This window comes from Rhinolophus ferrumequinum, chromosome 16, assembly GCF_004115265.2.
Source record: "Rhinolophus ferrumequinum isolate MPI-CBG mRhiFer1 chromosome 16, mRhiFer1_v1.p, whole genome shotgun sequence".
NCBI lineage: Eukaryota > Metazoa > Chordata > Mammalia > Chiroptera > Rhinolophidae > Rhinolophus > Rhinolophus ferrumequinum.
Window position 1 is genome coordinate 62,255,729 of NC_046299.1, and position 61,288 is coordinate 62,317,016.

General features: G+C 44.2%; 2 protein-coding genes and 1 pseudogene across 2 annotated transcripts; 1 reads left to right on the forward strand and 2 right to left on the reverse strand.

The window, feature by feature from the left end:
* Positions 1 to 26,285: 26,285 nt before the first annotated feature.
* Positions 26,286 to 35,745, forward strand: ZNF488 (zinc finger protein 488). Its single transcript, XM_033130797.1, has 2 exons — positions 26,286 to 26,370; positions 33,080 to 35,745. The coding sequence occupies exon 2, from the start codon at positions 33,234 to 33,236 to the stop codon at positions 34,203 to 34,205; it is 972 nt and encodes a 323-aa protein (XP_032986688.1). The 5' UTR covers positions 26,286 to 26,370; positions 33,080 to 33,233; the 3' UTR covers positions 34,206 to 35,745.
* Positions 35,746 to 41,207: 5,462 nt separating this feature from the next.
* Positions 41,208 to 50,685, reverse strand: RBP3 (retinol binding protein 3). Its single transcript, XM_033129982.1, has 4 exons — positions 47,638 to 50,685; positions 45,226 to 45,416; positions 43,204 to 43,346; positions 41,208 to 41,710 (listed from the first exon to the last, which is right to left on the reverse strand). Exons 1-4 carry the CDS (start codon positions 50,683 to 50,685, stop codon positions 41,208 to 41,210), a joined length of 3,885 nt encoding a protein of 1,294 aa, XP_032985873.1.
* Positions 50,686 to 54,371: 3,686 nt separating this feature from the next.
* Positions 54,372 to 55,836, reverse strand: LOC117036453 (DNA-directed RNA polymerase III subunit RPC3-like; annotated as a pseudogene).
* Between the last annotated feature and the right edge of the window lie 5,452 nt (positions 55,837 to 61,288).

Here is a 61,288-nt window from a genome sequence, read left to right on the forward strand (position 1 = left end):
TTGTTTGCTGCCAAATATCCCCATTGCCCAAAATAGTGGCTGACGAATAGCAGTTGCTCAGTAATTATTTGTGAGTGGATAAATTATTAAGGGAACAAAGGAATGATCAGGACTTCTCACCACATGGGTGAAAGGCCCCAGAGAACTGTGGAGTGCTACCAGCCGAAGCATCTGACTAGAACCCCTCCTCACCCCCAGAGGGCCCATGAGAAGAAAGTCAGAGAGTCAGGGCTGGATCAGTGGCTCCTGCAGTACAGGGGAGTTCCCAGAGTGTCTGGCTCTGCCTTACCTGGCGGCTCATTTCATACTCATCCTCCATGATTGCATCTTTCGCTGTGCTGGACAAACTACCTACAAACGCCCCTTCATCCTCATCACAACCTGGTGAGATGGGGGTGAAGGCCCACCTGTAGAGATGGGACATCGGGCACTAGAGATGAGGTGACTTGCGTAAGGCTGCCTGACTGCTGAGGGGAGTTTGCCTGGTGCAAAGATGCGGCTGCCTCCTCAGTGGTCATTATTCCCTTCCCCCAGAGCATCAGGGAGCAGCCGCAGGAGGGGGTAAGTCCCACTCTCCAAGAACTTCTCACCACGCTGGGCCTCCAGGGCAGCAAGGCCTTCAGTGATGGGTGGGCACAGGTCCAGGGAGATGGTGTTATTTCCCTGAGCCGAGGGGTGTGCTGTAGTGTCACACAGCCTTGCCAGGCCTGCTGTGCCACATTTTCAGCGTATGCTTCACTGATGGCCTAAGGCTGAGAAATGGAAGTGTAAGGGCGCTTTCTGGGACCCCCTCAGCACCTCCTCCCCTTTGTAGAATCACCAGGATTCCGTCCTGCCAGGTGAATGGCAAGTGTCAAGAATGACAGTGAGAGACGGTGGCGGCGGCGGCAGCGGCGGCAGCAGCGTCGGCGAAAACCGCGGTGGCACCCCGCGGTTCCAAAGAAGCACGGGATCCCAGGGCGGTACAGAGAACACAAAACCCAGGAGGGCCCAGCTTAAGAGGCACAAGATTCAACATTTCCAGAGGCCAACTCCAGACCAAACCAGAGTACTACCGGGTTTGACCTACAAGTCACACACCCAGAGGGAATTCTCTGCAGGCACAAGAGCCCATAGAGGCCAAACCACATTTAAATGGTCAACCCTCACGCAGCAGAACGCCCTGCGGTGGGCAGAGCCAAGTCTCACAACGAGTCAGGCTAGGAGTTAACCCCACCTACTCACAAGCAAAAAGCAATTAAAGATCTTCTTGAACAGGACAATATACACAGCACAAGAGTCACCTTTGGAGCACACGGAGAGGAGAAGAACGAAGTAGTGCAAGTCAAATATAAAGGACACACACTACATAAGATAACCTAGCAAGAACTAAGAACTCTAGGGGATCTACCTAATACATCAAAGCAAACACAGAGAGTCAGCCAGAATGGGGAAACAAAGATACACGTCCCAAATAACAGAACGGAAGAAACCTCCACAACTGGAACCAAATGAAGCAGATGTAACCAACCTTTCAGAGACAGAGTTCAGAACACTGGTGATAAGAATGTTTAAGGAGCTTAGAGAAGACATAAAGAAGGATGTAGAAATCATAACGAACAACCAGTTAGAACTAAAGAACACAAATACCGAAATAAAGAACTCACTTGAAGGAATTACCAGCAGGTTAGATGAAGCAGAGGATCGAATCAGCGACTTAGAAGACAAGGTAGCAGAGATCACCCAAACGAAACAACAGAAAGAAAAAAGAATAAAAAACAATGAGGATGGTTTAAGAGACCTCTGGGATAACATCAAGCGCAACAACATGCGCATCATAGGAATACCAGAAGGTGAAGAGAGGAAGCAAGCGATTGAGAACATAGTTGAAGTAATAATGTCCGAAAACTTCCCCAACCTGATGAAGGAAACCAACATACAAGCCCAGGAAATGCAGAGAGTTCCAACCAGGATAAACCCAAACAGGTCCACACCAAGACACATTATAGTTAAAATGGCAAAGCTTAAAGACAAAGAGAGAATACTAAAAGCAGCAAGAGAAAGACTGAGGGTTACATACAAGGGAACTCCCATAAGACTTTCAAATGACTTTTCTACAGAAACATTGAAGGCCAGGGGGGAATGGCAGGGGATACTCAAAGTGATGGAAAACAAAGGCCTACAACCTAGATTGCTTTATCCAGCAAGGCTATCATTTAAAGTTGATGGAGAGATAAAGAGCTTTCCAGAAAAGAATAAGGTAAAGGAATTTATTACCACCAAGCCAGCATTGCAAGAAATACTAAAAGGACTTCTGTAAATAGAAGAAAGATGAAAACAATCTAACTGCAAATTTAAAAATGGCAATAACTATGTACCTATCAATAATCACTTTAAATGTAAATGGATTAAATGCTCCAATCAAGAGACATAGGGTGGCTGAGTGGATAAGAAAGCAAGACCCTTGTATATGCTGTATACAAGAGACTCACCTCAGAACAAAAGACACACACAGGCTGAAAGTGAAGGGTTGGAGTAAGATATTTCATGCAAATGGAAATGAGAAAAAAGCTGGAGTTGCAATACTTATATCTGACAAAATAGACTTTAAAATGAAGAACATATTAAAAGATAAAGATGGGCACTATATAATAATAAAGGGATCGATCCGACAAGAGGACATAACCCTAGTACACATCTATGCACCCAATATAGGAGCACCTAAATATATAAAACAGGTACTGACTGACATAAAGACAGAGATCAACAGTAACACTATCATAGTAGGGGACTTCAACACACCTCTGACAACAAGGGACAGGTCTTCCAGACAGAAAATCAATATGGAAACAGCAGTCTTAAATGATACATTGGACCACTTGGATTTAATCGATATTTTCAGAGCATTTCACCCCAATGCTGCAAAATACACGTTTTTCTCAAGCGCACATGGAACATTTTCCAAGATAGACCATATGTTAAGCCACAAAACAAGTCTTGATAAATTTAAGAAAATTGAAATCATACCAATTGTCTTCTCTGATCACAGTGCTATGAAATTGGAAATGAACTGCAGGAAAAAAACTGGAAGACACACCAATTCATGGAGGCCGAATAACTTATTACTAAATAATGAATGGGTCAAGCAGGAGATCAAGGAAGAAATCAAAAGATACCTTGAGACAAACGAAAATGAAAACACGATGACCCAAAATCTATGGGATGGCGCGAAAGCAGTCCTAAGAGGGAAATTCGTAGCATTGCAGGCCTACCTAAAGAAACAAGAAACATCACTAATCAACAGTTTATCTTCACACTTACGGGATCTGGAAAAAGAACAGCAAAATAAGCCCAAAGGGAGCACAAGGAAGGAAATAATAAAGATCAGAGAAGAAATAAATGAAATAGAAACCAAAAAAACAATACAAAAGATCAATGAATCCAAGAGTTGGTTCTTAGAGAAGGTAAACAAAATCGACAAACCTTTAGCCAGACTCATTTAAAAAAAGAGAGGACCCAAATTAATAAAATCAGAAATGAAAGAGGAGAAGTGACAACAGACACTGCAGAAATACAAAAAAATTTAAGAAATTACTATGAGCAACTATATGCCAACAAATTTGACAATCTGGAAGAAATGGACAATTTTCTAGAGGCATACAACCTTCCAAGGCTAACTCAAGAAGAAACAGAAAACCTGAATAGACTGATTACCACCAGAGAAATTGAATCAGTAATCAACAATCTCCCAACAAACAAAAGCCCTGGACCAGATGGCTTTACAGGTGGATTTTACAAAACATTCAAAAAAGAATTATCACCTATTCTCCTCAAGCTCTTCCAAAAAATCCAGAAAGAGGGAAGGCTCTCAAACACTTTTTATGAAGCCACTATCACCCTGATCCCCAAATCAGACAAAGACACCACAAAAAAAGAAAACTACAGGCCGATATCTCTAATGAACATAGATGCAAAAATCCTCAATAAAATATTAGCGAACAGAATTCAGCAATACATTAAAAAGATCATATACCATGATCAAGTGGGATTCATCCCTGGTATGGAAGGGTGGTTCAACATTCGCAAATCAATTAATGTGATACATCACATAAACAAAATGAAAAATAAAAATCACATGATCATATCAATAGATGCAGAAAAAGCATTTGATAAAATCCAACAGCCATTTATGATAAAAACCCTTAAGAAAGTGGGCATAGAGGCATCATACCTCAACATAATAAAGGCCATATATGACAAACCCACAGCTAACATCATACTCAATGGGGAAAAGCTAAAACCATTCCCCCTAAGATCAGGAACAAGGCAAGGTTGCCCACTATCTCCACTTCTATTCAACATAGTGCTGGGAGTTCTAGCCACAGCAATCAGACAAGAAAAAGAAATAAAAGGCATCCAAATTGGTAAGGAGGAAGTAAAATTATCATTGTATGCAGATGATATGATACTATATATAGAGAACCCTAAAGACTCCACCAAGAAGCTATTAGAGCTGGTAGATGAATTTAGTAAAGTAGCTGGATACAAAATTAATATTCAGAAATCAGTTGCATTTGTATATACCAATAATAAAACATCAGAAGGAGAAATAAAAAAACAATCCCATTTACAATTGCTCCAAAGACTATAAAATACCTGGGAATAAACTTAACCAAAGAAGTAAAAGATCTGTACTCAGAAAATTATAAGACACCAAAGAAAGAAATGAAAGAAGATATAAATAGATGGAAACACATATCATGTTCATGGATAGGAAGAATTAATATAGTCAAAATGTCCATACTGCCTAAGGCAATATATATATTCAATGCAATGCCTATCAAACTACCAATGACGTTTTTCACAGAAATAGAACACATAATCCTAAAATTTATATGGGACCATGAAAGAACCTGGATAACCTCAGCAATCTTGAGAAATAAGAACAAAGTGGGAGGTATAAAAATACCTGACGTCAAATTATACTACAAGGTTACAATAATCAAAACAGCATGGTACAGGCATAAAAACAGACACATAGATCAATGGAACAGAATAGAGAGTCCAGAAATAAATCCATGCCTATATGGCCATTTAATCTACGACAATGGAAGCAAGAATGTACGATGGGGTAAAGACAGTCTATTCAATAAATGGTGCTGGGAAACCTGGACAGACACATGCAAAAAAATGAAGCTGGACCACCTCCTTATACCATATACAAAAATAAATTCAAAATGGCTTAAAGACTTAAATGTAAGATCTGAAACCATAAAATACCTAGAAGAAAATGTAGGAAGAAACTTCACAGACATTACCCGGAGTAAGATTTTTACTGCTATATCCCCTCACGCGAGGGAAGTAAGAGAAAAAATAAACATGTGGGATTACATCAAACTAAAAAGTTTTTTCACAGCAAGGAAACCATCAATAAAACAAAAAGGGATCCTACTGAATGGGAAAAGATATTTGCCAATGATATATCTGATAAGGGATTAATATCACAAATCTATAAAAAACTCACTCAATTCAACTCCAAAAAAACAAACGACCCAATTAAAAAATGGGCAGAGGACTTGAAGAAACATTTTTCTAAAAAGGACATACAGATGGCAAACAGAAATATGAAGAAATGCTCAACCTCACTAACCATCAGAGAATTGCAAATAAAAACCACAATGAGATACCACCTCACCCCAGTCAAAATGGCTATCATCAATAAATCAACAAACAACAAGTGCTGGCGCGGATGTGGAGAAAAGGGAACGCTTGTGCACTGTTGGTGGGATTGCAGATTGGTGTAGCCACTATGGAAAACAATATGGCGATATCTCAAAAATCTGAAAATGGAACTACCCTATGATCCAGTAATTCCACTCCTAGGTATCTATCCAGAGAAATCCAAAACTCCAATTCAAAAATCATTATGCACTCCTATGTTTATTGCAGCACTATACACAATAGCTAAGACATGGAAACAACCGAAATGCCCATTGGTAGATGACTGGATTAAGAAAATGTGGTACATTTATACAATGGAGTATTACGCAGCCATAAAGAAGAAAGAAATCTTACCATGTGCAACAACATGGATGGACCTAGAGAACATTATGTTAAGTGAAATAAGTCAGACAGAGAAAGATAAGTACCATATGATCTCACTTATATGTGGAAACTAAAGAAAAGAATAAGTGAATGAACTAATCAGAAACAGTTTTGGAGACAAAGAGGAAAAACTGAGGGTTGCTAGATGGGTGGGGGGTGGGGGTAAGGGGAAAGGTGAGGGGATAAGAAAACAGTAACCACAAGATGGCCACGGGGTTTTGAAAATTAATCTGGGGAACGTAATCAATAATGTGAAGATTTTGTAGGGCATCCGATGGACCCGTGTCCCATTTGGGAGACCACCTCAGGGAAGATGTAGATGCCTGATCACTGCACTGTACACCTGAAGCTGAACAATAATGAATGCCAACTATAATATTATATATATATATATATGTATATATATGTATGTATACACTTACAAGAGGCGGAGTACAGCATTGGGAGTGGAGACAGTGGAAATGGGATGGCTCGGTGCGATGTCAGAGAAATAGTGGATGGGGGGCGGGGGGTGCACAGTGTGAGGGATATAAATGATAAACGTCTAAGTATTACTTTGTCTTGTGCACCTGAAACTAATTAAAAAAAACCCAAAAAACCTCATAGACAAAGACTATAGTTTAGTGGTTACCGGAGCGTAAGGGGGTGGGGGGTGGTAGATGAGGGTAAGGGGGATCAAATATATGGTGACAGAAGGAGAACTGACTCTGGGTGGTGAACACACAATGGGATTTACAGATGATGTGATACAGAATTGTACACCTGAAATCTATGTAATTTTACTAACAATTGTCACCCCAATAAATTAAAAATAAATTAAAAGAAAAATGACACTGAGTAGAGGTCCATGCAACAGCCTCAGTCCTGGAGCCTGACTGGTTACAAGGGACTCAAGTGGCTCCCCTTCCTCCCCTGTCCTCCCAGCCTTCAGGGCAAGGCCCATGCCCTTCACGTGGAGCTATAGCTGCAGTCATCTGTGGCCTGGGGGACCTGTGCTGCGCCAGCATTTAAGAAGCCAAAGGGGCAAGAGGTGGGGGAGGGGAGATGAGAGCGGTGGGAAGAGAGGATGCTCTGGCTCAGGAAACCATTTCTATGGTGACTTTCTAGGCCCCACCCCTCACTCCCTCCTTGGGAGAATGAATAGGGGAGCATTCTCCCACTACCTAACGTTGTGCAGTAACTTAGCTTGGATTCACATCGAGCAAATCACTAGCCCCTTCCTGCCTCACTTTCATCAACCTAAAACAGGGAGATACAATCTACTCCCTCAAGATCTTGGGAGGCTCCAGTGGTCAGCACATTGCCTGGCACATAGTAAGTGTTCAATTCATATAATATCCATGACCCTCCTGCACCCACAGTCCTTCCCCACCATCCCAGGGCTAGGCTATGCCCACACTGGTCCTAACAGCAGAGATGAGAGGCATGGGCAGTGGAACCACTGTAAGAGGACGGCAGCTGAGAGGACCCTTTGAGTCATTATTACTCTGTGGAAAGGCTGACCCAAGAGGCGGTGAGCCCCCACTATGCCCCTCCATCACCAACCCCAATAGCCAAGAAGGGAATCACCACCCCCTTTGGTAAGGCTCAACCTTGAAGACTTGCCCAGGGCATCTCAGAATTCCCTCCATGGACAGTGAGGAAGGACGTGTGTTGGGCTGGGCAAAATGTCTCCCAGCTCTGCTGACTTTGCTCAGCAGCTGGTGGGCTATGTACCAGGTGGGAGTCATCAGCCTCCAGGAGAATCAGAGGAGTCAGAGGCAGTACAACCTGGGATGCTGGAATGAGGGCAGCACAGGAAGCCTGAGTTCTGTCACCACCGCCACCCTCTGGGCTACTTCATCCGACCTCTAGGAGCTGCCTCCTTTCCAGGAGATTGTATACGCAAACACCTTACTCTACATCCCAGTATTTTGAGGATAACAGGAGTGCAGTGAAAGGCCATTGGGAATTGTGAAGTGATTCAATGATACTATTGCCCGATGCACGGTCCTGCCTCCCAGGGACATAACCAGACAGAACAGACTGTTCTGAAAGCACACACAAACTGTAATGTGGGTCTCCAGGATGTCAACAAAAGCAAAAACACTTCGCAGTAGCAAAGCAAAAGACGTTCTAAGCAGTAACACTATGGGTGGGAATGCCTCGTAGAAGCACACAGCAATCTCTCTGGAGTCTAGTAAAAATGAAGTCCTCTGGGTGAAAAACACCACCAAACGACAAAACCCAAAACCCACCTGAGCTCGTAACAGCTGCTGAGAGGAAGCTCCTAGCAATCACCTGCCCATCCCGTTGTTTAAGGGGCATGTGGGTAACAGATCCTGGCCAAGGTGAGGGAGGACTGAGAGCCATCCAGAAACCCGTGTCCTTTTTTCCCTTTCTAAATGAAAAAGCCCCCGGGAACAAATGCCTGGGGTATGCCTTCTGCCTCAGGAACAAGGAGGCCACAGAGGTCTGTTTCTTGGGTCTGACGAAGACTAAGCTTGCTTTCCCTCTCTCAGAGGCTGGGGTCCCCTCTAACCATGTCCTGCCATATTGTCCTTAGGGACAGCAGCACCCTAAGGGTCACTCGGGAGGGCCACTCACCTGTCCATGATGAAGTAGAGGTCATATGAGCTATGGCAGGATTTCTTGTTCTTTGCGCCTTTGTCTTGCTGCCAGACACCTGGGCTGCGGCGGTGGTAAAGGGCTCCCCTGCCCTGGCTGAGGTGGCTATGGAGGCTTCCCCAGCTTGGGCCAAGGTAGTGGAAATCTCTGGATCCTGGGACGTTGTACAGGAAACTCCCTTTGCTCATTAGAAAAGGTGGCAGCGCCAGGAGGAGGAACAATGCAGGGCCTGGCGCTCGGGGGCCACCGGTTCCCATTGTCCTGGCTGCTTCTGCCGCCACACTGAATGCCAGGCCACCTTAGGCCACCACAGATTTCCTTCTGCGCTGCCTCTGCCCATGCCCAGGGGCCTCGGCCCTTCAGCCCTTTCACCAAGGCACTGCGAGCCTCCACCTGGTACCTGTCCTGTGGGTGGAAGAGGCAAGTGGCTGGCTCTGGGGCGAGGCCCCCACTACCTGCACGGCCCTTCCCCCACCCTGCAGAGGGAGAATGCCCTGTTGTTATGATGAACAGGAAGGTTGGCATGGTGACTTTGTGACCTGCAGTGTCCTGCCTTTTGACAACTCCAGAGGAGCGTCATAACATCTGGAGGGGCGGAAAGAGGAGGCCTCCATTTGTCTCTGATCTCAAACCCTCACAGGTGACCATTAAAATCTTGGAGAAAACTTACCCTTTTGTAAACTGCAAGAGGTGAATGAGATAAGGACATCACTGTGGGTGAGGACGCCAATAACTAGAGACTTCAGGGTTGTAATGGTCATTTGTGTGGACACTGTCACACTTGGGATGGAAGTGTCCAGAAGGAGAAGAAGGGCATGCAAGGGGGCCAAGTCCTTTGTGCATGAGGGACAGTCCAGTTGTCTATTGTTGTGAAACATTCCCAAACCTAGTGACATAAAACAAGAACCATATTATTATGCTCACAAGTTCTGTGGAGAGGGCTGAGTGCGGATGGCTTGTCTCTGCTCCATGGAAATACGTGGGCATAGAAACTCTGAGTCAAAAGTGATTCAAAAACTCAGATTGGGACTGTAAAAAGTTTTTAACAGTATCTTAACCAATTTATTTTCCTTGTTTTTGTAAGCACAAAAGAAGAGTGATATATGCTAAAAACTCTTCTCTAATAAGCATAAAACAGGTTTTTCAATATGTATAACTAAAATTACAAGTGATAAAAACATTGCGTTGGCGGTGGTTATTGTTGTTTTTGGAGTATATAAAATAATGGACTATCTTAAATAAATGACATTTTAGAATTGATGAAATTTGGTATACTTCTCCCAACGGCATAATAGGTTTCCCTTGTTTGACATCCTTCATGACACTTAGTATTGTTATATTTTATATATTTACATATTAATTAGACATCTCATTGTGGCCTTATTTGCATTCCCCTAATTACTGTTCAAGAGATTTGGAGTTATTCATTTTTCTTGTCTGTGAAGTACCTGTTCCTGCCTGTATCCATTCTCTGATTCCAGTGTTCATCATTATCATATTGATTCTTTATCATTCCTTATATATTTGGGATATTAATCCTTTAACAACTGTTGCAAATATCTTCTTCCAGTTCATGGCTTGTTTTATTTGCTCTGTTTATTGCCTTTTAATAAGACAGAAGGTTTTAATTTTTTAGTTTTTGGTTTTAATTTTAACATAGTTGAATTTGTCACTTTTTAAAACTTTTAAGATTTGCAGTTTATAACTTAAAAAATTCTTGCCTGATAAAGGTTTAGGACATCATATCTGAAAAGTTTTAAAGATTTGCCTTTCCCATTCAGTATTTAATCCATTTGGAATTAATTTACAAGTGTGATTTGTGTCAGGGATACAAAATATGATTTCATATTTTGCCATATATAAATTGTCCCAGCATCATTTGTTGACTGCTCCATCTTTTTCTCCGTGATTTGCATGTCACCTCTGATGTGTTTTAACTTCCATAGGTGTGGGTCTGTTCCGTGCTCTCTGTTCCATTCCCTTTATCTGCCTACTGGTTTATATTGATAGTATCAATTGCACAGTACCTTAATTGTTATAGGGTGGACCGTTGAATTACTGTTCCTCACTGTCCCTTCCTCTTCAGGGAAGCGTTGTGCTTCTGTGCCACATACATGGCAGGCTTGGACTTGATGCCACCAATGAAATGTCAATAGAAGTTACATATGCCACTTTTGGACAGCATCTTTAAGAATCTAGGTATGATTCAGGTGAACCCAACAGTCTGGTACCTGAGCAACTATGATATGCAGGGCACTTTTGGAAACCTGAAATAAATTGTACATATGGAACAGTGAGATATATGAGTGGGAAATAAAGTTTGTGTTTTTAACTGATCAGATGTGGGGGCTTTTGTTACCATCAGAAAACCCAGCGGAATCTGATACACACAGGGTATCAATTACCTAACTTAACATACATAGACTTCTACAGCAACCCTTGATAGAATAGGCTAAATCACTCACCTTCTTTTTCTTATGGTAATTGTTGGCCATGTGCTCTTTAAGTAATTTTTTTTCTTTCATTTTTTTTTTAAATTAAAATTTATTGGGGTGACAATGGTTAGTAAAGTTACATAGATTTCAAGGGTACAATTTTGTAATATATATCACATTGTGTGTTTCCCACCCAGAGTCAGTTCTCCTTTCATCACCATATATTTTATCCCGTTTACCCTCATCTACCACCCCCCACCCTCCTTATCCTCTGGTAACCACTGAACTATTGTCTGTGTCTATGAGTTTTTATTTCTTTACTTGCTTGTCTTATTCCTTTGTTGCTTTCAGTTTTATATCCCATATATCAGTGAAATCATATGGTTCTCAACTTTTTCTGTCTGACTTATTTCACTTAGCATAATAATCTCAAGATCCATCCACGTTGTTGCCAATGGCACTATTTCACCTTTTCTTATGGCAGAATAGTTTTCCACTGTGTATATATACCACATCTTCTTTATCCAATCATCTATCAAAGGACACTTTGGTTGTTTCCATGTCTTGGCCACCGTAAATAAAGCTGCAGTGAACATTGGAGCACATATATCTTTATGGATAAATGTTTTCAGATTTTTTGGGTAGATACCCAGGAGCTTTGAGAATCAGCTTATCAAGTCTCCACTCCCCCAAAACCTTTATTTATTTATTTATCTATTTTTTATTAGTTTCAGGTGTGCAAAACAACATGATGATTAGACATTTATATACCTCACAAAGTGATAACCCCAATAAGTCTGTTACCCATCTGACACTGTTACATAGTTATTACAATATTATTGACTGTATTCCTATGCTGAACTATATAACTCTGTGACTATTTTTTTAGTTACAATTTACATTTAATATTATTTTATATTAGCTTCAGGTGTACAGTGCAATGGTTAGACATTTAAGTAATTTATGAAATGATCCCCCCTGATAAGTACCCATCTGGCACTATCGGTAGTTTTTACAATATTGTTGACTATATTCCCCATGCTGTACTTTATTGTCCCCATGACACTTTTGTAACTACCAATGTGTACTTGTTAATCCATTCACCTTTCTGACCGGATCCCCTAACCCCTTCCCATCTAGTAACCATCAGTTTGTTCTCTGTATCTATGGGTCTGCCTCCCTTTTGTTTGTTCATTTATTTTGTTCTTTAGATTCCACATGTAAGTGAGATCATATGATATTTGTCTTTCTCAGTCTGACTTATTTCATTTACCATAATACCCTCTAGGTCCATCCATGTTGTTGCAAATGGTAAGATTTCATTCTTTTGCATGGCTGAGCAATATTCCATTTTATATATGTACTATAATTTCTTTATCCAATCACCTATTGATGGACATTTCGGTTGCTTCCATATCTTGGCTATTGTAAATAGTGCTGAAGTGAACATAGGGGTAAATATATCTTTTTGAATTAGTGTTTTGGATTTTTTTCAGATAAATACCCAGGAGTGGAATTGCTGGGTCTAAAGGTATTTGTATTTTTGATTTTTTGAGGAACCTCTATACTGTTTTCCATAGTAGCTGCTCCAATTTGCAATCCCAGCAACAGTGCACAACGGTGCACAAGGGTTCCCTTTTCTCCACATCCTTGCCCGCACTGGTTGTTTATTGATTTATTGATGATGGGCATTCTGACAGGTGTGAAGTCATATCTCAGTGGTTTTTATTTGCATTTTTCTGATGATTAGTGATGTTGAACATCTTTTCATAGCTCTTTTGGCCATCTTTATGTCCTCACTAGAGAATGTCTATTCAGGTTCTCTGCCCATTTGTTAATTGGATTGTTTGTGTTTTTGGTGCGGAGTTGTATGAGGTTTTTTTTTTTTTAATAGATTTTGGATATTAACCCGTTATCAGCTATATCATATATCTTCTCTCATTCAGTAGGAGGTTTTCTGTTTTCTTGCTGGTTTTCTTTGCTGCACAAAAGGTTTTTAGGTTGACGTAGTTCTATTTGTTTATTTTCTCTTTTTTTCTTTTATTTCCCTTGCCCAAGGAGATAATCAGTAAAAATATTGCTAAAGGTAATGTCTAAGAGTTTACTGCCTATGTTTTCTTCTAGGAGTTTTATGGTTTCACGTCTCACCTTTAAGTTTTTAATCCATTTTAAGTTTATTCTTGTATATGGAGTAAGAAGGTGGTCCAGTTTCATTTTCTTTGGATATATCTGTCCATTTTTCCCAGCACCATTTATTGACTAGAGTGTCTTTACTCCAACGTATATTCTTGCTTCCTTTGTCATAGATTAAATGACCATTTAGGCATGGACTTTTTTCTAGGTTGTCTGTTCTGTTCCATTGATCTATGAGTCTGTTTTTATGCCAATACCATGCTGTTTTGATTACTATGGCCTTATAGTACAGTTTGATATCAGGTAGCATGATACCTCCGGCTTTGTTCTTTCTCAAAATTGTCGTGGCTATTCTGTTTTTTTTTTCTTTTTTTCTTTTTTTTGGTTCCATATAAATTTTAGGATTATTTGTTCTAGTTCTGTGAAAAATGTCATTGGTATTTTGATAGGGATTGCATTGAATTTATACATTGTTTTGGTGTAGTAAGGAAATTTTAAGTATATTAATTCTTCTTATCCATGAGCATGGTATATGCTTTCATTTATTTGTATCTTCTTTCTTTTTTTTTAAAATTAAAATTTACTGGGGTGACAATTTTTAGTAAAGTTACATAGATTTCAGGTGTACAATTCTGTAATACATCATCTACATATCACATTGTGTGTTTACCACCCAGAGTCAGTTCTCCTTCCATCACCATATATTGGATCCTGTTTACCCTCGTCTACCACTCCCTTCCCCGCTTACCCTCTGGTAACCACTAAACTATTGTCTGTGTCTTTGAGTTTTTGTTTCTTCATTTGTTTGTCTTGTTCTTTTGTTGTTTTCAGTTTTACACATATCAATGAAATCATATGGTTATCTACTTTTTCTGTCTGACTTATTTCGCTTAGCATAATAATCTCAAGATCCATCCATGTTATTACAAATGGTATTATTTCATCTTTTCATATGACAGAATAATATTCCATTGTGTATATTATACCACAACTTCTTTATCCAATCACCTATCAAAGGACACTTTGGTTGTTTCCATGCCTTGGCCACCATAAATAAAGCTGCAATAAACATTGGAGCACACCTGTCTTTATGGATAAATGTTTTCAGATTTTTTTGGTAGATACTCAGGAGAGGGATTGCTGGGTCACTTGGTAATTCCATTCGTAATTTTCTGAGGAACCTCCACACTGCCTTCCATAGCGGCTGCACCAATCTGCGTTCCCACCAACAGTGTATGAGGGTTCCTTTTTCTCCACAGCCTGTCCAACACTTGTTACTATTTGTCTTGTTGATGATAGCCATTCTAACTAGGGTGAGGTGATATCTCATTGTGGTTTTTATTTGCATTTCTCTGATAACTAGTGATGTTGAGCATTTTTTCATATGTCCATTGGCCATTTGTATTTTTTCTTTGGAGAAATGTCTATTTATGTCCTCCGCCCATTTTCAAATTGGATTGTTTTTCTGTTGTTGTTGAGTTGTATGAGTTCCTCATATATTTTGGATATTAGCCCCTTATCAGAGGCATTGTTTGCAAAAATCTTCTCCCATTCAGTTGGTTGCCTCTTTATTTTGTCAATGGTTTCTTTTGTTGTGCAGAAGCTTTTTAGTTTGATATAATTCTTCTTTAATTTCTCTCTTCAATGTCCTATAATTTTCTAAGTACAGGTCTTTTACTTCCTTGGTTAAATTTATTCCTAGGTATATTTTTTATGCAATTGTAAAAGGGATTATTTTCTAAATTTCTCTTTCTGACAGTTTGTTATTCGTGTATAAATATGCAACTGATTTCTGAATATTAATATTATATTCTACTACTTTACTGAATTCATTTATCAGTTCTAATAGGCTTTTTTTTAAGTGGAATCTTTGGGGTTCTCTCCATATAGTATCATGTCATTTGCAAATAATGACAATTTTGCTTTTATTTCTTTTACTTGTCTGATTGCTATGGCTAGGACTTCCAGTATTATGTTGAATAAAAGTGGTGAAAGTGGACATCCATTTCTTGTTCCTGATCTTTAAGAGAAGGCTTTTAGCTTTTCCCCACTGAGTAGAATGTTAGCTGTGGGTTTGCCATATATGGCCTTTATTATGTTGCGGTATGTTCCCTCTATTCCCACTTTGCTGAGACTTTTTTATGGTAAATGGATGCTGGATTTTGTCAAATGCTTTTTCTGCATCTATTGATATGATCATATGATTTTTATTTTTTGTTTTTTTTATGTGGTATGTCACATCAATTGATTTGCAGATGTTGAACCAATCTTGCATCCCAAGAATAAATCCCATTTGATTGTAGTACCAGATCTTTTTAATGTATTGCTGAATTTGGTTTGCTAATATTTTGTTGAAGATTTTAGCATCTATGTTCATCAGGGATATCGGTTTATATAATGTCTTTGGTTTTGGTTTTGGAATCAGGTAATGGTGGTCTTGTAGAATGAGCTTGAATATTTTGGAATAGTTTGAGAAGAATAGGTGTTACTTTTTTTGAATGTTTGGTAAAATTCAAAGTCATTTAGTCATCTAGTCCAAGACTTTTGCTTGTTGGGGGCTTGCTGATTACTGATTTGATTTAATTAGCAATTGGCTGGTTCAGATTTTCTGTTTCTTCTTAATTCAGCCTTGGAAGATTGTACGCTTCTAGTAATTTATCAATTTCTTCCAGATTGTCAAATTTGTTGGCATATAAGAGCCGGCAGTTTTTTTCTTAATTTTTTTAAATATTTCTGTGGCATCCATTGTCACTTCTCTTGTTTTATTTCTGATTTTAAGTTTTTGGGTCCTCTTTTTTTGAGCTTCATTTGCTGTTGTTCTTCCAGTTCCCTTAGGTGTAAAGTTAGACTGTTTATTTGAAATTTTTCTTGTTTCTTTATGTAGGCCTGCATTGCTTTGAATTTCCCTCTTAGGACTGCTTTCTCTGTGTCCCATAGATTTGGGGTTGTTGTGTTTTCATTTTTGTTTTCCTCAAGGTATCTTTTGATTTCTTCCTTAATCTCATTGTTAACCCATTCATTGTTTAGTAGCATGTTATTTAGCCTCCATGTGTTTGTGTGTTTTCTATTTTTTTTAAATTGATTTCCACTTTCATACCATTGTAGTCAGAGAAGATGCTTTTATGATTTCAATTTCTTCAATTTATTGAGACTTGTTTTGTTGTCTAACATGTGGTGTAGCTTGGAATATGTTCCATGTGCACTTGAAAAGAATGCATGTTCTGCTGCTTTTTGGTTTAAATGCTCTGAAAATATCAATTAAATCCATCCAGTCTAGTGTGTCATTTAAGGCTATGGTTTCCTTGTTGATTTTCTGTCTGGAAAATCTGTCCATTGGTGTCAGTGGGGAGGTAAGGTCTTTTACTATGATTGTGTTACTGTTAATCTCTGTTTTTATGTTGGTCAATTTTTGTTTTATATTTTAGATGCTCCTATGTTGGGTGAATAAATATTTACTAGCATTATGTTCTCTTGTTGGATTGATCCCTTTATGTGATGTCTTTCTTTGTCTCTTTTTATAGTCTTCGTGTTAAAGTTTATTTTGTCTGATATAAGTATTGCTCTTCCAGCTTTTTTTTTTCCATTTGCCTGAAATATCTTTTCCTATCCCTTTACTTTCAGTCTATATGTATCTTTTGATCTGAGGTGTGGGTCTCTTTTAGACAGCACATGTATTTGGTGTTGTTTTCTTATCCATTCAGCTACCCTATGTCTTTCGATTAGAGAATTTAATTTATTTACATTTAAAGTGATTATTGATAGGTAGGTAGTTATTGCCATTTTATTATTCATAGTTTTGATTGTCTTTTGTCCCCCATCCCTTTTTCTTCTTAAAAAAGTCCCTTTAACATTTCTTGTAATAGTGGTTTGGTGATAATAAATTCCTTTAGCTTTTTCTTGTCTGGGAAGCTCTTTATCTCTCAATTCTAAATGAGAGAAGGCTTTGCTGGGTAGAGTAGTCTTTGTTGTAGGCCCTAGTTTTACATCACTTTGAATATTTCTGGCCTGCAACGTTTCTCCTGAAAAATCAGCTGACAGTTTTATGCGTGCTCCCTTGTAAGTAACTAGTTGCTTTTCTCTTGCTGCTTTTAGGATTCTCTTTGTCTTTAACTTTTGACATTTTAATTATAATGATTCTTGGTGTGGGCCTGTTTGGGTTCATCTTGTTTAGGACTTTTTGTGGTTCCTGGGCTTGTCTATTTCTATCATTAGGTTAGAAAAGTTTTCAGTCATCATTTCTTCAGATAGGTCCTCGATCCCTTGCTCTTTCTCTCCTACTTCTGGTACTCCTATGATATGAATGTTGTTATGCTTGATCTTGTCCCAAAGGTCCCTTAAATATCTTTGTTTTTTAAAATTCTTTTTTCTTTTTTTTGTTCTTATTGGGTGTTTTCTGCTATCTTGTCTTCTAAATCGCTGATTTGATCCTCTGCTTCATCTAATCTGCTGTTGATTCCTTCTAGTGTATTCTTTATTTCAGTTATTATATTCTTTAGTTCTTACTGGGTTTTTTTTAATGGCTTCTATGTCCTTCTTTATGCTTACTATCTCTTTGTTGAAATTCTCACTAAGTTCCTTAAGCATTCTTATAACCATTCTTGGTTTGCTACAAATCATAAATCAGTGTTGCATTTATTAAAAAAATTTGAAGGCATATTTTGTGTTGAATACGTATTTTTCTCCATTAATGTATTAATATGGTTAATTACATTAATGCATGTAAAACCAATTTTAACATTGTATAAATGAACCCAGCTTGGCTACAATAATTTTTAAAATACTGCTGGATTGAATTCACTATTAATTTACATTTTTCCCTCTGATCATAAGAGAGGCTGGCTGATAATACTCTATTTTTGCACTGTCCTTATGTGGTGTTGATATAATGTAATGCTAGTCTTATAAAATATACTAGGGAGTGTTTTTTACCTTCTTTCTCCTTGGAAAGACTTTGAACATAATCCTAATAATCCTCTCTTTGCATGTTCGTTATGAGGTCATCTGTGCCTGACATATTTTTCATGGGAAGTCTCTAAACTACCGATTTTTTTTTTAAGTATTTACTGAATGTTATGGACGGAGTTGTGTCTCATATTTCCCATTTCACATTTTGAAGCCCTCATCTCTAATGTGACTGTATATGGAGATAGGGCCTTTCAGGAAGTGATTAAGGTGAAATGAAGCCATAACGGTAGGGCTGTAATCCTGTAGGACTGGTGTCATTACAAGAAGAGACTTCAGAGTTCTCTTTCCACCCACAACAGAGAAAAAGCCACTTGAGGACACTGCAAGGAGGCAGCTCTCTGCAATCCAGGAAAAGAGGCCTCATCAGAAACCACCCCTGCTGGCATTTTGATCTTGTACTTCTAGCCTCTAGAATGGTGAGAAAATAAAGTTCTGTAGTTTAAGCCTTCCAGCCTGTGCTTCTTTGTTATGGCAGCCTGAGAAAATGAACACTCTGGAATATTTAGGGCTTCCATTTCTTTTATAAGTCAGTTTTGATAGGAAATTGAACATTTATTCAGAAATATTGGTATAAAGTTGTTCAGATTATGTTTATTTTTATATTTCTTCTCTATGTGTAGTTATATTAACTTTAAAATTTTTATTATTACTTACTTGTGTATTTTGTTATTCTATGCATTCACCACAGGGAGAATATTGCCCCAAGAAGTGAAAGTTAGTCTAAGTATGAACACAGTATATAGAGAGATATATAGTATATCTGTGGTATTAAAATTTCATGAGGGGCTATAAGAAAAAACTGTTTAATAAAGCTCCTGGGAGGTTAAAATAAAAAGGGAAGCACCACCTTGTTTTATGATCAATTTCATTAGAGAATTATTAATATCTAGATAAGTTAAATTTTTAAATAACTTTTGGCTTTGTGATTACTGTATTGAATTTTGGTTTTCTATTTAATTTATTTGTGCTTTCTTTCAAATCTTGTGTTTCACGTGTTTATTTTACTTTTTTTTTTTTTTTACTAATATTTTAAGGTCAATTATTAGCTCATTTATGTTCATCCTTTCTTTTCTGTAACATAAATCTTAGGGCCACAAATGTCCTCTAAGTTTCTCTTTCACTGTATCTGAGAAGTTTTTGGATGTCATATTTTATTATTTGATTTTTTTTTTTTCTCTTGTCTTTTTTTTTTTTTCTTTTATAGTTAGTATTTTTTTTTTTTTTTAATTTATTGGGGTTTTTAAGAATATTTTAATTTAGGTTTTGATTTGTTTTTTGACCCATAATTATTTTAACATATGATTAAAAATTTTTAATTATGTGTTTTTTACAAATTCTTTTTGTTATTTCAATCTGTTTGCATTGTGATCTGAGAGCATGGTCTGTATGATATGGTTTCTTTGAATTTTATTGAAATTTGTTTCAATATGATTGGGTGGAGGATTATTTATTAGCCCATTAAACCATGTTTGTTGTGTTGGTCAAATCTTCTATATTTTAAGTAATATTTTCTTTTCTTGACAGATAAGTAACAAAATTTCTCACTGTAATAGTAGTTTGATAATTTCTCATTTTTATCAATTTACTTTATTAGATATGTGTCAGTTTAACATTTTGTAGTTTCATGGAAAATGAAACTCTATCATTATGAACTTAACCTCTTTAATCTTATTTTCTCTATGTTGATGATTACAGCCTTCTTTTGGTTGGCCCAGCATTTCTGGCGTATTTTTTCCCCATTCTTTTACAGTCACCTTTTTCATAGATGTGTCTCCTTTAAAAAGTACATAGCAAGATAAAAAAATAACAAACTTGACCAACTCTTTCTTTAACTGGTAAGAGAAGTCCATTTACATTGTGGGGACCATGAAATTGTACCACTTAGATTTCTGACAGTAGGGAGTATAACTAGGAGGAGAATTTCTCTGGGAACCCACCGCCACATCCCACCCCACATTTACACAAAGACAATATATCTGCTGCCAGCCAATGACGGAAACCAACAGGGACACTGATGAAGGACCATGCCTAGGAGAGCTCAGGTTCTCTATTCTTTTTAAAAAATTCTCTGAATTGGTGATTGTCCCAAGATTTTCAGTACATAGGTATTCCCAGTAGTATGTTTTTTTTTTTTTTCAGCTCCTTTGCTCACCATTGATTCTTGAAACCCTCTCCTTCCGTCTGAGTTCAGTTTCCTTCATTCTGAAGCACACTCTTTAGTAGTTCTTCCACCAAGTTTGTGTAAGTGATAACCTTAGGCTTTGTACGTCCGAAAGTATCTGTCTTGTGCTCTCTCTTGAATTATAGTTCAGTTAGATACAGAATTCTAAGTGCACAGATTACTTTTGAGGTTGTCCTAGATGTTCTTTAATTTCACTAAGGCTGTGTAAACTCTCACATTTGGGATTTGATGCCTTATTTCCATCTTCATCAATGTTTTCTCTTCAATAAAAGAAAAGTTATGCTTTGGGGATTGTCATGCAGGGTGCCATGTGGTGTCTCTGGTCCCGCTCCCCACATAAGAACACAGGACATGGTGAGGCCAAACAGGAACGCCCACGGAGCCATAGATAGAGGAGTCATAGCACTATAATCTCGCTGGCGGCTGGGTTGGAGACACAGGAAGCAGGAGCCACACGATCCGCAATCCACACTCCGCCCTTGCCAGCCACCATCTGCTTGCTTCCCCACTTTTTTCTGCTAGCGTACCCACGGCAGTTATATTAGTGGCCAATGGCTCACTGGTTACAGCTGACGGCCAACTAGCCACAGCTGATGGCCATCCAATCACAGTTGATGGCCATTTACTACCTGAGCCAGCACCTTTCCACGTGAGGCCGAGAGCCTGGAAACTGCACTCCTGGCTCTGTCCCCACAGGGATCATCCCCAAAAGTTCTAAGGTGTGTTCTGAATCTTGTTTTCCTTGCCTTGGACTTATCATTTTTGTCCTTTACAAAGTAATCTTTGTAATAGATGCTCCAAAACCTTGGGAAAATCCAATAGCTTTGTCATCTTGTGGCCCCCTGTTTCCCCTTCCCCCCCATGGGTGTTCAGAACATTTATAGAGTGACTGAATGAAGGAATGAAGGACCTGGGACTAAAGGCTGTTTTTTTGTTTGTTTGTTTGTTTGTTTTTGGTCAGCCTCTCAAGTATTCTCTCTTCTCCAATCTAATCTGCTCTGTACCCCTGACTCAAAAAACGTGACCTACATAGCTGGCTGCAATTGTACCAACAATTCTGGTTATCTGGGGCTCTACCCATATCTTCTCTCACTAAAGGGAAAACTGTAGGTTGTTCAAGTCCTGGCAGAAACTTCACACACTTAAAACACCATTTCCCCCAGTTTCCCCTACGCTTTTCACCGTGGCTTGTCCCATATTTCCTGGGTAATTTCTCCAACACTTTGCATTCAGTGAGGTCACATAACTCACCGTTATCTTGCACAATGCTGCCATTTCACAACTGAGGAGGCTCAGGAAAGGCAGAGAGGCAGAAGGATAGTTTCAGTGAAATCTGGGTGTATTTTGGACACGCTAAAGATGCAGCTGGCATGGTCCCTCAACAGGGAGAAGGATGGGCTGTCTGGAACTGTGATAGGGTCTTCTTGCCATGCATGGAGGATCTGTTGCCCCTGGGTCCAGACCACCTGAGCCGACATCCCTGCTGTTACCTGGGTCCTGTAGACCCAAGGCAGGGGAGGATGCAGTGCCCAGTGTGAGTGAGAAGTGGCAAGTGCACCCTCCACCTTGGCCTGGGCACCACTTTCAAACACAGCAGGGGGATGAAAGCACCACGGAGGCAGCCTATTCTAGGAAGTCCTGCTACATCCCCAAGCTGAGAGGGATCCAGCTTTGGCCAGAGACAGCTGGGATGGTGTGGCTGCATTTCAGGATCTGAGTCTGTGGTCAGTGCCCTGAGATGGGTAATTAACATAAAAACATGTGCTTTTAACACTATGGACTCAATGAGGTTTCATGTCTCAGAATGTAGAACTTCCCACATTTGTCAGTAGAATCCTGATTGGTGGCCCAGGAGGGTTGGGAGCCTGATAAAGAAGCATCCCCACGGTAGAAAAGGCTGGATGTGGTTAGACACCTGTGGATGTGGGAGCTCAGTTTTAGAGGGTTTCAAATATCATCACTCCGTGATCCTACGACTAAAGGATCAGACAAGGTTGGCGAGTCTGGGATTGAAATCAGGTTCTTTTAATTGGAAGAACATGGGGTGGTACTGAAATAGATTTTGAGCTTCAGAGGGTGTGTTGCTGAGTTCGGACTGCAAGAACCAAGGAGGAAAAGCAGAGCCCCTTTCAGGGCACACACAGTGAAGTGACAAGGACCTGTAAATGGTGTCAGGGGTGGAGAGCCCAGAATGAACTGAGGCTATGGAGGAGATCAGAGGACAGCAAATTCTCCCTTAATTTGGATGGGAGCAATGAGAACAAAGGACTGCATATATCCACTGGCTGCCAGGGAGGCTTGTGTCTTATCAAAAGAAGTCTGTAACTTTTGACCACCTTCACACATCCACACCTTTCCTCTGGCAACAATCAATCTGTTCTCTATATTTATGAGTTCAGGTGGGTTTTTTTTTTTTTATTCCCTCCGTCCCTCCCTCCCTCCCTTTCTCTCTCTCTGTCTCTCTTTGGATTTCACAAGTGAGATCATGCATTATCTGTTTTTCTCTGTCTGCCTTATTTCACTAGGCATAACACCCTAAAGGTCTATGATGAAGTGGCTGCTTGGCTCTGCAACAGTTACTCAGTATCGTCCGCATACCTCTAATGTGAAATTTTCAGACAGATGGTTTCATATGGAAAAATATGCAGTGGGGATAGATCACATTTATGGATTTCTTTATGTTGAATTATCCTTTCATTTCAGGGAGAATCCCACTTGACTAGGTGTAAGATCTTTTTAATGTGCTGCTGAATTTGGCTTGCTAGTTGAAAATTTTTACATTGTATTCACCAGGGATATTAGTCTGTAGTTTTCTTTCTTGTAGTGTCCTTATCTGGCTTTGGTGTAAGAGTCATTCTAGGTTTGTAAAATGAGTTCCTCTTCAATTTTTAGAAGAGTTTGATAAGGATTGGTGTTAATTCTTCGAATGTTTAAATAGTATTCACCAGTGAATCCATCTCATTCTGGGCTTTCTTTTTTGGGAAGTTTTTGATTACTTATTTAATCTCCTTACTCATTATTAATATGTTCAGAATTCTATTTCTCTATGATTCAGTTTTGGTAGGTTGTATTTTCTAGTTTTCTATTTCTTCCATATTGTCCAATTTGTTGATGTGTAGTTGTTCAGAGTAGAATTTTATGATTCTTTGTATTTCTGTGGTATAAAGTTCTAATGTCTTCCCTTTCATTTATAATTGTATTTATTTGGGTTTTATTTCTTTTTTTATTGGTCAGTCTAAAAGTTTGTCAATTTTGTTTATCTTTACAAAGAACCAACTCTTAGTTTTGTTAATCTTCTATTGTTTTCTTATTCTCTTTTTATTTATTTCTTCTCCAATCTTCATTAGATCCTTCTGCTAATTTTTTGCTTAGGTTTTTTTTTTTTTTTTTGAAGTGTAAAGTAAGGTTGTTTATTTGAGATATTTCTTTTTTCTTTTTATTAAGGTTTATTGGGGTGATAAGTGTTAGTAAAGTTACATAGGTTTCAGGTGTGCATTTCTGTGATACATCATCTATACATCTTTTTTCTTAAAGTATGTGTTTATTACAATTAACTTCCTTCTTAACCTGCTTTTACTGAATCCCGTTTATTTTGGTATACTTTTCCATTTCCATTTTTTAAGATGTACATATTTTTTTATTTTCCTTTTGATTTCCTCTTAATCCACTGGTTATTCAAGAGTGTGTTGTTTAATTTTCATGTATTTGGTATTTTACAGCTTTCTTCAAGTTTTAATTTCTAGCTTTATACCATTGTGTTTGGAAAAGATACATAGTTTGATTTCAATCTTCTTAAATTTGCTTAGGCCTACCATATAAACTATCCTAAAAAACATTCCATAGGTCCTTTGAGAAAATGTGCATTTTGCTTCTGTTGGATGAAATTTTTTTTATTTCTTATTTTTTTTAATTAAAGTTTATTGGGGTGACAATTATTAGTAAAGTTACATAGGTTTCCAGTGTACAATTCTGTATTACATCATCTATATATCACATTATGTGTTCATCACCCAGAGTCAGTTTTCCTTCCATCACCATATATTTGATCCTTTTTACCCTCATCTACCACCCTCCTCCCCCCTTACCCTCTGGTAACCACTAAACTATTGTCTGTGTCTATGAGTTTTTGTTTCTTCATTTGTTTGCCTTGTTCCTTTGTTGTCTTCAGTTTTACATACCACATATCAGTGAAATATGGTTCTCAACTTTTTCTGTCTGACTTATTTTGAAACCATCAACAAAATAAAGAGGCAACAAACCGAATGGGAGAAGATTTTTGTAAACAATGTCTCCAATAAGGGGCTAAAATATATAAAATATATTTTTTATATATATAATATATTATATTATATAAAAATATAAATATATAAAAATATCCAATATTTTGGATATTTTTAGGATATTATAAGGAACTCATACAACTCAACAACAACAAAAAACCAAACAATCCAATTAAAAAATGGGCAGAGGACCTGAAGAGACATTTCTCCAAAGAGGACACACAAATGGCAAATAGACATGAAAAGATACTCAACGTCACTAATCATCAGAGAAAAGCAAATAAAAACCACAATGAGATATCACCTCACCCCAGTTAGTATGGCTATCATCAACAAGACAAATAGTAACAAGTGTTGGAGAGGCTGTGGAGAAAAAGGAACCCTCATACACTGTTGGTGGGAGTGCAGACTGGTGCAGCCGCTATGGAAGGCAGTGTGGAGGTTCCTCAAAAAATTACGAATAGAATTACCGTATGACCCAGCAATCCCTCTCCTGGGTATCTACCCCAAAAATCTGAAAACATTTATCCATAAAGACACGTGTGCTCCAATGTTCATTGCAGCTTTGTTTACGGTGGCCAAGACATGGAAACAACCAAAATGTCCTTCGATAGATGAATGGATAAAGAAGTTGTGGTATATATACACAATGGAATACTATTCTGCTATAAGAAAAGATGAAATAGTGCCATTTGCGACAACATGGATGGATCTTGAGATTATAATGCTAAGCGAAATAATTCAGACAGAAAAAGTCGAGAATCACATGATTTCACTGATATGTGGTATATAAAACTGAAAACAAGAAAAGAACAAGACAAACAAATGAAGGAATGAAAACTCATAGACACAGATAATAGTTTAGTGGTTACCAGAGAGTAAGGGGGAAGGGGACTCTAAAAGAGGGTAAATGGGGTCTAATAAATGGTGATGGAAAGAGAACTGACTCTGGGTGGTGAACACACAATGTGAGAAATAGATATTGTATTACAGAATTGTACACCTGAAATCTATGTAACTTTACTAACAATTGTCACCCCAATAAAGTTTAATTAAAAAAAACGGGTAGTATAATATAATATAATACCAGGTCTTATATTAATTTTTGCTCCAAAAGACGCATAGGAGCTGATTGTCTGGCTAGGTCTTATTTTCGGGGAAAACAAGGTAGAAGTCGCAAGGTGACTGAATACCGGCAAGTGAAAAGCCTGGGCCATGGCCATGCACCACCTCCAGAGGCGGTAGGGGCTGCAGGTACCGCTAGGGGACTGGAGCCTGGATACTTCCTCAGTCCCGCAGCTGCGAGGCCCCGGCAAAGGCCAAGGCAGCTGGGATCTCAGGCCTGGGTTGAAGGGCTGAGCTCGGGGGAGGGCCGGCCCGCCGAGCGGCCAGGGTGCAGGAGTACGCTTGGGGTCCGGAGCTCTGGCCGGTAGTGCCCTTGAAGTGAGTCCCCTTTGCGCCCCGCTGAGCAGATTCGGTCGAGTGACAGGTTGCTCCCGGAAAACCTGTGGGCCACTGGAGTTGGGCGTGGCCAGAGTCCCCGCCCTGAGGAGGGATCAGTCGGGAAGGTGGTGTCCCGCCCGCCCCCAGGGCTCGCGTTCCAAGTTCCCACCCGAGTGGCGCGGCGCTCGACCCGGAGGCGGCCAGGCTACAAGTGCGTCCCCAGCGCCGAGGGAGAGCCGAGGTGAGACGCGCTGTCCTGACCCCCGGGACCGAGCTGCTAGTGGCCGTAGGGGTCGTGATTCCTCTAGTTTCTACTGGCCTTTCCTCGGGGCAGAGTTTTAGTGCCGCCTTTAACTGCCTGATTCTTCCCTCTGTCACCTGCTTTCTCCATCGCTCTCTTTTTTTTCTCCCACTGCCACCCCGTCCCTGCTCTCTGCCTCTGTCTTTTGTTTCCTTGTTTCTTCCTGTTTTTCTCTCTCATCTATCTCACCTTTTCTGGTCTCTCTGTCTCTGTCTCTCTCTCACCACCTATTGCTCTCTCTCTCTCTCTCTCTCTCTCTCTCTCTCTCTCTCTCTCTCTCTCTCTCTCTCTCTCTCTCTCTCTCTCTCTCTCTTCCTCCCTCCCTTTGCCGCAAGAAATCTGCCTTGGATTTTTCCTTCTCCTATGTTGGGCTTTCTTCTTCTTGGACTGCAATTCTTTTCATCTACCCACCTACCCACTCATCCTGTTGCTCAGTTATTCTTAGTCAGGGCTTGTGCCGGCTCTAGAATAATAAAGGTGCATCAGATGCTTTCTCCAAAAGATTGTGTCCAAAGATCTGGGCATATAGCATGTTCAGTGCCTGTTGTGGGGAAAATACATAAATAATCAAGTTGTAAATCTCTGAGTTTTCAGGGTGAGTTGAAAGAAAATATTTGGCTTTAGAGACAAGGCATTGATTGAATCCTTTTCTGGACATTTGACTTTAGTAATAGGCACAGACAGCACCCCAGGAAGCAAAACCTTGCAGGAACATTTAGGGGACACTGGGGCCCACACCATCCTTTGTGGAGGTAGTGCAAGGCCAGGTTGGTAGGGAGGAAAGGAGTGGGATTTAGAGCTCAGTTGTGGAGAGACAATAGGGAGGCCAGGGCTTTGCATGTGAAACATTTGGGCAAGAGATGAAATAAGAAATTCACTGTATATTTCCAAAATATATACTTTTCAATGCTGATGTGCAGAAATTAAATTACATGATTACTGTTGAATGAGACAGACATTTTATAGCAATTATTGTGGCATTCGAAATTAATGTTTTTGTATACATTAGGTAGGACCATGGTGGAAATATTTCATCTTAACATCAGAGATTGTGTTAGATACATTCTAAGTGAAGAAATCTGGATAAACAAATCTGGATCATTTTTAAGGAATAAAATAGAAGTATTGTATAGCAAAGCAATTTTTTGCTTTTGGTTAAAATTTAATTTTGTCAGAACGACATGATTTCCTTACTTGATATTTTATAACATATAGCTATATATTCAAGCACACATATACTCAAACTACATAATATATATTCTTGTATATATATATATATATATATATATATAGATAGATAGATAGATAGATAAATACACACACAGAGTTGTAAAAAGAAAACTTATTTGTTTTTAAAGCCGTTAGTTACCACCTAACACTTGAAACTTTGGCTTCTTATAAATAATTTAACCTGTGTTTTTAGTTTATTATGATGTTTAATGGTACTTCAGCTCATTTAACTGTTCAGTTGATATAGAAAAGGAAACTTGTCAGTAGATAAGTCACACAGAAGAAGTGAACAAAAATTAAATATGATGGAAGAGGATTGCAGTGTGTTTATAGAAAGAATTTTTCATTTTAGATCAAAGAATGTTGGAGAGATTCCTAGGTATATGCATGAAACTTTGATTTGGGAGACTGTTTTCTGGATTGGAGAGTTAAATTGTCATTTTAAGCACTGACTTACGATGTATTAGAATTCTGGGGTGGGGTGGGGTGAAAGGGATGCTTTTCAAATGATTTGGAATTATCATTTGTGTTTTGCTTAGAAGATTTCTTTTTTCAGAAACCCAAGAGGTCACAACTTTTCTTTAAAATAGATAATCGCACCATTTTAAAAAATTCAAAGTTCAGTCTTGAACTGCATGCAATGCTTTTAAATTTCTTTTGTAAAATTTTTCTGTAAGAAGGCTGTAACCCCCCTTTCTAGTAGATAACACTATGGCTGGCATCAGGTGGAGTCTTGCTGGGAAGTCTGATATACAAGTTTGGTCCACGTGGCCAAGCTGTGTTAGGACTCCAGCTGACCTCATTGTGGGCCTGGGTTGGCTGCATCCTGGGAATCCTGCATTTGGTTTTGCTTCAACACAGCAGACGTTGATGCTGGAGGGGTGTAGGCATAGTTGGACATGGAACCTATGGAGGCTGGCCAGGAAGCCCTCTTCTCCCCCAGCTCCACGGCGCCACCAGCCAGTCTCTAGGGAAGCGTGGGTATCTCGTCAGTGTTTAATTTTCTCAGGTTTCCATGGTTAGGAGGATGCCTAGAAAATGTGTGTTTCTCTTCTCAAGGAAACCCAGGATTTCACAATCCCTATGTAGAAGAGGTGGATAGATGTGATTATCCTCTGGAACCTTCCAAAAGGGTCTGAGAAGAATCTCCAGAGTTTAGGGAAACCAAAGGATTGGATCACAGGAAATATTTGCTATGCTCGTTTGTTTTAGCTGAAGAGGAAGAAAGACACAGGAAGGCACTGGCTGGTGGTGTAGATGGTGTCACTGAATAAGATCTAGGTTCTGAGCTGTAGGTTGGAACTACTGGAGGCTGACCAGCTGACTTGGGGTGGAGAGTACTTTAGATATCTCAGGAAAGTGAGGTCTCCCAGTTGTTTGCTAAGAGCTCTTTTCTCTGTAAGTGGAGGGGGATGGAGGAAAATGCCCGGCCATTTGGTCATTCATTAAACGTCATTGAGCACTGGTCCCCGGGAGCACATAAGTAGAGGGAAGGTGGCCATGACTTTGACTCTGATCCTTTGCACTAGTATAATGATAAATGGATAAATTGATACTGCCTAACAGTTATTGAGCCAGGCTCTTTAGCACTTTAGATATGTTAATCTATCCAATCTTTACAACCACCTGAGGAAGTGGGCACCAAGGTGATCCTTTTCTATAAATGAGAAAACAGGCAGGGAGAAGATCAGCACCTTACCCAGGGTCACAGGTTTGGTAAGCGGGAGCCAGATTTGATCCGGGCATCTGACCTGAGAGCCTGTGCACTTAACCTCTATGTGTGACGTAAAGCTTGATGATGGCATGGGATGGCCTAGTCATGGCATGAAAAGGAAAATCATACGCGTGAGTGTGGCCAGTGCTTCCCAGATGCAGGAGTGATCAGCATCTGCTGTCGGTGCCCTGGGATGGGTAACAAACAAGGAAACATGCGCTCTTAACACCAGTCTGTGGGGGAAGCAGGGCGAGGCTTTATTTCTGAGTGTAGCACTTCCCATGTTGGTCATTAAATCCCAGGTTGGTGGCCCAGGTGAGTTGGGATCCTGAGGGAGAAGCATCCCCATGGTAGGGAAGGCTGGATGTGGTTAGACACCTGTGGACGTGGGAGCTCAGTTTCAGAGGGTTTCAGATAATCTCTGTAATCCCATGATCTAATGATTCAGAAAATGTTGGACAGTCTGAGATTGAAGTCAGGTTCTTTTAATAAGAGAAACATGGGGTGGTACTGAAAGATGTCTGTGAGGCTCAGAGTCACGTTGCTGATCTCAGACTGAAAGAACAGAGGAGGACAAGAAGAGCCCCTTCTCAGGACACACATGATAGAGTGACGAGGAACAGTAAATAGTGTCAGGGGGTGAGAGCCCAGAATGAACTGAGGCTATTGAAGGGAGAGGAAGACAGCAATGTGTTCATTGATACTGGTTGGGAGCACAGAGAACAAGGGCTGCATAGATCCACTGGCTGCCAAGGCAGCTGGTGTCTGTGCAAGGACAAAGAAGGAGCAGCTTCGCCCTGCCTAGACACAGAGAACCATCCTCCATTTTCAAAGGGCATTGGACGGTCCAGGTAGGGAAGGAGGAGTAAGAGTGCATGTGATTTCTTGATCCACAACTAACTGGCCAGGGTATGGAGTGACCCCAGAAATGACATCACATATCTGCGGTGGTCAGAGTGGTGTTGGGGCACGTGACAGGGATACATGTAGCTTGGAGATGGATAAGACACAGAGTCTAACGCTGACCCTGGGAAAAAGCCTGGGAATCTATCAACAAGAAGAGGTGAGCATTCGGAGGGGCAGAGGCTCACTGGGCACAAGCTATGTCACACTTATGTCGTTTTCCATTTTGAGAAGCTCAGATCTGGTGAGGGTCGCAGACACAGGGGGCTGAGGTTAGATGGGGCCCCAGACAGAGTTCTGTAGGACATTCTTTGCGATTGCCTGAGTGACCTTACCCCAGCAATGCTGATTCACGTGACAGTGGTGACCCTCAGGGAGGCTGGGAGGCATACCAAAGGGCCCCGGTCAGCATCTTTGTCCCCTCCTTTTCTTCTTCCTCCTCCTCTTCATGATGATGATGATGATGATGATGATGATGAAGATCCTTTTCTTCTTTCTCTTCCTTCTCATTCTCATTATTAAGATTTGTCTGATGGCACTGATGGAGGGTGAAGTTGGATGAATATTAACACAGCAGTTGGCAGAATCCGGATCCACAGTGGTCTCAAAATGCTGCAATGTGGCGCTGAATTTAGTGGCATGGCATTTGGCAGAGTGCAGATGAATGTCCTTGGGCTGAGACATGCAAGTTTTCTCAGATGGTTGTGAAAATTCCATTCCTCTGGCATGTAGACATTTATGCTGTCAATGAACAGTGACTTCTATTCTTACATCATGAAGGATCCTGATATTCCATCGTACAGTAAGACCACACGTCCGAAAGTTTAGTGCTGAGAAGAGGGTTGTCACATCTATGGCTCAGGGCACTCTGGACAGTTGTGGCAACAGGCTCTACACGGCTGTGGTTGACAAAGCTTGCCTGAGCTCTAAAGGTAGCCCCGTGGGGCTGTGTGCAGAGGGCTGTTTGGGTGCAGCAGGACCAGGAGGACAGCAGGGAGGATCTTACCCAGGCTTGGGAAAGATAGCATGTGGTTCTAAACTGTCATCTGGAGAACTGTTTGAGAGAAAGAGAGATGGGGATGCAAGTGTGTGTGTGTGTGCATTATGTGTGTGTTTGTGAGTGTATGTGTATGTGTGAATGTATGTGTGAGGGTGGAATATGCCTGGTGTGTATGTCTTTGTAGAACTCATGGAAGCTTAGCGATAGGCCTTCAAGCCGACGACTCTTTGAGAAATGGGGAGAACTGGCTTCACCCCAATTAGAGTCATGCATTGGTAGGTCTGGGAAGGACTGTGGAAATAATGTAGCCCAACCCTAGTCTGTAGGTGGGAAACTAGGCTGAGGGATGTGGGCTGGTCAGTTCAGGGGCACTGGGTGGCCTGATGTGACCTTCATTTCTTCAAGAAACATTGGCCAGCACCAATCTCCGATGTCAACGGCATCCCCTCTGAGGAATTAGTTTGGAAGGGATGTTAAGAAAGGCCCTCAGATCCCCCTTGCACCACAGTTTGGGCTTCGTGTTCATGGCCAGGGACACTGTGAGGGCGACATGGGCAGTGCAACCAAAGCTGGCTTTGGGGACACACTCTTGGGTTTGAATCCCAGCTCCACCTCCTACTTGCAGGTGACGTCTGACATCTAGCTTTCCAGAACTTGTGTCCTCCTATCTGTGAAAGAGGGGGAAGATGGAAGGAGGTGACGTATGCATAACACCTGTCACAGACTCCTGCCACCAAGATAGAGAGAGGGAGGATGGGGTGCCTGGGCTTCCTTTTCCATGTGGCGCAGGAGGCAGTGCGAGAGGAAGGAGCAGACCTGAGCCCACGTGGTTACTTACGTACAACAAGCCCCGGGAAGTCCCTGTGAAGGAGAAGCTCAGCTGCCCACTCCTGAACTGGGAGCACTCAGTGGAGTGTGGACCTGCAGTACCGCTCACCAGCTGAGGGGGGCGCTTGATGATGGGTTTCTTGTTTCAAGAACTTGCTGGTGGAGCTGATTAGGGAAAGGCTGGGATGAATGTCTCCCCAGCAGTGCTGATGGCACCCTTTCCTCCTCCGTGCCACCTTCACTCCATGTCTCCCCTCAAAACTTTGAGAGCAAAGTGGAGGATGGTCCATCTGAGTATGCCCAGCAAGTGGGCACAAGAGTACAATTGACAGTTGTCAGGTGAGCAGAAGAAAAACAAGTGGCTTAATGTGTGAGGAGAACCAAGTGTCGATCGATACTTCTGGTAGAGACAGGAGAGACCCCTGCTTGCTGCAGGGGTAGGCCAGGCAGAGAAGTGGCTGACCCCCAGGTGTAGGAGCAGAGGCCAGGCACAGCCCCAGATCCTCCCTGCCATGCCTGGGTATTTATACCTTCAGCTTTTACATCTCTCTGGATACCTGTGCCTGCAGGAACTCCTGTCCCAAGGTGCGTAAAGTTCTTGGCACTTCTGATGATTTGGGGGGAAATTGGCAGGCTGAGTAGCAAGGAATGAAAACTGCCCTAAATCAGAGTGCAAACATGTGAGAGCTGTCAACAAAGTCAGAACTGGCTGGTGGTGGCCTTGTGTGCTCTGTGGGACAGCAGCTGCTGCCTGGATGCTGACAGGTGTGGAGGCAGTACTGAGCTGCGTCTCTGGGTGGCAGCGTCGTGCAGTGTGGTCTTTCCTCCCTGATGGAGTCCCAGAGGTGAAAGTAGGTGGCATAGAGCTCTGAGATGGTGAGTTGCACCATCTATAGTAGTCAGGGTTCTTTGGATGCAAATAGCAACTAGTGATGAGGACCTCTCTCACTGCCTGTTGCTTCCTCTCTCTGCAGAGTCCTGAGGTCGAAGTGGCTAGCCCAGCCATCAGGGGTGCCCTTCAATCTCCTAGTTCTTCCCAGGCCAAGCCCTCCAGACCGCCAAAGCCCCGAAGACGACAGCTGCTGGAGTGTCCACGTTGTTTAGCTGTCCCAGGCCCTGCTCGTCAACATGGCTGCTGGGAAGGGGGCTCTGCGCATCCCTTCAGCTGAGAACAGATGGCAGCTCAGTGAACCTGAGCAGGGCTGCAGCTGCAAGCCCATGCTGCGAGAGACAACAAACCTCCTGGGTTCTGAGGCCGCCATGGACATTGGTGGCCAGGATGAGTTCTATACTGAGCTGGCGCTGTCAGCAACCCCAGGCAAGTTCAGCTTGGGAAAGCCACTGGCTCAGAAGGTGTGCTGGGAACAGGGGCAGAGCGCCTTTACAGAGGTGTCTCGGCTCAAGGAAAGGCTGGAGGGCAGGCAGGCCAAAGATAGGGAGGATGATGACCTCACAGGCCAGCCTGGCCCCCAGCAGCTGACCCAGGACATTCCCAGGGAACCAGCTGGCAGCGTGGTCTTCTCTGCATGGCCCAGCAGAGCCCGAGGGGAGCAGAGAAGTGCCTTCAGCAAACCAGCCAGGTGTCCCTCAGGGAGACCTGGGTCAACCTCTGTCTTCCAGGCAGGCAGACCTGCCAATGCACTCGGGGAACTGTTGGGACTCATCGAGACAGTAGATGCTCCTTGTTGGGGTCGACTTTCAAACTCCAAGGTTTCGATAGGTGATTTCTGGAACCTGCAAGCGTTGCCACAGAATGCCCCTCTCTGCAGTGCCTTCTTGGGTGCTCCCACACTGTGGCTAAAGTGTGCCGTGGCCCAGGTACCCACACCCTTGTCATCCTTCACTCCCTCATGGGCCCTCCTGCCACCCAAATTCACCTCCCTGGGCTTATCCACCCAGAACTGGTGTGCAAAGTGCAACCTCTCCTTTCGACTGACCTCAGACCTGGTTTTCCATATGCGGTCCCACCACAAAAAGGAACATGCAGGGCCTGACCTGCATTCTAAGAAGCTGAGAGAAGAGGCCCTTGCATGCCCCATTTGCCACGAGTACTTCCGGGAGCGCCACCATCTCTCGCGGCACATGACTTCTCACAGTTAACAGGCTGTGGAACAATCTCTAGGTGTAGTGTCCAGCATTTGGCAATGAGGCAGAGATGACTCACCGGGGCTTCCCTTGAAAAGGATATTTGCAGTTGTCTGCAGGGTTGTCTACATTGGAACGCGCAGATGAATAGCTCAGCCATAATTTGAGAAAGACAGCATTTGACTGTGATGTGCTTTGAAGTAAATAATGTCACGAAATAAAATGATGCTCGTTGCTAACCCAGGGTATTGGGACTACTAGGCACAATGTGTTTTTAGCATCTTCAAGATGTCACCATTCCTTTTGCTCCACATGGAAGCAAGTTTGGCCCACAGCATGGACTTTGGAGACAAACAAACCTGGATTTGAGTCTTGACCCTTTTGCACATTAGACCTGACTTTGGACAAATTATTTTAATTGTCTGAGCCCCAGTTTCCTTATCTGTGAAATGGAAATCATGATACCTTTGTTTAAGGGATGTCATCAGGGTTACATGGAAAGACATGTGGGAAATGGTCAGCACGGCACCTGGCACAGTGAGATCACTGAGTAAATGATATTTGTTATTATTGTCCCGGTTAGCCAGCTATTGTTACTTAACACAATCTAAGTGGCAAACAACCACTTAGTATTTCTCACTCGCATGTGTGTGGGTTGGCTGGGGTTGAGCTGGTCTTGGCTGGGTTTGGCTCCAGGTCGCATATTTAGGTCCATGCTCTTAGGACTGATGGACTACCCAGATCATGCGTTTCTCACGGTTATGCCAAGATCACAAGAGGGCAAGTCCAAATACACAAACACGCCTCAGGCCTCTGCTTTGGTCACTTCTGCTAACATGCCCTTGGCCAAAGCAAGCCAATGACTAAGCCCAAGGTTAAGGAGTGAAATGGGCATGCTGCCTATGGTGAAGTCGTGACGAGGGAGTGGGTGTTTTGTGTCCCCTGTAGGGGCATGAAGAATTGGGGTCAATAATTCAACCATGGTTCTTCACATTCTGAATATGTGAAAAGGGAAAAAAATGGAACAAGACACTTGCCTACCCACCACATAGCCCTTAGCTCTCAGGAAGAGAGTGTGAGCAAAAGCTTAAGGCTTAAAACATTGTGAGAATTGGGAGTTCTGGGTCCCGTTATTATCTATTCTGTTTATCCATGTTTGTCTTTCAGGTCATAAACTCTGATGTCACATGGGCCAGTTTGTGTGAAAGCCACTTGTTGGAAGTTCTTTCTAGTCAATGCAGTTCTTTTGAGTGATTTCCACTACGCTTGCAGGATTTGTTCATTTGACCTGCAGTTTGAAGCCCTCTGGTGGGGCCTCCATCCCAGAGCTCAGGCTTGTGGTTGGGAAGGAGCTGGTGGGGGTACCATGAGGGTGGCATGACTAAGTCAGACTCATGGGGAGGGGAGTGCAGTACCCCCAGAGGCCTCCTGAGGAGTGGGGGCATGAGCTGAGCCTCAAAGTCCAGCAGGGGCTGGTGATTCAGCAGGGCAGTGGCTAGGGAGGAGGGGTGGTGCTGAGCTGTAGAGTCCTAGGGAGCTGCAAGGCCACTGTGAGGAGAAGTGAGTGGGGGAGGTGGCCCTAAGGAGGTGATGGGACACACGAAGGACTCAGAGGAGAGGAGTTTGCACCAGGGGCAGGAGGGCTAGCTCCGAGAGGCGCTTTAAGGGGGCCTCTAGCTGCAGCAGGAAGGGTGGGTTGGACGAGGCATGAACCCCTGAGCTGTTCCCCTTTGCATTTGGAAGAAGCCAGGGGGTGCTCCCTGCAGATACCAATGGAGTACCTCCATTCTCACAGGGAGGCTTGGAAGTCCCACTCTCCCTGAGAGACCAGGAATGGTCCACAGTCCGGCTCCTTTGGGAGCTGTGTGGTGGCAGAATTTGCCCACAGGGAGGCTGTGCCTAAATTGGGCTGAAGCTGCAGGGAGCCTCCCTCCCCTGCTGCCCCATGGGGGGGCAGGAAAGGGCACCTCAAAAGGTTTGAACCTGAGGCTCATATCCCCAACAGCTAGAACAATGCAGCCATGTGGCTGGTGTTCAACAGGTATTTGTTGAAAGAACAAATGAAACGCCTAGTTCCAGCTTCGCCGCTGGCAAGCCTTGAATCAGCTTCTTACAAAGGGTTTTTGACAGCTGTCAAATGGTGTGCGGCCATGTTCCTCTCGCTTATTGGATTGGTCCATAATTTCTGTGAAATCACTTTGAAAGGCATAAATGCACTATATTAAGACAAAACAGAAATTTAGAATTGAAAGAGACTGTAGAGTTCTAGTCCATTCCCTCACTGTGCAGCAGTGAGCATGGAGGCCCACTGATGAGCTGACCTTCAAAGTGATGCAGGGCAAGTGGAAAGGTCAAGGCTGGATCCCTGAAATACCTAGATCTGTGCATCTTCCCTGGCCTGCCCATGCTCCTTGAGGAACCACAGCTATGACCTCAAATGGAATTATTACTAACAGTGACCACACCATTTATTAACAAGGGAGATATTTTGAAAAAAAGAAATTTAAGTTAATGAAATTAAAGTTACGAAGAAGCACAACAAAACATCTTCCCTCAACTCAATTTTCAAGATGGAGTTTATTTTGGTAAAAATTGATGTAGATGCAAGTTGCTTTGCGACCATTTAAATTGACAAACTAAAAGATGACTTACAGAGGTGATGATGTATAGCTTATGAATGTGGCAGTTCCTACCTGTCACCAGGCTGAGTTCCCAAGGTCCCCTTGGCAGTTGAATCCTGTCTCATCCATTCTCCTCTCCTGCTCTCTTGTATCTACTGGAGAGTAGTCACTTTTAATGGTGACTTTTCCCGGGCTCTCTTTGCCACCTTCCGTGCCAGTTAAGGGTTGGTTGGTGATGTCGCCACAGAACATCACATCAGCGGGTAGGAATTTTCTACAATTCTGGAGTAAGAATTTCCACATTCCTTAAATTCTCTATATCAAATTTAATCTGCTCTGCACCCCAATCCTGTGGTTTTGGTAGGATATGAAATCTGTCTTTTTGAAATTCCTCTCCTGCCTCTCAAGTCCAGAGAAAGTTCCCTAACACCCCCCAACTAAGAAGGTACCCTCTCTTAGCATCATGTCCTCTCCCATGCTGCCTTAGTGTCTTTGTTGCTGTTGTCCAATGTACTTTATCTTCTCTCCTCCACTTTTCCCAGGGTGTTGGATCTTGGTGGTTTTCTGGCAATGCTGTCCTTAGGTAACACAGAAGCCCCTGAGTCAATGAAGAGAAAGGCTTTGCTAACTTTTAGACAAGGGGAGGGAAAATACTGATAGTTGCTGGAGGGAAAATACTGATAGTTGCTGGAAAAATGGCTAATTATATCTCAATAAATTATGGTCCAGCCGTCATTCAATTAAGATTTATAAAAGTCCACAAGATGTGGACTTTTAATGAGGCTAAATAAGAATTCAGATATATTTTAGTTCTCCATTTTAGCCAAGACATGCTTTTCTTTCTGTTTTTATCTGGAAGAGAAGTAAAACCTTGGCAAGGCTGTGATCCTGGATTCAACTTCTGGCCAATTCCTGATTCTTAGACCATGGATCCTATTCAAATGACCATATAATTAGGTTAGTGAAGGTGAGTGAATCCCACTCGATTTGCGGGGAGAGGAGGGAAGAGAGAGGAAAGGAGGTCCTGACACCTGAAGTTCGTTTGTGTTGAGTGAAGGCTCCTCCACACCAGGCCAAACGCCGGCCGTGTGTGAAATTAGAGGTCAGCCAATTCAGTTATGTTTTAAACACTAATGGACAAAGTGGCATGGACTTAAGGAAGCACATTAGTGATGGTGGTGATGGGGAGAGGCAGGATCCATCAGCTGGAGACCCCCAACTGCATTACGGTCCCAGTCTTTGAATAGGCCAGGGGCTCATCCTGGCACTGCTAACCTCATCATACCACCCTGTTCCTCTGGGCACAGGAAGAGAATTCTCCTTAGGGTGAAAGTCAGCAGAAGTTGTCTCAGGGTGTACCTTGCATCCTTCCTTATTTTGGAAGGTGCCCTTATTTTGGAAGGTGCCTCTCGGAGGCAGCAGGCCTCCCCTGCAAGCCACTGTCTTCAGAGAAATGGTTACTACACCCTGGCTATTTGCATAATATTTTTGTTTTTTGTAGTAGAAGTCATGTGGGAGGTGACGATCACATTAGCAAGATACAAGTTCCATAGAAAATAAACCTTTTATTTTACAAGTCAACCGTTCTCCGATGTGTTTTGATTTGTGCCACTTCTTAGGAGAGAAGAAGTTTTAGAAACCAATTTTGAATGGGGGTGAGGAGGCAGTGCAAGCTGGGAGGAGGGCTGGGGTTCTTCAGATTCAACTCTTTCTTCCCTGGCCATCCTGTGTTTTCCTGGGGCAGGACACAGGAAGCCAGTGGCCTCTGGTACCCTTGCTATTCTAAGATGCTTGGATTAGGAGGTTATTTTCAGAGCCAGTTGCCCTGGTCAGCCAGGCAATGAATAGGTCTTTAGGCCAGATGGCACTAATCCTATGGGGACCAGGAGAGGTGAGATGGATGCCCTCGACGGGGGACCGCAGAGGAAAGTTTCCTTGCCCACCAGTGTGCTTTGGGCTGCATCACTGTTCTTTCCGAGCCATGTCCTCTCCTTGTATTAAAGCTGTGTGGGTAGCCAGAGCCCTCTGACACGCAAACGTGGCCACTAGGTGTATGTTGGTCTATGTGGGCAGATGCAAGGATACAGGAAGCAGGAGGGTGAGATGGAGGAAGAGCTGGTCGTCTCCTCCGGTGCTCCAGTCCAGCTTAAAGAGAGAGGACCTGAGGGGTTTCTCAGCTGTCCCCTTCACACTCCTTCCTGGGCAGGTCCCTGGCTCCTACTGTCTTAGGGGTCGGGTGAATCCAGTTTTCAGCAAGGATCTTGATGGGGAAGGTCACCTTATCTCCTAACTATATAGAGCTTGGCAGATGTATGGCTTGTTTCTGTCAGAACACACCCAGGACGCAGAGTCAACCTTCCATCCCGTCCACCTTGGCCTGTGCTGTCAGCCCCTGGTCAGGGACAGCTGTGCTCCGCTGTGCCCTAAAGAGCATGGTACCTCGTCCCCACCCCCTGCGGCTCACATCTGGTCCCCTGGGGCTTCTCTGCCTCTACCACCTGCTGTGGCTGGCCTGATGTCCCTAGGATCTGCCCCAAGGTGGGGGGCAGGCGGAGTAGATCGGCCCAGCACGCCACTGTGTTCCTTTCTCCACATAATGACCCATGGTTTGGCTTCCCAGATGGTGGTCTGGGTTTGGTAAATGATAGGAAAGCCTCCTGTTCTGTCTTGTCCCAGAGAGCCATCTTGGAGAGTCCTTCAGGTCCTTTATAATCCATTTGTCACTCGTGTTGTCACAACGCAGCTCAGCTGGAGTCCTGTGGCCACTCCAGCACCCCTGGGTGCAGGTCAAAGGGGCTGCCCTTAGCCCTCCCTGTTCACTGTTGACTGGTCTCCTTCCCCACCACGTTTCCAGGAGGAGCAGAGAAATACAACCCCTTGAGTGTGTGCATCACATAATAATGCCCTTTCAGTGGAGAGGGGCCTCATTCATTCCTTCATTCATTCATTCATGGTGTGCTGAGCCCTTCTCACCAGATGCCAGGCTTGTTGGGGCTGGAGGAGCAGAGACCACCAGGCTAAGTTCCCATCCCCGAGGGCCCCACAGAACAGTCAGGGAGACTGATGATGCAAGAGGGACAAGCACTGTGGCAGGGGTGCCCAGGCGACTGAGGAAGTGCAGAAAGAAGTCAGGGGACTTAATCTGACCAGGTGATGCCAGAGCAGGTCCTGGCGGGCAGAGGGCGTTAGAGAGCATGGGAGACCTGACACACCGCAGGCCCTTTCCTGAGGTTGGGGTCCAGGTATCCACAGGCCAGGGAAAAGCCCAGGGGGTGGGGAGACAGATGCAGCCTGGCCCAACCCCTCTCACTACCAGGCAGTGGGCACATGAGGGGTCCTCAAGCCGGGGGAGACATGAGAAGGTTGCACGGCAGAGCAGTACGTCTGGCTGTAGGCCGAGGCACAGAAATGGGCAGGAGGCTACGGTGGGGAATTAGGCACAGAGCCAGGACCACAAGACAAGAGAGAGGGATGGCAGGTGGGCCTAGAACAGTGCTATTAGCTCAGATAACTGTTCTGGGGTCCTGAAGATTGTGTGGGCACATGGTGGAGGGGTGGGTGGCAGACAGGAGAAAGTAAGGGGTGGCTCCCAGATCTCTGGCCTGATTTTTGGAGGGAGGTGTGACTATGTGCAAGTTGGTGACGTGCGGGCAGGAGCAGGCCTTGGCCAGGCAGCGTGGGGAGGGCGCAGTGGTGATCTCATACTGGGCATGCAGAGTGTAGGGAGCCTGCAGTTTAGAGGGCTACTTAGCACGGTGACGACAGCAACGATCCCAGGGCAGAGTGTGTGTGGGGGTGCTCTACTGGGGGAAATGCAGATGACGGAAATGCAGAGTGAGGGCAGGGTGCCAGGGTGTGGGGGCCCCTTGCTTCTGGGCCTGCACTGTCCCACACACGGGAGCCACCAGCTACGGGTGACCGCTGAGCCACCAGCTATGTGTGACTTGTAGACATGCAGGGCGTGAGACGGTACTGTGCTCTCAGATTTCAAAGACTGTACAAAAACATCTCATTTATAATAATATTTTACTGAGTATGTGTTGAAATGATACTACTGTGAATATGGTGGGTTAAATAACTCATATTATTGAAATTAATTTCACCTGCTTCTTTTTACTTTTCTAAATGTGGCTACAAAAAATTGTCAATTGAGACATGTGCCTGGCATGTGTGGCTCATGTTGCAACTATAGGACAAAGCTGCTCTAGCTGACGGCGCGGGAGTCGGGGGGAGACTGGTTAGGCCGCATGGGTGTGGGTAGACCAGGACTTCACCTTCCCCAAATAACTACTGTGGAGAGGGCGAGCTTCCTGTCCCTGGGTGTTCAAACAGGGGATGCAGGCAGGGGGTGACCATACAGGATGGCTGAGCCCCAATGGTCCTTCCAACTCTAAGGCTAATCGGAGCTCAGCAGGCCCTTTTCCTGCCCCGTGGGGGACTCAGGCAGACCCCTTTGACCTGCATCCAGGGGTGCTGGAGTGGCCACAGGACGTGCCTGAGTGCCCTTGGTGTGTGGCCCAGAGGTCCCGCCTACCCTGGGGCTCTGGCCACGGAGGCCCCCCCGGGGGCCCGGCTGCACCCTCATCAGAGTGTGCTGGAGCATCTCCCTGGCTCTACTGAGGGCTGCTTCTGCAGGGACAGCCACGTGGGGCACCACGCCCACCCCTTCCCAGGAGCTGCCGTCCGCAGCCCCCACTGAGCGGGCAGTGGGGATGGTGACGTAGAGGTGGGTGTCATCCACGTGGTAGGTTTGTGGAGGCTGGCAGCCCCCGCTGGTCACCTCCCCAATAACCAGTGCCCGGCCCAGCCTCTTCATGATGTAGGTAAATTCCTCCGCAGCACCAGCGGTCACACCGCTGGTCAGAATGACCACGTTCTTCTTGGAGCCATAGCGTTCACCTGCAAGAGAGAAGGCCTTTCAAGACGGAGAGTCAAGTCACCACCCTGGGAGACCTGCCTTCTTCATCAGGGCTGGACCCTCAGAGAGGAGGTTCTGTGACTTAGTTTTGCACCCTTGTGTTCACACAAGAGTCTCTCCACTTTTCTGAGCCCCCGTTTCTGCATCTGTAAAATGGGGATAAGAAAGTATGCCCAGTTCTGAGTATTTTAAGTGCTTCCGATCCCTCTACCCCCAACACGGCTTCTTTTATCACTAAGTAATGGGAAAAGGCTTGACTTTTCCAAGAAAAGAGAGTGTTTCCTTTTTATGAATAACGAGAACAACTAACTTGAGCAGACTTTTCACTTTGGACCCTCAGAAGAGCCAAATTTGTGACTTGACAAGCCTTTAGGACAGTGACGTCCGATAGAAATGCCACATGAGCCGGAATGTGAGTCACAGAATTCATTTTAAGTCTTGTAGTAGGCACGTTAAACAAGTAAAAAATGAAAAAGATGAAATGAATTTTAATGATGTTTTATTTAACTCAGTATATCCAAAATATGTTCACTTCAAAAAACTAATCAATAAAATTATTGATGGGATATTTAAAATGCTTTTCTGGCATCCATTTTACACTTTACACGTCACAGTTTATATGAGCCACATATCCATGCTCAGCGGCTCCCATATTGGATGTCACAGTTCTAGGACCCCATGACGTGAACAGCTGAGTCTATTTTTAACTTCTGGTCTTCAAAGTCTATTTCAATTTAGAATTCACCTGGTTCTGATTTTTTATTTACATTTTACAATGTTATATGAACGTGTATCTTGGAAGCTCCTCCCAAATTCTTGTGTGATAAGGAGGTGTACAAAGGAAAGTTGTGGGGTGCTTTTCTGGTCTTATCCATATACCTATTGTTGAAGGGAGTACGGGTTCCTTGGTTTTGTGCACAGCGCAAGAGGGAGGGAGGGAGGCTATCCACCAGAGGAGGTGCTGGGAGAGTCGGGGCTCTGTGAAGCATGGGGCCCGCGCTGCTCCTGCAGCCATTGCTCTGGGCCCAGGACAGCTAACAGAAGCCCTGGCAGCATCAGAACTTTCTTTAGGCAGGTGTGCTGAGCTGCTGCTGAGAGTTCAGGTAAGATAAGCACTGGAAACCCTGTGGGATTTGGTGATGGAGAGGGGGGATCCTTCTAGTTCTCCGTTTGTCTTTCAGGCTGATGGCTGTCGGGGGGAGATTTGGAGGCATTTAGGTTTTAGACAAAGCTTATTAGCTGAGTGAAGTTACACAGGACATTCTATCCAGCTGAGACTCATTTTTCTCTTCTAGAAAATGGACATAATGGTATGAGTTTTGTAGGGATTAAAGATCTTATGTGCACATTGCATGGCATAAGGCAGGGACTTAAATTCCACTTACTATTATTTTTACCTAAATCCAAACTGTCTTTCTTTAATTTTTGGAAACTTCTAGAATGAGAACAGGAAGGGGAAGGCTTCTGCACGCACCTGCAAGCTGGGTGTGGGTCCAGAGCTCAGTGATGGAATCATCGGGCCGGCTGTAGATTTTGTCCAACAGAATGGGAGGGCCTTCCTCGAAGAAGTAGGAGCACAGGGCCGGGATGGAGGAGGTTGGGCCACCGATGTTGAACCTGAGGGAAGGCAGGGGAGGCCACCGAGCGCGGAGCTCGCAGTGAGGTGCTAGGGGTCCCTCTGGGAGTCCCCGGTCTCTGTCCTGGGGAGGGTTCTGATTGCAGGCAGCCCCAGTCTAGTGCCCCTTGCTCCTCCCACAGAATTCTTCGGTCGGCATTCCCTGGAGTACTAGTCTCTTGAGAACAAGAGACTGTGGTCAAATTCATTTAGAATATGCTGCATGCCATACCCACCCCTTCTGATCACATATCAATGCATTGTGTCATACAGATTGTACGATTACATTAAAGGCTCTGACAGAGTCTGGAGTCAGGAACTGAAGGATTCATTTCCCCCACTGACTGACCATGGACTACTCCCCTGCGCCCATGCTGTCTCTGAGCAGAACACGTTTTGGGAACACGGTCCCCCCCAGGTGCAGTCTCGATAATTTCACAAAACCTACTAGGTATCTTAGTTGAGGTGTCCTAATGTGGCACACAGTGTGGGGGAGTGCTCAGAGGTGTGGAACTACATTGGAAGTGAGGGAGCCTGTGTCCGTCCCAGACCATACAGATTTACCCCACGTTGTGACCTCCTTGGGACCCCGTCTCTTTATTTGGCAAATGAAGAGTGCTGGGCTGGCAGTGGGTTAGGAGCCTCTTCTGGTTGATAGTCTAGCATGGCCTGGCCTGGGTTCAGGGCACATGACCTCAGCATCTGAACCTCCAAACCTCAGGTTGGAAGGGCTGTTAAGCAAAGCACACCTGTGGGCTGGGCCTCCCCCTATTTAAAAATGTGGATGGCACAGTTAAGCAGGTAGGGACTTAGCATGAGGTTTGTTGGGATGTTTAATAGAGCATTTGAAGAATAAAGAGATCAGAGGTACACACGGGAGCCCCCGAGCTCCAGTTCTGGGCACACATGCATTTCTCTTCCAGGGAGGAGAACCAGACTCTGGGCTCCAGAGCCACATGGTGGGTGCTAAGAACCATGGGAATGCTGCAGGCCAGCTCTCAGAGCTGGAGTCTCCATCTCGGCCAATCCCAGCTGCGGCGCCCTCTAGTAGTGGGGGTGGGTGGGAGTAGGAATTGTATGCATTCCAGGGGAGCAGCTTGTCCCACCCCATGCGACGGAAGGTGCCCAGAGCAAGCCTGCCAGTGGACCTGGGAGGGGCCTGGTCCTGGCCACTGCCCGAGGGCGTTCTTCCACCTCCCTCCTCCCCTGTTCTCTGAGGGAAACACACCTCTATGAGGCACAGAAGGGTGGTGGCTGGCTGAAAGTATCCCTCCAACAATCCTTTTGTGAGGTAAAGAATTCTTTTTGCAATAATAGTGCCTATTTGAAAATTCTCTCTGGGACTCTGGCTTCCTCATTTCATGACGAGGGTGGTCTTGGGCTGACTGTATGATGTGAGCCATAACCACAGGTAGAGGCCTACCTGTGCCAAACATGACTGATGTTCAGAACACCTGGGATGGAACCTGTCAAATATATAGATCATCGGTTGTCACCCTGGAGTTTTGGACTCAGTATGGCTGGGCGGGGGCACTGGAAACAGTGTTCTTCCTGTCTCTCTTCCCACTCCCTCTCAAGAAATCCTATGACCAGGCACATTTGGGGACCACTGAATCAGCCCAGTAATTCTCAGCCTAGAATGCACATTGGGATCATTGGAGGAGCTTGAAAAATCTAGCAGTGCTGAGTTCTCACCCAGTCAATTAAACCAGAACCCCTGGGCTAGCCGGCCAGAGCCCTGATAGCCAGGTGACCTAGTCTCGATCAGCTGCTGTCCTGTGTCCTGGGGCCCTTTTTCTTCCTGACCGGGCCCATAGCTTTGACTATCTCCTGGCAGCTTCCCTGACGTGGCAAGGACCCACTGACCGCCGGCCCACTGACCTCATGTCAATAATCATGGCGTCTGTGTGTACAATCTTCTTCCAGACGTGCTTCACCAGCAGCTCTGAGACCTGGGTGAGCAGCTCACAGTCTCCAAACATGTCGAACCTCAAGTAGCCAATGTTGTCCTCAAGCACATTAGTGTGGAAGGAAAACTTGATCAGGTCTTCAAAGACATCAGCGGAAGGGATCTGGAATATTGGGAGGTCCCGCTCAGTGTCAGGAGAGGAGCAGAGTTTAAAATCAGGGCAAGAAAACACCATGGATTTCCTTCACAGCATGAGAAATACTAAGGGCATGTGAAGGGAACATTTCTGAAAGAGGTAGTAAGTACCAGGACCTGTTCAGACGGTGTTGGGGGTTATGCGGGCAGTGGCCCGAGGATATGAACCCACATGTGGTCGCCAGCTTCCTTACTGAGAATGCTCATGTGTGCCAACCCCAAGCCCTGGTGACCAGAGCTGAAAGGCCCCGCACGGTCTCCACTCTGTCTCCCCTGACCAGACACTTTTTGATGCCTCTGAACTTATTTTCCTCTCTCCTAGGATAGGGAGAGGGGTGTCATTAGCTGCTGCGGCCCCTGAGTCATCCTCAGGGCCCTGGTCCTGTGCTTAGCACTTCGCAGCACTTACCATCATCCCATGGCCACCCTGTGGAGGAGACACCATTATCCCCCTATTTTCAATGAGGAACTGAAGCACAGAGTAATTAAGTAACTTGCCCAAGGTCACACAGCCAGTAAGTGGTAGAGCCAGAATCTGAATCCACATGTGACACCACATGTGAACGCTGACTGAGTGTGCCCTCAGTTGGAATCTGGAGGCCTTGTGAGCGTAGCACAGTGCTGGCCCTTATGAGGCTCCCTCAACATGCCTGGACCACCCTCCTTTCTCTCCAAGGCTGCTAGAAGGCCATAGGCTCTGTGAGCTGGACTGAAAGCAAGGAGCTGACACGGATGACACTGTTGACTGCGACACATAGTCTGTAGGCCCTGCTCTGCCCTCAGTCACAAGCTCTTTGGCCACAGGCCACTCGCCCCTGCACCCTTTCAGGCCTCAGTTCCCCTTTTTGTAAAATGGGATTCTGCAGTTGATGATTTTGGCGCCTTCAGCCCTCCTGTGATTTCAGCTGCAACTGGACCCCAGGTGACAGGGCCCTGCCTCCAGCACACCCCTGTTTTTCTACTCTCTACTTCTGGAACTTCTCCAAGCTTCCCCCGAGTTTGAGAGAGTTCATGTCGCTTGGGGGACCCTCAGTCAATGGAGAACAGGGACTTCAGAGGGACGGCTCTGGGACGCATTCCTCACACTTGACAAGGTCTTGTTGGAATCCTCAGAAGCAACAGTCTCAATAACGCACCCCCGTCAGAGTTGTCTCCTTTCCTCCCACTCTCCCTGCTCCCTCGCTCCTGCTTTAGCGATTACCTCCCACATGAATTGCCTGCACTCAAGCCCTTGTCTCAGGCCCTGCTTTCAAGGGAACCCAAGATAACTGCTGCCCTGACTATGCAGTGAAGTCACAGATGGTAAACAATGTGGAGAGATGCTGTCGATGCTGCTTTTGATGGGGCTCTACGCTGATGGAAGTGCCTGGTGAATCCTATGCTTTACCTTGGCCACTCGCCTGGAGAACTTTCCCTCATCCACCCAGCAGCAAAACTCCTCAGCAACGATTCACCTTTTCAGTGTTTCCAAAAACTTCAGTGCTGGCTTCATATATTCTGACCACAACAGCCTCACTCAGAATTTCCCATCCAGCTGGCCCTTGGATCAGGCCACATGTCCACCAAGGGCAGCTCCTCCAGGATGCAGTGCTTTGCATTGTGGGAGGGGAGGAGAAGGCAGTCGCTGCCTAACAAGCAAAACCCATGGCTGTGGTTCTCTGGGCTGTGCACCGGCACCCCTGACCACTCCAGGGCCCGTGTCCAGGCTGCACGCTTTAGCTCCAAGGCATTGTGAGGCCAGGCCCTTTGCCTGCTTCCCTGTCTCCATCCCCCCAACTCATCCACACAAACTGTGGACCTCTGAGGCAGGCAGATGGGGAGCATTACCACAAACCCCACATTTCCAGAGGAGGAAATCGTAGTGCTCTCATTTGTGACCTATTTGACTGTCAATGAGAAGCCCTGCAAACACTTGCCTTCCACTCTGCCGAGAGTGAAGCTCCTTCTATACCAGGGGTTTTCAAACCGAGTTCCTATGGGTACCAATGTTCTACAGAAGTGCTCAGGGACCCCATGGGCATGGGGAGTGCTAGGATAACAGAGTGAGAGAGAGAAAACGATGTGACTGGTGAAAACGTAAGCATGAAAACAAGTCTGGAAGCCATTGTCTTGAACCATGCTCAGAGCCCTGGATGTGAGGTCAACTCCCTCCTGGGACTGTGCTGGGCCAAGTCTCCCTTGTATCTCACCTGCATGGGCACAGTCCCAGGAATGTGGTCCTTGGTCTCCTCAGGGATATGCGCTGTCTTCAGGTGTGGATCCCCGGACAGCATCTGCAGGTCAGCCCCCAGCATCTCAGCCAGGGCCCCTTCTGAGGTCACCCTTGAATGGCGGCTCTGCAGACGGCTCAGTTTGGCAGCCATCTGGGCCCCCAGCTCAGGGGAGGCGTAGTTATCGGCAACCAGCTTCCCGGTGGTCTGCAGCACAGTGGGCACCTTGGCACGCAGGGCCACTATGTCCTGAGCTGTGGAGAGGGCCTCCGTCATGGGCACAATGACGTCGGGCTCCACTCCCGCTAGGTCCCAGGCCTCACCTGTGCTGGTGCTCAGGGCCGTCTGTGTGGGCATGGAGGCATATAAGGGGCTGCTGCCCACCCGGTAGACACCCACAGAGAGTGCCCCTCCAGCTGTGGGCTCCCCGATGACTGTGGCCCGCTGCAGGTCCTGCATGGTGTGAGCGAAAGCCTCAGCCGCCGACCCGCTGGTATGGCTCATCAGGATGTACAGGTCCTTGTCGGGGCCGTAGCGCTGGCCAGCCACCTGGGGCAGGGTCCACACCTTCGTGACCTTTGAGGTGGCCCTGTCAAAGACAGAGTAGAGGTGCTGGCGGGGCTCCACATCAAAAAAGTAGGAGCAGAGCAGGGGCACAGCTGTGGAGTAGCTACCAGGGTTGTAGCGCAGGTCAATGAGCAGTGCGGCTGTGTCCACCAGCCCCTGCCACACCAGCTGTACCAGCTGTGGCCCAATGGCCTTCACTGTCTCCAGCTCGGCCATGGCGTCAAAACGCAAGTAGCCCAGCTGGCCTGGCAGCACCTCTGTCTTGAAAAGGGCCTCGATGAGGTAGGAGAGCTCCTCTGGGGAGAACACAGCAGGGGGTGGTGGGGGCACCTCCTCTGCTGCCAGCTTGCCAGGGCTGTGGAACACCAGTAGACGGTGATCCCCAGACATCTCCTGCAGGTCAGCTGTGAGCTGAGAGGCCAGGGAGTCTAGGTCCACTGCTGTGCGGTAGGCTCCCTGGGCCAGCTTGGCTCGAAGCAGGTCGGCTGTCTTCCCGACAACCTCTGGCCGTGCATAGTGGGCCTCCAGCAGGTGCCCTGTGCCTTCTACCAGGGCCCCCAGGCTGCAGTGGAACTCTAGCACCTCCTGGGCTCTGTGCAGAGCCTCCTCGGCCAGCACGATAGCGTCGGGCACCACCCCGCCCCCCAGCCAGCACTCCCCATGGTTGTCGATGAAGGTAAGCACAGGCACAGCGAGCACCAGGCCGCCTTCCAGCGTCTCCAGCAGGGGCACGGTGAGGGTGTGGAGCAGGCTGCCCGCCGTGATCTCGCCCACCAGTGTGGCCCAGCCCAGTGACTGCATGAGGAAGGCCAGCTCTTCAGCGGCCGTGGCTGTGCGGTGGCTAGTGAGCAGGTACACCCCACGTTGGGAGCCGTAGCGCTGGCCCAGCAGCTCCGTGCGGCTGAAGTGCTCCTGCGTGACATTGGTGCGGCGGTCATAGGTTGTGAAGAGACGCACGGGGCCTGCGTCTGGGCCCTGAAAGTAGGACAGCAGCAGGGGCACTGCAGAGGATGGACCCCCGGGGTTCTGACGCAGGTCCATAATGAGGTGCTCCGTGTCCTGCAGGGGCTCCCACACCTGGCGCACGATGTACGGGCCCAGCACCCCCAGCACGGAGGCGTCGGCAAACCTGTCGAAACGCAGGTAACCCACATTGCCCGGCAGCACCGACACCTGGAATACGGAGTCCACCAGGGCCTGCCGGGCTACCTCATCCTCCGGCACTTCTGCGGCCACCCCTGGGGGTTCATCGGCTCCAGTCTCCGGCCCAGAAGAGGTTTCTTTGGGCGTGACGGCCCGCACCATGAGCCTAGGGTCCTCAGACACAGCGTGGAGACCGGCGTTGAGCTTAGTGACCAGATCTTCTTCAGAGACCACGGCAGCAAAGTCCATGCTGGCCAGGTGGTGCAGCAGGGCGGGCACACGGCCCACCAGGGCGTAGGAGTTCTGCAGGACCTCCTGAAGGCGCCGCAGGACTCCCGGCAGTGCCCTGCGCAGCGTGAGAATGGCCAGGGCCTTCTCTAGGGCCTGCTCTGCAGGTGTCCCCACACAGGGCAGCACCCCTCTGCCCTCCCAGGTCTGGCTGCCCTCACCCAAGGGTCCCAGGGACCTGGACACAGGCACCGTGAGGAAGAAGTCAGACTGGCCTATCCTCAGCTTCTCCAGGTCCAGGGCGCCCCCTACAGTCCGCTCGCCAACCACGATGGCCCTGCGCGTCTGTGTGAGGATGTAAGCGATGTCCTCGGCCACTCCTCCTGTGTGGCCACTGGTGAGGACCACCACATCCTTGTCAGCGCTGTATCTCTCTCCCAGGACCTGAGGCAGGGTCCAGATCTCAGTGGTCGTATTTGAGGGGCGATCATAGATGGTGTCTACGTGCAGGACCGTGTTCCCTGGGTGCAGGTAGGAGATGACATAGGGGATGCCGGAAACGTGGCCTCTAGTGCAGTGCCGGAGGTCCAGCACCAAGGCAGAGGTGCCTATGAGCTTCCTCCAGATATTGGCCTCCAGGAAGCCCCCCAGCTTGCTCACCACCTCCTGGCTCGGGATGTCGTCCATCTGTAGGTAGCCCACGTTGCCCTCCAGAACATCATGGCGGATGACCTTGTGCAGCCGGGCCAGCAGTTCATCTTCTGTGAGGTTGCTGAGTGCTGGGGCTTGCTGGGGAGGCACGGGGGCTCTGGGCTCATACGAGATGACCAGGTGAGGGTCGCTCAAAGAGCTCTGCACGCCCGCTGTCAGGACATGGGCCAGGGTCTGAGGGTCTGAGACGCCTAGGATCTCACGACTCTTGATGGCCTGCTCAATGGTTTCTTGCATCCCCATCAAGTTCTCTGGGAAGCAGTAGTTATCCAGGAGGACCTTGGCCATGTCCAGCACCAGGCTCGGCTGGAAGAGGTGTGTGGAGCCAGCCAGGCCACAGAACAGGGTGGAGAAGAGCAGGGCCCATTCTCTTGTCATGGGGATGCAGAAGGAGGGCCGGCTCCTGCACTAAAGCTCCCTTGACAGCGTGCAAGCCACAGCACTGCCCTGTGTGTCTGCCTTTCTTCCTTGCCCTTTTCAGCTGGCAGAGAGAAGGTCTGGGGCTAAATGCGGGAGCTGGGTTGTGGCTTCCACTTCCAGTAATCCTTTAATCCTGTCTAATTCAAGCACAACAGCCCCGGGAACTGTGCAGAAGGGGCCGAGGTACTTTGATCCAGAGGGTATGTTAAATGTCATCTTGCTGTGTCGTCTCTGGGCATAGTAATTTGAAAAAAACCTCCCATTTACTTGTGAGTTCCTGCTACATGCAGGCACTGTACTCCATGCTTTACAAGCTGACAAGCATCCTTATGAAGTAGAGTTATTAACCTGCAAGTAAATAGCATTTCCCCACTACACTGAGTGATCCATGCCTCTGGAATTAGGTAGAACTCATTGGAGGCATGGTTTTGCAACTTTGCTCTGTGGCCTTTGGGAAGTGTCTCTTATTGTGACACTATCATTGTGACAAATATCCATAAAGCACTTCACAGTGGTAATCGAGAAGGAAGTACTCAATTACTGATAAGCTCTCCTTGTTAGTTATTATCTCTGTTTTATAGCTGAAGAATCAGTTTAGTAGGTGGGGGGATGTGGGAGTGGAAAGAAAAAGCCTGTGGGGTCACCGGCTCAGACAGTGTAGAGGTTGAGTCTAAGGTTTCCATCAAATTCAGGGCTTGAAGTTTATGTCTTGCTAATGACTCCAGGGAACCAGAGTGGTCTCCCGCCAGCTTTCAAACTATAGGAATGACATGTCTGGACCTCAGTGTGGGGTTTGGTGAGTGAGGAGGGGACCTGCTTTCCAGGTATCATGGAACCAGTGATTCCAGGTCAGATGAAGTTGGCTTTGAGATCCGAGGGGTGTCCATTCTTCTGCTGGTTGAGGGCGTGGCTCACTGTCCACTGCCTGCAGGGAGAACTGAGTAGTAGCTCTTGGGTCTCTGTGGTCCCAGGCCCCACAGATATTCAGGTTACTCTCCCCACCTGCACAGGGCACATGAGCCAGTTCCAGGTGAACCAACCGTTGGCCTCTCAGGTTCCCAGCTCCTGCTCCTTCACATGGAAAGGTTGCGGGTCCTGCCTACAACCTAGAACTCCTGGTTTTTCTCTGCATTTCTCCAGGGGTGGGCATTTCTGTCATTTAACAGATGAGACAACTATGGCTCAGAGACAATTACAGCTCAAAGCACAGTTGCACAGCCAGGGAAGAGTGCTGAGAGAGCGGCCTGGCTCTACTATCGTTTCGCCCTGTTATCTCCAGCACACACTTCTTGGGCTGTTTGGACAGCAGGCAGGCACACACGTGTGCCTCAGCAGGCAGCCAGAGGAGGTGGCCTTGGGGTCAGGGGGGCTTTCTCAGCACACTTGAGAGTCACAGTGTGCTCTCTGGAAATCATTATCTGAGGATGTTTACGAAGGCCAAAGAGGTCAATTAGCTAACAGAAACATATTTTTTAGCTCATTAGGATTTGTTTAATGCCCAGTGACATATGGTCACATCACTCCACCGTTTGCAGCCAATGAACTGAGCCTGATTTATTGTAATAATAAGGCCCCGTTAGTCCCTGCTGGGAAGACTGGGCCTTCTGCTCTGCCTCCACATGGGGAATCACAGCTCTGAGCATGCATCCCAGTCTTCTGAGGAGTAAGTCTCTTTTAGGGAAAGTGCTCCTCCCAGACTCTTACTACGATGCAGTCTCAGGATGGGAGGCCTGGAGCTGTTGCTGCATCTTGATTTTAGTCGATGGCTCAGAACCTCACAGAGGAGAAATTGAACTGGGGTCTGTTGCAAGTTACTGGGGTGCCAGAGTTAGACAGTGCCTGCAAGAAGAGGTAACCTGTCCTGCTTGGTGTGGCCTGAGCTCAGTGGGAGGAAATTCTGTCTTGGAGTTCTCCATACTCTCCAGGAGCCAGGTATGTCCTGGCCCCCAGATAAGAGAGAACATGAGCAGATGGAAGCGGCTGAGGAGAGCATGTTCTCGGCAAGTCCCAGAGTGGGAGACAGGAGGTGCTCTCCTCCTCTCCATCCGGCCTTGTTGGCCATTGGCCCAGGGGCTACAGAGTCCCAATGTGATCTTGGGGTTTGAGTTTGTCGTTGGGATGGAGTCAGAAGCCCCTGCGTTCTCCCTCACTTGTACAAACAGCTACGTGGGCAGAAGTGTCAAGAGTGTGGGCTTAGGAGGCCCCCCCAACCCTCTGCTTTCTAGGGCAGAGACCTAGATTAGGTGACATGACTGCTCTGTGTTATCTTCCTCTGAAGGAGACAAGCCTCAGAGTATTGTTGTACTAGAGTTAGTGGGTATAAAGAAGAAGCCGAGGACTCAGTAGGAGGTGGTGAATGGAAGCTTGTGATCAGAGCTCCTCGGTGGGGTTGGGGAGATATAAGCAAAGACTCAGAGGTTGCCTTTAAGACCCTGGGTTACTGAGTGCTTCTGAGGCCCCAAACCTTTTGCAGGCCTCTGTCTGTAGAGTCTGGAGAGTCTGTACCCCTCAGAAATGCCCAGACTTGGTGCTCACTCCAGAGCATACCCCGCAGAGACCACGGTATAAGATTAAATGACTCAAAAGGTGTGCTGCTGTTGGGATAGTCCAAAGGAGCATGTCTGTAGCCTGGGCAATTCAGGAAGCAGTCAGCTGTCTGTTACATTGAGAATTCACTTTCTGCAGTGGCCAGAGCCCTTGTCTCTGTGGCTATTTATCCACCCACTCACCCAGCCACCCAGGCATATCTATCTATCTATCTATCTATCTATCTATCTATCTATCTATCTATCTATCTATCTATCAATCAATCATCTATCTATCATCTATCATTTATCTATCTAATCTGTCATCCATGTTAGCTTTTCCCTTGAACCTCATTTTGGACATTTTCAAATGGTACAGCAAATATCCATATACTATCTATCTAGATTCCACCACTGACATTTTATTATGCTTTCTTTATTTTATATCTTACCTCTGTCTCTTTGGATCCCTCTCTAACCCTCAAGCCAACATATTTTTTGGGATGCATTTCAGAGCAAGTTGAACCTTGTCTTTATTGTATTTTAATTAGTTTTCTTTTAACTTTTTAAAAAATAAGAGTAAAACATATTCATTTTTACAAGTTAAATAATGTACAAATGTGTGAAAAATCTTTTTTTTAAAGCCTTTTTTAAAGCCTTTCTAACCCAGCCAATAGTAACAGTTTAATGTGTAGTTGTCCTAACCTTTCTCTGTTCATATGTGGAAGAATATATGTAGGAAATTTATGCTTCTCTACCTATGGATGCCTATCTATCTATCCATCTATCTTGTGTCACCTCATAATAGTATGCAAAGTAATTTGCAATTTTTTCACTTAAACGTCCTTCCAAGTTGAAGCCTATACATACAGTTTATCCTTTTAATGGCTGCATAATAGTCTCTGATAACTTATTGATCCATTCCCTTAGTGAGGGATAGTGTAACTTTTTTTTTTTTTAATGTCAAACTCTTTCTGGTGTATTCTAGGTGGTAGGGATAGAGGGTTTCAGTACAAGAATCTGTAACTTATCCCATTGCCAAATTGCATTCAGGCATCTCCTTTATTTTCCCTTCCTCTCCCCCCCAGATCTTTTGAGGAAGACTCTTCTTCTGGGTCATTATCTCTTTACTGTTCTCTTGATGCACGACTCCAGCAGGAAGATGGGTTCATCCACTTGGATCTCACTGGCATCCAACTTGTTGACGTTACACTTCAAGGTCTCTAGCTGCTGGAGTTCGGGGGCTGTGATCATCTTCTCTATTTCTTGCAGCTTTTCCTCCTCTGCACCTGTAGACTGCATAGATGCAATGATGGCTTCTATCCTCTGAGACTTTTCTAGTAGATGCTTGTTCTCTTTGGTTGCAAATTGCCTCCTTTCTATCAGGTTGGCTATGCTCTGGAGTGATACGATATTTTCAGAGAGCGTCTTATAAAGCATATCCTTTGCCTCCTTTGCTGAAATCATTGCAAAGTCTTCTACCTGCTTTTGCTCCAGGTGTTTCTTTTGCAAAACTAGAAGGAATATTCTGGCATAGCGAGACCCAAATCTCTCCGGTAGACTGACTCCAGAGTGGCTGTGGCTAGGGATCCTTATGGAGGTTGATGACATACATTCCTCCACCACTGTCTCCAAGCTTTCCAATAAACTCTAGTGGATCATCTGCCAGCAGAGTGAGATAATGATCAAGAACTTGCTTTGAGATGTTATAGCCAACATGTAGGGATCTGACGATCCCACTGTAAGACAATGGCTGGGTGAAGGGGGCACTCAGAGGGGGTGGTGATCTCAGTCACCTGGAGCATGGTCCTTATAATCTCACTGCTGGTCTGGTCCATTCTGTTGGCAACTGCACGGACAATGGCTTGTCAAGGTTGGCCTGCCAATAAATCCTATCATCTGGAATGGGCTCTTCCTTATCTATGGTGTGTTTTTGTCTCTTGGCCTTGGGCTCCCCAGTAGCTTCGTCCTCAGATGATCTCCTGCTTTTTCTTTTTCCTATCAAGCTTCGTTTAGGAACCAGGTACATGTCCTATTCATTGGTGGCAAGAGTTGGGCAGGTGGCAGTGGCCCAGGGTCTGAATTCTCAGTGGCAGGCACCAATGCACAATGCTGCACAAAATGTGTGTCTGGTAGGGGCACAAGTGAGTTTGATTCCTCAGCATAGTCCACGGTCTTTCCATCCTCCATGGTCTCTGTGAGCTGATCTGCCACTTTCTTCACGATGGCTGACATAGTCATTTTGTCATTCGACAGCAGCTCCTCATCAATCAACTCTCCAGTGTCACTGCGCAATGTGTTGGCAGTATAGATATACCGGGTACCTGAGTATTTACAACACCCCGCTGCACTGGCCTTCATTGTCCACCACACCACGTTGGTGCACTTGATCTATCACCAGGTTATGTTGGAAGAGGACACAAAGGGCTTTTTAAAAACCTTGTCCAGTGATGTTCCTGTGTCATGGGCCACTACTCTAGTGGCTGGCTGCCAGTTCTGATTAGGTGGACTCCAAGTTTTCCATGATCTCCCCAAAATGCTCTTGCAGCAACAAATAGCGCAGTTTAATTTCTGCTTGACTCATTGTCCTGAGGGGTCTCAGAGCCCTGGGTCAATGCAACCCAGTGCCGCCGAATTCCCTGCCGAGAGCCTTCAGCTCTTTCTCACAAGAGCGAGTTGTTTCTGCTTTCGATCCTATAAATAATATTGTGATAAATGTTCTTGAACACATGTCCTTAAGGATTAGTGCTTCTTGTTTCTGTAGAATTAATTTCCAAACCTGGGCTTGCTGAATCAAAGGGAATGTGCACTTGTTCATTTGATCATTTTCTTTATTATGTTTTTCATTAACTTCCAAATTATATAATAAATGCATACTTTTTCTGTTTTTAACAACTTGATGTACAATCGACATACAATAAGCTGCCCATACTTGCAGTGCAGGATTTGGTGCATTTTGGCATGTGTATACACCCATGAAACCATCACCACAATCAAGGAAACATATATTGTTCCATCCCCAAATTTTCCACATACACCTTTGCATCTCCATCTCCAGAAAACACTATAGGTTAGTTCGTATTTTCTAGGATTGTATATAAATGGAATTATACCACATATGTTATTTTTCATCTGTCTTCTTTTACGTACTTCTTTTACTTTAATGATTTTGAGATTTACCCATGTTGTTGAGTGCACCATTAATTCATTTATTTTATTGCTGAGTAGTAGTCCATTCTATAGCTATACCACAGTTTGTTATCCACTCACCTTTTGATAGACCTTGCTTCCAGTATATGTTTATTATAAATATGCTGCTGTGAAAATTCGAATGTAAGTCTTTGTGTGGACATAGGCTTTCATTTTCACTAGGAAAGGGATGCATGTTTAATGTCTTAAAAGACTACATAACTGTTTTCCAAAATTTAAATTTCTACCCGCAACATACGAGACTTCTAATTCCTCCACATCAATACCAACAATTGGTATGGTCAGACTTTTTAATTTTAGCCATTCAAATGGGCATATGATGGTTTCCCCTTGTGATTTCAATCTGTATTTCCTTGATGATTAATGGTGTTGAGCATCTTTTTATATATTTATTGGCCAGTTGTATATATTCTATGGTAAAATGTCTGTTTAAATCTTTTGCTCATTTATTGGGGGTTGTTTGTTTTATTATTGATAAATTAAGAGTTATTTTTATATTCTGGATGAGTCTTTTGCCTGATACATGTGTGCGTGTATCCCAATCTGTGGCTTGTCTTTTCATGCTCTTAATAATGAAGTTTGAAGGTCGAGTTTTCATGTTCAATAAATTCCAATTTATCAAATTTTCTCTTATGCTTTATATTTTTGGTGCCATTTCTAAGAAATCTTTGCCTGTCTCAAGGTCACAAAACTTGTCTTTAATGTTTTTTTCTAGAAGTTCTATATAGTTTTAGGTTTCACATCTATAATCCTTTTGAGTTAATTTTTGTGTACGGTGTGAAGTAGGAGGTCAAAGTTTATTTTTTTCCATGTGAATATCCAGTTGATCTAGCACTAGCTTTTGAAAAAGCTTCCATTGAATTGACTTGGCATTTGGTCAAAGAGTGATTAACCACATATGTGTGGGTCTATTTCTGTACTCCGTTCTGTTACATTCGTCTGCTTCCCTGTCTTTTCACCAATACCACACTGTCTTGGTTACAACAGTTTATAGTGTGTCTTGAAATCATGCAGTGTGACACTTCCAACTTTGTTATTCTTCATCAAAATTATTTTGGCTCTTCTAGTTCCTTTGATTATCCATATAAATTTTAGATTCATATAATTGATTTTAGAATCCAACAGTTGATTGGGATTGAGTTGAATCTGTAGATCAGTTTGGGGGATAATCAACATCTTAATACAGAGTCTTCCAACTCATTAATTAGTGTATCTCTTTATTTAGGTCTTCTTTGATTTATTTTATCAGTTTTGTATGATTTCCGTCTATAGGTCATGTAAATTTTTGTTACAAATAGCTAAGCATTTCTTATATTTTTTGGTGCCGTTTGTAAATGATAGTTTTTCTTTAAATTTTCATTTCCAGTAGTTCATTGTGTATTGATCATACATTCTGCAATGACATTAAATTCACTTATTCATCCTAGTATGTTTTTGGACATTTCTTGGAATTTTCTAAGTGTTTATTCATGTTGTATTTCTTCCTTTTCCATCTACAGACTGCATCTCTTGTTCTTGCCTTGTTGTACTCGTTAGGACCTCCAGGATCTAGATCCTGATTTTTGGGCGAAACATTCATTCTTTCATCATTAAGTATGATGTTATCTGTACATTGCTTTTTGTAGATGCTCTTTATCAGTTTAAGAAAGTTCTTGTTTGGGGGATGTCATGTGATGGCAGAAGCAGAGATCAGAGGGATGAAGCTGTGAGCTGAGGAGGGCCAAGGACTGATGGCCATCCCCAGAAGCCAGCAAAAGGCAAAGACTGACTCCCCCCATGTCTCAGAGAAATTCCCAGGGCGTTCACTACGTCTATGTATTGTGACATGCACAAGGAGTGTTTACAGCATTCAAGTTTTCCAAACTTATAAGACTGTAATGGAACAGGCATCTAAACAAAGAAGTTTGGGTTGAGAATAGAAAGATAAACTATTTAAATTGTGTAAGAGGAAAGAAAAAGGAATTCAGAAGGTTATAGATGAAGAAGACATCTTCAAGGTAAACTTACTTTCTCTATGAAGTGTTTTCCCAGGAAACATGTATTAGACTGATGTGCTTAATGAAGCAAAACGGAACTTTGCTGACTTTCCGGGCTCTACAATTTATCAACGAATCTACTGTTTTTTCCAACTGGCATCCTTGTGCCATCGGGGCACAGATGTGATGATGCGCTTTATTTTCTCTACTCTAATTTATGTATTCTCTCTGCTTTCCCTTTCCCCTTCTGTAAAGTGGCTTACTTAATGAAGATGCTTATATGTGAGAAGAAACAAAACTGTTTAAAGTAACAACCCATAAAGAATCAAAGAAATTTAAGAAATTTGAAAAATTAGTAGAAACAGCTTTTATGCATCAAGGGGGACTATGTAAATTATAGCAAAACTTCTGACATTTAGAACTTTTATAAAATTATAAAACTTTATAAATTACTATCAATCAGATTATCACATTTAAAGTTAAAAGGGAATCTAGAAATTATCTCCGGTGATCATACTGACATTTTTTTTCCCTAGAAGACTTTCTTGAAGTAAGAACTTTCTGGTGCAAGTTTTTTATCTCCTGGCGTATGGTATAAACAAATCACTACCAACTACTTTGACGAGTACTGATCTAGTCAATACTCTTTGTTTCATAAATGAGGAAATAAACTGAGATAGGTCTTAATAGCCTTCAAATAAATCTTTATTCAAGTATTCAGCACTTATGTAAAAGCTAACTAGACCATTTCATCATTGTCCAAGAATTTTTGGAGGTGGAAGTGGGGTATTATTTCCTATCTCCAGTTGGAGAAAAAGAAAATTAACATGTTCATGAATAAGAAAGTTTAACTTTGTACAGATATCAGTTTTTCCTAAATTAATCTATAATCATAATGAAATTCTATTTAAAATTCCAATGTAATAATTTTGAGAATTGAACAAAGTAACACTAAAACTTTTGGAGGACTAAGTATCAGTGAATAATTAAAACAAAAGTAAAAGTGAAGAGGGGAGACTTATCTGACCAGATGATAAAATATTGTTTTACCAGACAGATAGTCAGATTATGTTTGTGTGTATATATGAAAGACTGATATAGGTATACGATTATATATATATATATATATATGTATATATATATATACACATATACAGTAGTGGTGGCTTCATAGCTAAGAAAAATGATTATTTAATAAATTCTATTGGGAAATGGACTTCATCCTTGCAACTATAAAAAATAAAAATAAAAATTGATTAAAGATCCATACATGAAAGGAAATGTTATTTAACTGTTAGAACAAAATTCAGAAGAATGTAATTATGACCTTATATCTGGGGAAGATTTCTTAAACAAGAAACAAATGGATTAATCACAAATAGAGGAAGATTAATGGATTTGATTATAATAACATTAATGACTTCTGTTTAACAGTGGGTACTATATGTAAACATTAAAAACAAGCAACTGGAAGAATATGTTTTCAAAATATGTAAATAACAGAGGATTAAAACTTAAAAAAATTCTCGTGTATTCCTAGTATTTTGGGAGTTTTTAGAAAAATCATGAATGAATACTTAGTGTTGTGAAATGCATCTATTGGGATGATCATGTCTCTCTTCTTTAGTTTGTTGATATGCTTGATTAGATCGATTGATTTTCTAATTTTAAGCAGTCTTGCATTTGTGGTATAAATGTCACTTGGTCATGATGGATTATGCTTTTTATATGTTGTTGGATTTGACTGACTACTGTTTTGCTGAGGATTTTGCGTGCCTACGAGGGATATCCACCTGTGTCTTTTCTTTTGGCTTTGGTATCAAGGCAATGTCGAACTTATAAGTGAGTTGGAAAGTATTCTGTCCTCTTCCTATTCCTTCATTTTTCTATTTTATGGGACAGTTCATGTAGAATTGGTATTATTTCAATTATTTGAAGAGCTGAAAATTACTGCTCTAGGCAAGGAAGGAGGGCTAATTCTATTTATTTCTTATTACCAATTCTCAACTGGTCATGTTAGCAGTTTTGTGCCATGTAAATAAAACAATAACTGAAGTCCGAGAATATAGATAATTCCATCTGTTAATCATTCCTCTCAGGAAGTGTTCACAGGCCTAAAGATGACATCATTTGACTGATACGAAGGCAGAAGGGAACTGGAGTAACTACAAGTGCAGTTCCCACCAGCGCCTCCAGGGGGCACTGCGTGTCAGGCTATGAGCCTCGCGAGGTCAGGGACCTTCGAACTGGGATCAATTCTGAGGTATGTCAGGAGCTCTGACTGAATAGTGACCAAGGTCTTATCATCAGTGGGAAGATGCCCACATGTTTTCTCTGCAGGGTGAAAACCTCTCTGAAGAACATGGTTGTCCTGCTCCTTCTCTGCACCAAACATTTTCTGTGCAGTAGGGCAGAAATTCAAGTTTACAGAAACTAAGAGTAAATTGTGCCTAGAGGTGAGGCACAGGAGTACAAGGCCTAAGGAGGTTGTGGGAATGCACGCTTTTCACAAATAAATGAGAAAGACATTTTGAATCTGGAGAGAATTCATGCTTAACAAATCATTTTTACCAGGAAGGTAGGTAACATGGTAAGAATAGTAACTGAGGTCAAGTCAATTTCCTGCTGCCCCAGAGCCTCTGGGCCTTGTGCTGTCATTGTTCATGGTTGATGCCTCCAGTCAGAGTTCTCGTTCACACCCCTCATTGAAGGCGATTTCTCCTAACCCACTGTTCCTCCTGTTGTGTGGATGAGGAAGCTGAGGCTCAGGGGGTTTACAGAATTTGCACAAGATCACAGAACTGAAGAGCAATGGGCCAACTGAAGGGAGGACAGCACCATCCTCTAGGG

Coding starts and splice junctions, on each gene's coding strand:
- ZNF488 (XM_033130797.1), top strand. CDS start 33,234: ATGGCTGCTGGGAAGGGGGCTCTGCGCATCCCTTCAGCTGAGAACAGA.
- RBP3 (XM_033129982.1), bottom strand. CDS start 50,685: ATGACAAGAGAATGGGCCCTGCTCTTCTCCACCCTGTTCTGTGGCCTG. Junction 43,347..45,225: donor GCCATGATTATTGACATGAG/GTCAGTGGGCCG, acceptor GCCTTCCCTCAG/GTTCAACATCGGTGGCCCAA. Junction 41,711..43,203: donor GACCCACACCCAGCTTGCAG/GTGCGTGCAGAA, acceptor TCTCTCTTGCAG/GTGAACGCTATGGCTCCAAG.